This window comes from Taudactylus pleione, unplaced genomic scaffold (assembly GCF_031769625.1).
Source record: "Taudactylus pleione unplaced genomic scaffold, aTauple2 ptg000496l, whole genome shotgun sequence".
Taxonomy (NCBI): Eukaryota; Metazoa; Chordata; class Amphibia; order Anura; family Myobatrachidae; genus Taudactylus; species Taudactylus pleione.
This window is the reverse complement of record NW_028284898.1, coordinates 2,861,777-2,933,865: the sequence shown is the minus strand read 5'-3', so window position 1 is coordinate 2,933,865 and position 72,089 is coordinate 2,861,777. Positions and strand designations below refer to the sequence as shown.

General features: G+C 45.2%; 2 protein-coding genes, 1 long non-coding RNA gene and 1 other non-coding gene across 4 annotated transcripts in view; 1 reads left to right on the top strand and 3 right to left on the bottom strand.

The window, feature by feature from the left end:
* Window positions 1–2,640, bottom strand: part of PPP1R18 (protein phosphatase 1 regulatory subunit 18) — a gene marked incomplete at its 3' end in the record, with an annotated part of 3,236 nt that extends 596 nt beyond the window's left edge. Inside the window, exons 1-2 of the mRNA XM_088449806.1 lie at window positions 2,296–2,640; window positions 1–798 (exon numbers count right to left, since the gene is read on the bottom strand). The exon at window positions 1–798 is cut by the window's left edge and continues 596 nt beyond it. Of these exons, the coding sequence (XP_088305932.1) occupies window positions 1–661 (661 nt within the window). The remainder of the gene's footprint in view (window positions 799–2,295) is intronic.
* Window positions 2,641–20,376: 17,736 nt separating this feature from the next.
* On the bottom strand, window positions 20,377–27,873 carry NRM (nurim). Its single transcript, XM_088449811.1, has 4 exons — window positions 27,566–27,873; window positions 25,391–25,590; window positions 23,833–24,009; window positions 20,377–21,352 (listed from the first exon to the last, which is right to left on the bottom strand). Exons 1-4 carry the CDS (start codon window positions 27,741–27,743, stop codon window positions 21,053–21,055), a joined length of 855 nt encoding a protein of 284 aa, XP_088305937.1. The 5' UTR covers window positions 27,744–27,873; the 3' UTR covers window positions 20,377–21,052.
* A 148-nt stretch (window positions 27,874–28,021) lies between these two features.
* On the top strand, window positions 28,022–28,094 carry TRNAK-CUU (transfer RNA lysine (anticodon CUU)). Its single transcript has one exon. It is a non-coding gene; the product is annotated as a tRNA-Lys (tRNA).
* A 40,112-nt stretch (window positions 28,095–68,206) lies between these two features.
* The window catches only part of LOC148502477 (uncharacterized), a 7,494-nt gene continuing 3,611 nt past the window's right edge, over window positions 68,207–72,089 (bottom strand). The window contains exon 3 of the long non-coding RNA XR_015870009.1: window positions 68,207–68,257. This is a non-coding gene — a long non-coding RNA (uncharacterized LOC148502477). The remainder of the gene's footprint in view (window positions 68,258–72,089) is intronic.

Below are 72,089 nucleotides of genomic sequence, written 5' to 3'. Positions count from 1 at the left end.
AAGGCGGAGTAGGGTTAGCAAGAGAGGATGAGGCCTGGTTCTCAGAATCGGCTACTACATGAGGAATGGACAATAAAGTCTTTGTTGTCGCATCTCCATCCCCATTGAGCCACTGTACACAAGGGTCACTATTCTCATCTTCTGTTCTTGAACCTCCAAAACGGCTAAGCAGTCTGCTCACTCTCCCTTTACCTTCCACAGAAGTAGATTGGCGGTCCTCTGGGGGACCTTGTTGTTCCTTTACCTCATTTGGTGGATGTGGATCTCTGACTATGTCATCAACCCTTGCTATGCGGTGAACTGTTTCTGTGGTAGGTTTTGATCTAGTACTGGAGTACTCTGGGATCTTCCTCTGCTTCTCCTGTTGGATAAATGGATTTTGCTGAACTGGACCAATATTTTCCCTCAACACCCGGCTTTCTTTTTCTTCTGCTTGTCCACCATCTACCTTCTCTCTGTCCTCTTCTTCCCCTGCTTCCATCTCAAGTTTGTTCTCAAACAGGGAAGCTTCAGCCTTGGCCTTTCTGCGTAAAATGATCTCTCTCTTCCAGGCAGGCATCTTGGCGAGGCGATCCTCCTCCTCCCTCTCTCTCCTTTTCATCTCTTCCTCATCCTTTCTTTTTCGCTCCAGAAGATAGACCTTCCAATCAGGAACTTCCATCACTTTCAGACTGATGGGCCCAAGCGTTGAGAGCTTGGATGGGACGCAATCTTGGGTTATTTGTCAGACTCAGAAGCTAGCATTTGCCAAGGAGGCATGTTGGACGGAGAAAAGTTAGTTTCCTTAGGTTGATGTTCCTGAAAAAGGATTGTGAAATGAAGGCATTAAGTATCCTGAGAAGTGACAGCTTAAAGCAGTAAAAAACCCATTACAAACAATTCCACCATAGCAAGTCATGAGAAATGACAGGAAAGAGATAAAATGGGCACCCAGATTTAAGTGCGTGGTGGAAACAAGAGAGGATATACTACTTTTTAAGAAAACCCCCCCCCCAAAAAAACATTCCATAGAAATGGGCAAGAATAAAAACAAACAGATAGAAGGGATGAAGTGGTGTGAAATCTCAGAAGTTGGGCTAGAGAGGAAAAGATAAAGAATAAGAGAACATTAGAAATATAAACTGGGGGAGGGTAACTCTAAATCTACTGTAAGTGGGGAGAGGGTAACTCTACTGAGTATTATCATATTAAGCTTATTGAAATACCATATCTTGACCTTGAATGAAAAAGCATGCAGCTTACACCCGATAGACGAGGAGGTACTCATCTTCAAACTGATGGTACTTTTACAACCACCATTGGGCAGCTCAGCTGGTATGCTGTGGCCTATAACGGTATGGTGGGTGATGAGTCGGTTTGGTATGTACAACACACGCCAAATGAGGACTGTCTTGGCTCTAGCAAGCATCTGTCATCGGGGTGGATTGAGGGCAAACTTGTCTGAGGGACCACAGGGAAATGGGAAAAGTGAGAGAGCGCAGAGCAGTCAGGCATGGGGAGCAAGACAGTACAGCACAATGAATCGGCATTGAGACGGTACAGTGGAAGCCAGAAAGTACAGTAGGCTGAGACGGGAGTGAGACAGCACAAAGGAATGAGAAATGGGATTAGACGGGTGGCAAGACGGCCCAATGAGAGGGGGGCCCTAGACAAATCAATTAAGGGGGGGGGGGCGGGGGAAGGAGAGACGGAAAGCAATGTTGAGCAGAGGAAAAATGAGACTACAGGGAAAATGAGGGTACAGAGGAGTCAGTAATGGGCTCAGCAGAGGTGGATGTGATTTGAAGAGATGAACAGTTAGGGTAATGGGCTGAGCTAGAGACAATAGAGACACAAAGGCACAGCTGTTCACACACACCGAGATGTATATATATACACACATGCACATATACATAGGGCATGTCTATGAAACTCAAGACACAAATAGCTGGACTTGTGTAAGCGGAGATCATATACTGTGAGAACAAACACCGCTATACGCACAGCAGCAAATTATCACCACACACATACAGTATATGAAATGCAATATGATGACACACATATATACGTTATCAAATGCACATTGGATATGATATGCTATTTTTAGAGGGGATGAAGCAGATCTTTATTACACACACATTATATATATATATATATATACATACATACACATAAACACAGTTAACACAGACATTACACAGTGTGACAGACAGAATGTTCAGATCTACTTTAGATGTACGTACTGTATTACATAGACAAGTCACATTCGTGCCGGGCACGTGAATTATGTATAGATTATATAAGTGATGTACATACCACTTGCACGCTATCTCTCTTTCTGTGCTGGATGCAGCACTCCCCTATGTCCGGTGCGCCATTCGTCGGATAACTTCCCCAGAAAGAGGGACCATAGAGGAAAGCCTAACGCCTGCCTTTCATTACAGATAAGGGCAATTGTCAAAATCACACAAAAATCTTTATCCTTCTAACCGGTTTCCCAGGTGGAAAGTGGATTTTCCCAGTAACATGCACTATTTTGGGGAGAAAGAAAATGCAAGTTTGGTTTTTAAAATCTGTGAGCTCAATGTGCTTTGAAACCCCCTTTAAATGAAGTGGAGAGAGAAGGATGTTAGGAAAGAAGAAATTGAATCACAGACAGAAGGAGAGAGAGAGAGAGAGAGAGAGAGAGAGAGAGAGGGGGGTGGAGAGTGAGGTTACTGCTATGAATAATACTGAGAGTAAAGGGGGAGGGTGGATAGACTGAGGAAGGAGGGGGGTGAAACAGCCCTTTTAACCCCAGCACTGCTGAGGAAGGGGGATGAGCCACACACTTATACAGAAGCCTCCGGTAATATTACACAAAACCACATTCCGATACTGATTGCTCACTTCCTATCGCAGCTTCCTCTAAATTTTCTGCACATAATAACACTAATTAAAAATAAAAGCAAATACATATCCCCTATTGCTTGCTCTCCCCATACTGTTCTCCTTTGGCTCTTACGGACAGAACTGTAAGGAACATCTCCTTCCTTGGCTCACAATATGATCATGTATCCATTGTGTATATCATTGTGTGGATTAAGTGCTTTGCGGTCTATTTGCATATGTACCTCTCAGATGTCCCACTTTCATTCCAAATCGTCTGTATTGTTTGCTGAGATGCATGCATAGGAAAAGCACGAGCGTAAATTTTCTTCTGGCAATTCTGTGTGTTCCTTCTTGGCCAGTGACATGTCAGGAAGCATAGATGTAGCTACACAGGAGGCTAATTTATCATACATTTACATTGGTATGTGCAATGGCATATATACAAGTGTGAACGCATGTCATAAGCACATCTGTGAAAGCAAGAAGGGCGTCTTTTTATAACAAATGTTAAAGGACCATTAAATATTAGGCACGACCATCAATTGTTAGCAATCACTGAGGGATTGCTACCGATGGTCGAAGGTTTTAGCATCGATGGCGGAGGCCCAATGGAAGAGATGTGCCTGTGGTACTTAGCTGCTCCCCCCCCCCTCTTTTCCTGATAGGACTTCCTGTGACAACTGCGATGCCCATCGATGGTTTAAACCTTTAAAGGTTTAATGCAATCGATGTAAAAACAGATGGCATCCTCAATGGTAGACCCGTTGATGGCCATGCCCATCTAATATATAAATTAATTCAGTATGAAAAAGGTGTTGCATAAGAAAATCACAAGTACACATGTAAACATTCCCAGACATTTTTGGCATTGGTATCTACATTTACTATGCAGCTTTTGTTCCCTTATCAGCTATTTCAGACTCAGACGTCTCCTTCTATAGGCCTAAGCTAATCAGACAATACTCTTCATGTGAACAACTTGTTTATTGAGTGCATAAACCACCAACTTGGATACACATTGAACAAACAGATTTACAAAGTAACAATTCACTGAACAGTGACCATCCCCTAGAACAGTGGTCCTCAACCTTGGGAGTACTTGCTTTGATGTTCAGGGGTACTTGAATAATGTCTGAAATGGCAGAGAAGGGCCTGGACATTGAAGTTATAATTAGACACATGGTGAAAATGGGGTCCTATGGATCTCTAGCCCCATGCATCACAGTAGGACCCTGATGACAATACCAACAGTGTAACAAATGATGCCGAGGGACTGCCAGGGAGTACCCAGGTAGCAAATGATTGAAAACCACTGCCCTAGAACGATTTATTCCTGGTAGACCAGAGTGAAAACCAAAAAGAGCAGGAAAAAAAAAGTGTATATATATTTATTTCCTGCACCAAGTGAATGTCACAATTGATTTAAACAACCATTTTACAAAGTGCCCACAGTTATGCCAAGATGTCTCGATTCTGAATCTGATTGCTGTAAGCAGGACGCCTGGACTGGGTCTTTCATAGACTATAATCTACAGAACCTTAAAGGGCTATTTAAGTGACTTTGAAATCTATTTGCTCAGTAATCTGGGATCTTTATTGGTTGTGTTTTTTTTGTGCACACAGTAAACGCTATGTGAACATATAACAGACTGATACATGTACGCAGGGCTCTGAGCACATAAAGGACGGTATTCAATTGTTTCACCCATTTACGCGCCCGACAGGAGTTATACAATTGTTACTCCTGTCGGATGCGATAAGCTGCCAGTGCACCATTTCAGCTCGCAGCCCCAGGGGGGTGCGAGCTGAAACGGGCCAAAAGTGATTTTTGGGCGCCCAAACGGCACTTTTCGCGATCGCGCCCGGCACTTTGGTCGGGGGTAGCCGTTTTACGCGGCTAAACCAGACCACTTTGGGCGGTATCAGCAACAACTGAATATCGCCCCGCGATCTCCCGTCACTTTAGACGGGAGATCGGGCGCGCTATAGCAATTGAATACCGCCCATAGGGCCCAAATCCAGCTAGAAGGTGCCATTTTGCAGCTTGGGGAGCCATGCTGTGTTGCAGGGGTCCACATTTTTAAAAGTGCAGACCAAACTAACGTTGGTAGGGATGTGTGGGCTTGCCCAGCTCTAATCTGCATTATTAAAAAGGAAGCTGGCAGTAATTTCTCTGCAAAAAACAAACTACAATTGCATCATGATTTATGAAAGTGCACATTTGTGTCCTTTAGCAAGTTTGGTAAAATAAAAAAAATTCTTACCCAACAATCAGAGGGTAAATTCTATTTTCTACATTGCAGCACACAAATCTAACATTGTCCACTCTCTATGTAAGGTGCAGGGCTTTAGTGAGAAGCCCTGCTGGAATTATCACATTCATATGACCGGGTTAGAATACCCGTCACTCTTCTGATTTTTATACCACAGACAGAATGTTATATTCCTGTGATAATCACTGAGTAATTGGCACACTGCAGTCTTTTATTTTTATTAAATTCAACTTTTGCCATTGATTTTTTTTTTGGTGCGTGTGTGTTAAGTGCACATACAGTGAAAATGTATAACTCCGAAGAAAGTGATGTAAAAGACCTGTACATCAAAGATTTAAAAAAAAAAAAAAAAAGTAAAATATAGTCTGTCAGTAAATTCAGGAGCGAAGTATACTGAAACAGATGTGGCACCAGACAGTAAACATGGCATATGACAAAGACAAAATGAAAATGGAGGTACATGTTCAGTCTCCCATATCCAAATATTTCGAAATACAAATTTTTTTTTTTAGCATGACAGATAGTAAAACCTTCGCTTTTTGATGGTTCAATGTATACAAACTTTGTTTAAGGCACAAATTTTTGGAAATTATTGTATAAAGTTACCTTCAGGCTGTGTGCACAAGGTGTATATAAAACATAAATGCATTCTGTTTAGATTTGGGTCCCATTCCCAAGATATCTCATTATGGTATGCAAATATTCCAAAATACGGAATATTCCGATATCCAAAATACCCCTGGTCCTAAGCATTTTGGATATGGGAGACTCAACCTGTATATAAGAAATAAATAAACACATTAGGAAGGTAACAGATTGTCAGACCGTCAAGCGACTTTCCCAGTTCCTGAGCCATTTCAATGGTGCCACAACTGGTCATATTTTAAGAGACAATTCTTCCCTGTGTAGACAAACCTTTCATGGCACACGGTAGCATTAACCAGTGCTATCCAATAAACTGTGTTTGGGGCAGTAGGGAACATCCAGCTCCGAGCTATCGCCAGCATAAGTACAGTGGAAACATAAAGAAGGGTAGTATCATTAGCCACCAAGGTCATAAGCCAAGAATACACACAGAAGGCATCCTAACTGAGCAGAGATACCCGTTCTGGCAATACATCCACGCTCCCTGTAGCAGCGCAGAATATATGGACCATAGGACAGTACCACCCAAGGTACCAAGAGGTACATTCAGGAGCTTGTCATTTGGGACAGCTGGAATCACAGGCCCTACCGTGTTTAACAAGCCAAGTGGCTGAAATACGATCTTTGTACAATTAGCGGTTGGATCTGTTGGTACCCTGCCAACATAGTCACTCTTGTGAGACGTGGCTAATACAGACTCCCAATTATCATCAGAAGGGCACCCAAATACATCTCCCAGCAAATATTCCCCACAAAGGATTTCCAAAAGTTGGGAGTCACAGAAGGAAATAAATCAGGAGAAACCTAGGGATGTCTTAATATGGGCCAGTTCCAGTAGAAGTGCACCACTCAAGGACATCAGGTCTGGAAACACAGGGTTATTTAAAAGGAAGGGTAAGAGGCTCAAAGCCTTTGGTTCCAGTCATCTTGTGCACAAGAGACCATATCTTGCAGTCATGAACAACTAGTACAGAAACAGATCTAGGGCGTTTTCCAGACAAAAGGACCCATTGCAGTGTATGGGGCCTGCCCATTCTTCCAACCAGCTTACTGTCCACCTCCCCAACCCACAATCTAAGATTGCAAAATCGTGCAGTAAAGGAATAAGGCCGGAAAGTAGGCAGCGCAAGGCCACACCAATCCCTGGGTCTACGCATTGCACTCAGGCCAACTCCAACGAGCTTCTGACGCAACACAAGAGGCAACAGAAGACAATTAATGGTCTTACAAAACATATGAGGGGATGAATATCGGGGCCTAAACACACAAAATGTAGGTTGCAAGATTATTTTAACTATATGTTAACTCAACGGCACACAACATCCTGCATATAAAGACTGCTATTAGAGGATTACTGCCAGGATAAAAAAAAGGAAGAGGTTTAGGCCATTGTAATCTGGGGGTATATTTACTAAAGTGAGAGTTTTTAGAAGTGGAGATGTTGCCCATAGCAACCAATCAGCTTCTACTTAACATCTAACTAGCATTTTCTAGAAGATAATAGCTAGAATCTGATTGGTTGCTATGGGCAACATCTCCACGTCTAAAAACTCTCACTTTAGTAAATATACCCCCTGGTCAGTATAGGATTCCAGTTGATATATAGAGTAAAAAGGAATAACCTTAGCAAGCTTCTCACTGAATGGGTTTGCTGGTCTTTTAAATGGGAGATACAGACATATTAAAAGTCTATATACTTTGTTGAGTACAGGGCCATGTACTTATTCAACACCAAAATAACGGTCTAAAAAGGTGTGAATAGCTCTCTCAGAAATATAGCCGCCTCCAAGAGACAAGCAGCAAATTATTCTCTTGCAACTGAGAAGAGCTTCGACGGTAAAAATTACTTTCGGTTTCAATAAAAAGAAAAATTGACTATTTTAAGAATTTGTATTTCCATCAATATTTAGTGTATTATATTTTGTCATAAGACAAAAAAAAAAAAGTCTATTTCACAATACAGCATATACATCGATGAAAAAAGTATTTTGAAAAAACAAACAAAAACAAGTTATTGGTTTCCGATGAACACTTATTAAACGATTTGTTCAATCAAACACAATGCTAATTTATTCATTCTGATTTAAATATACATCTTAAGCAAATGTAAGACACCCCCTCAAAATACTGGGTGCCATTAAAATGTACTTTTATGAATTTCTCTATAAATACTGATCATTAGACCCTTTATGTACTGAAGGAAATCTGGGTTGTTTTACTTCGAAGTGCCTTCATTTTAGTTTTTAAATACATTGATTTACTAAAGGAAAATGTAAATGGACTGAGCAAAAAGGCAACCAATTACCATCCCTCTACACAGTTCAAACAAATTTTGCATGTCTTCCCTTTAAATACTTTTACAACTTTCTGACCCAAGGCCACCCACTGCATCGCAAGAATGAATTATTTACCCCACTATGCACTTATTACCCTTGCAATGTGGCTGGATCAATATATACTAAGTAACACTTTACCCTCATGTACCACATTCCTATTTCCCTATAGATTGTAAGCTTGCGAGCAGGGCCCTCTAGCCTGTCTGTTACTACCATATTTTGTTTTATTATTGTGTTGGTGCCCAATTGTAAAGCGCTACACATTATGTTGGCACTATATAAATTAACATTAATAAAATAATTTAAGGTTAATTTGGGCATCTAAAATCTGTGGACATGTAGAATCCTCCTCCTTCAAAATGCCTTGTACATGTGTGTGCAATTTTTATCTCCAATTTCCTCTTCGCATTCCCTACTGTAAAAGGGAATCTTACATTTGCAGACCTGCGCACTGACAACTGGTACATCCATGCTAAATTCCTGTATTGCTCCAAATGTGTCCAGGATCAGTGCTCATCCCAGGAAAACATAGCTGCTTTTAGCCTATACCTTAGTGTCCTTTTAAACATTTGACTTGGTAGTAAGTTTTCTTACACATAGATGAAGGGTCTGAGACTTTAGGACGTGTGGGAAGAAGAGGGCGTCACGGCTGGGAAAATGTCATCATCTATTCAGCAGATACAGAAATATCTGAATGCTATCTACAAACAAGATCTAAACATACAATGAATATCCTTGTAGCTTTCATGGATACTGGTCATTGTGTACCCCCTGGTGTTCAGAGAAGGAATTTCACCTTTCATTTTACACAAAGAGAATGGTATTGCTGACACAGGGGCAGGATTGAGTATATGCTAGTTTGCGGAGCGTATTTTGTATGTGCTCCGAAGCCGTGCAAGTAGAGTCATGAGCATTTCAGCCGAATCTCAACTTGCAACTGAAGAGGGGGAACTGGGCTGCAATGGGGTCCTTCTTGCCTTGTTTTAGAGAGTATGTGCCAATGCAACCGAGGGCTATGCAGGCTTGGATGAAAGCATACATATGCCTGTTACCAGGAGTATAATTTGTACCCAGTATAAGGCTGGTGTATGTGCATCCTAATGTTTTGCAGAGGTTAAAAAAAACAAAAACAAACCCTTCATCCGACAGAGGTGAAACCTCAGAAAATGTGTCTTCTCCACATCTTGAAGCTCATTAAATCAACACTGGCCCCAATGCAATAAGATTCTGCTAGGTAGAGATACAGTTTAAGAATAAATACAAATAAAATACTAATTGTATTTGTCAATCTGTATAGTGCTTCCCTTTCAGCATGCTTGGCCTACATTATCATTTGCTAAAGTAGTTAATATATAGCATAATATACCCCTTATTGTCAATTTTAGGCACATCAAAAGTACATAACTGTATGCTTTCATAAAGGAACGGTTTCTTTTAACAGCAATGATTTACAGTACAGGTAGCGTTAATGGGTTTCATTTTAAAAATCAGTTATCCTCCCTCAAAAACTTAGGGCCTATATATCAAATAATATTTGCGGAATATCCCCTGAAAACACCCGTGTTCAGGGGACAGTTGCACATATTAAGGAACGCCTGAGTATATGTACGGGGGCCGTTTAATCGCAGAATCTTTCAAGGTCTGGCATTGAGAAGGCGATAAGTAATCTCTAATATTGGGGGGCACGCGGCTATTGAAAATAAATGTGCCCCTAACACGCAGAAGTTACAATGATCCCCCTACCCTAACATACACCTCTTCACCCCGCATGAAGACGCCGACCCGCTATTATCTCTGCCCCTTCCTAACGTGCAGCTTCACTGTTTGAAGCTCTCTTATAAAACTAATATAAAGTAAAACAGGGATGGGATACTGCTATAAAATCCCAGTTTGTTACTATATTACGTTTAGAGGTTGCATCTATCAGGCGTGGGAGTACCCTCTTTTTACCCAGAAGGGTTATTTCTGTAACAGCAGTTGGCAACATGATATTTTCCCCAAAGGCTTCACTTCCAGCCCCAGATGCTGACTTTAGAAAGTTCAGCTGAAAAAGTAATGTGACTTGACATGAAAATGGCTAAAAACTAAATCTGGCTGCAGTAAAACATTTTAAGCAGCCTGTTGCATTTAATGCTAAGATGATGATATGTTAAGGGGATCTAGCGGGAAAACAACAAGGAGCTTTATTGGAAACAGGAGGAGCTATAAATAAGTAGCCCCATCCAATGCTTCCCCCGGTCATTATTGCTATGGCACAACACTGCAATTACTGGATGAGAATGCTGTGTGTGAAAGGATTGAAGTTACACGTTGCTGATAAAAATATAAGATTGGTCTTTTCACTTGCTCCTACGTCACGCACATTGCCAAAGTCATTCACTTCTGTATCATACTACCTGCCCATTACACCTTCCCAGCTATGGCTCCGTCCTTTCCCAATCCAGACATTTGTTTTATCGCGTTTCATGATCTCATGCTGCCTACGCTCACATGATGGTACTTTGCTTATATAATGTTTTGGCTGTCTGAGTTGCTGCCACTCAAAAAAGGAGAAGCTTTTCTGGTTCCCATTTAGGAATTGCTGATGAGAGAAGTATCATTTTTGCTCTTAAGAATTGATGAGTGATATTAGAGCGTCTACTATAATGGCTAAATTATAACAAGGGCTATACAGAATGCAGTTGATAGTCAAAATGTGGAATTGATGCTTTATGATAATTAAAGTAATAACTTTAATGTGGTTAAAATGCATCAAAACCGTGTCGGCATTCTCCAGTCAGCAGAATGCTGTTGACATATTGCTCAAAGTATAAGATGAAGACAAAATACCAACTTTACTGGGTTCTGCAGCCAGTTTTCTTGGCTCTCCCATCAGTACATGTGTATTATAGTATAACGGAATATTTGTTTTTAACGTTGAATCCTTTTCTCAATAACCTGTGATGGACGCTAGCCCATGGAGTCTATCGATAGAGCCTCCGTCAGCAACTTAAAATATTCAATATGCTTTGTGCTCCCCTCCCTCTACAATATCCCCATCAGTTATATTTTAAACCAAGCTCAAAAGAACAGAACCAGATAAAAACCAGTCAAGAAATTGAATCACCACCACCACTCTCGGTGGTGGTCACTACTGCGTACAGATTGATCCTTCCATCGACAGACCAACGCTTTCCATGAAAAGGGTGTTTCTGGGTGGTGACCATGCAAATGAACTGGGCTGTTCCATCTCGTGGGAGTGTACGCCGACTTACAAGCTCATTCATAGCGTGCAGATGGAAATCGGTCACCTGTTTGAGTGTAATCTTTTGTACCCAGCATGGGGCGCAAGTGGAAATAGGTGCAATGAATGATTATTATGGCTGCGGGCACAAAAATAGAGGGCAGGATAGGCTTCAATATGCAGACGCATGGACCTTTTGGCATATACGGGTGAAATCTTGCATTAGCATAAGGAATTACAGATACGTCCGACTCAAAACCAGGGCCTTAAAAGTACAATAGTCCAGTTCTTGCTTTCATCCTCTTGGTGGACGCTGGTCCATGTGGAACTCCCTTCTGGTGGGTACGCTACAGTACTGCAGTGCATAGCACCTTCCAGCCAAAACTAGAGTCCTTAGATGCAAACACATGAAATCTGTAGTAAAGTTTTGTAAAAGCATGCAACGAGAACACTGCAGCCGTCCTGCTCAGCCCAACTCTCTATGCAGCACCACCCACAAATCTGGCACTGATCTTACAGAATGTCTTCACATGGCAAGGAACAGGTTTCTTAGCCACAACAGAAGTGCGCCAAATCACAGCAATGATCCATCTGGCGATAGTCTGTTTTTGGCAAAGTTATTTTGTAGGCATCATATAGGGCCAGAACAACATCAGATTTTATAAAGTCTAGGGTCCTTGTAACAAGTCTTCAATGCCCTAAAATCGTCCAATGAGTGAAGAACGTCCCTCTTACTCCACGGACCGATTCCTGCCTAATGATGGAATCACTGTCTTGATTTTAGTAAAACTTTGAAACCAACTGAAAAAGATTGTTTCAGCCGGTGAACTGCAGTATCATAATATGTCAGATAAGTAGACGTAAAATAGAGCCCCCAACTCTGACACCCTCCTGGCTTGTGGAAATAGCAAGAACGAAAACGGTTTTCAATGTGAGAAGCCTCACATCCATTGTATCAAGAGTTTCAAAAGGAAGTTGCAATGTCATTCCTCTCCAGTCCCATGATAATTATTTGCCAAGACAGGCTTTCTAGACCTGGGCATGGTCTCAATAAATCCCACACCGTTCAAGACAACCAAGCGTAACCGTAGGGGAAGACACTATGAGCCGTATTCAATTTGAGCGGACCCCCGATACTTTTTCGCCTCCCCGGACTTTGCACCTACTTCGCCTGTTTTGCAGGCAGAAAAGTATTGCGCATGTGCCCGCGTATCGCCGTATTCAATTTGAAAGTAGGCGAAAATGGGACCCGGCGAAACTTGGAGAAGCGGAAAGTACTGTCAGATTTGGGGAAATCAGCCTGACACCCCCTAAAAGATGCTCTGACATGGGGGTTCTTACCCCTGATTTGGCTTGCTGAAGGTATTTGTTGTTTTTAAACGGGCTCAATAGCTGCTAAAAAGCGGTTTTTTTTTTTTATAAGTGGCGCAGAATAGTATTCAGGAGGTTTTTTTGCAGAAAATAACTTATCCCAGCAAATTTGGGGTACTTGAAAATGGGGGTCAGCATTTTTAAAGTTGCTAAAGTTAAGTTGAAAAAAAATTGTGAAAAATCCACCTGCCGCAAGCACCTGCAATCAAAAAAAACACTTGGGGCATACTTGGGGACCCCCCCAGAGTCAAGTTTGCTAGTTTTTAGCTTTGTCCCCCAACATTTTTTTTCGCCCCCAAATTCAAAGTGATTTTTTGGGGTGTCAAGTGTTTTTTTTTTTTTTGACAGTTTACCTTTGGGGGACTGTCTGAAGGCTGCACAGGGGGTTCCCTCAACGTTGCACCCCAAAACCCCAATTCTGCACTTTTTTCCGCCTGCTATGCATAGGCAAAACTTTTCCGCCTATTACATTGCATTGCCTTTCCACCTAGGCGAAAAGTCTTCCAAATTGAATACGGAGTAAAATGAAAACAGGCGAAAATGATGTCATCGGCAAAAAGTTTCCGCCAGAAACACGCGAAAACAGGTTTTCGCTCCAAATTGAATACGGTCCTATGACGGACGCACCAACTTCCTGAGAACATTGGTTTACTATGAACGTCTTTGCCAATCTGGCAACAGCACACTTATACTTACATTTTTGAGAATGTGAAGCATAACCGAAAGAAACAAATCAGATGAGTCAAAGTATTTGATAAGGAATGCCTATGGATTCCTTGTCCTAGAGCCGAATTGCACCACCGGTTCAACCTGGATGCTATCATGTCAATATTTGGCTGCAACACGTCTGTAACAAACTGATCTTGCAACCTGGAAGATGAAAAAAAAACATCTGCTGCCAAGTGTGGCACAACATACCCAGAGAAGCAAGTCTCTGGGTATGAAACAGATTGGGTTTCCGATAATCCAGCCCTTGCATTAGAGAATCTGTACTATGTCTCTAAAGCAGTCTGAAGCACAGTCTTCATAGAGAGTTTGTCTAGGCAGGGAATATTCACATCATCGCTCAGAAGAGCAGCCGTGACAGACATTTTTGTGAGCACTCAGATGTCGTCAAGACAAATAGGAGAGCTGGAAACAGACGGTCGGTGACGCAAAACTGAAGAGCCGACGACCTTACAGACTGTAAAATGTCAATAGAGACCCATATCTACATAAATAGATGAAAGAATAGTCTGGAATTTTCTATTCAGTACTATTTTAAAAACCTGCAGCATTCAGGATCAGAATAAAGGTGGCCTTAAAAAAACAAAACAAAACTGTGCTATAGCTGCATGGGGGATGCGTCACATTTATCCCCCTTATTGGTAAGGGACAAAAAGTGTAACAAACGCAGAAAAATGGTCTAATCGTAGAGGTAAAGCAGCGAGAAAACGGCTTCTTCTGCCTTTAAAAACAGCATATAGCCAGACCCTTGATAGCACCTGCTATCTAACCTAAGAGTCCTTGTCCTTTTCTCATACAATGACAACAAGACAGACCAGGAAAGACAGATACAGAGTACACAATCTGAGACAGATAAAAATACCAGACCCAGCTGTAAACTGTAATGCTGCCCATCCACTACACGACATAGAAAAGACAGCACGATTACAGCATTTTAATCGTGCTATGTTTGTGATGTGCTTACACTGAACATTCAGTCGTTCAGTGTAGGCACATCCATCATCCCCGTACATGCTGAACCTGATGTGATCGTCAGGTTGACCAGCATGTACTAGCGATGATAGATGGCAAAATCGACCAGCGGGCACGCGCATCACTGGTCGTTTTTGACATTAAACCACCCGATTTGCGGGCGACTACCGAGCAATTACGACTGCCATTATCGCTCAATCGCTAGGTTTAATCGCCTAGTGGATGGGCAGCATAAGAGACCACACTGTACCAGTATGCAATCTCACCCAGTTCTACATATAATTTCTCTGCAGCTGGGGGGACATTCACAGGCGGCCAGGAGCAGTCGTTGCAGGCACAGTGTGTTATGACTACACTGCAGTCCATATACTGAAGGCCACCAAGGAGTTATCACTATATTTTCTTGAGATCTGCACCAACCCCCACACCAGCCTAGTTTGCAAGCTAATACCGCTTTTACACCAAAGTCCCAGGTCTGACCCGGGATTTGGAACAAGTTTCCGGCCCTCAATCAGACCCATTTTATACTGCAGTGCCAACCCAGGGTATGCTCGGGTCCGCATCGTTCACACCGGAGCCGGATCTGCAGTGACCCGGCTCTTCCGCCGTTGCAGTGGACGCTTGGAGATTATGTAATCTCCAAGCGCCACTGAAGCTGGCCAATCGGGTAGAATGCGGCACGACCCGGGTCATCGTGACCCGGATTGCGCCGTTTATACTGCAGGGTGACACGGTAACGACCCGTGCCCAACCCTGCAAGCTACCAGAGTTTGATCCCCGGGTGGATCCATTTACATTGACATAAATCCCGGGTTGATGTGCATTCACATGCAACAACCCGGGATTTCCAGGTCGGTGTAAAAGGGGTATATCTGACCTAGTGACATTGCACCTAGTCTTCCCAGCAGGCACAGAAATGCACTCTATGCTAGTCCTAGACCCCCTAAAACGCGACTTTAGTTGTTTCCGTCCCCTTGTTGGTACTTGGAAGTGCCCCTTACCTGGCCGCTACCCCGGTATGCAGTCTGCCACGGTTTAACTTTGATTCAACACAACATCAAGTAGTGAAATGAATACTCCAATAAATTGATGGATGTGAGGTTTTATGCTTGCCATCTATATCCTGCTCATCAGTTGTATTCTATTATCGTCTGACTAGGGTCGATCCCCCATAGACAGCAAGAGCTGTAGGACATGCAAGTACTATATACACTACTAAAGAGATGATACATAAACACAACTAGAGATACTCTATATATACACACACAGAAAAGGATAGGGGTTATATATGCAAAATAAAACTGTCCGGCCTATAAATTCCCACCGATATACAAACAAAAACCCTAAAAAAGTAAATTAATCTCACACATAAAATATTTATACATAGCTGATTGGTTCCCCTGGAACAGTGCAAGGACCTGTGGTTGGGGTGTAGTATTTTTATGGGGGAAAAAAAACCAACCCCAAAACATAAGGGTACTATTAAACTGTCACTAATTATGTTTTACCTTTAAAATAGCACTGAAAAGGTCTATAATTCATCCTTGCAATACTAAAAAAAGAAATCAGCTACATTAAAAAGTTCCTTCCTGTGTATAATTATAGGCTCACACTTCCTCCTAAAACTTGCTTAAACACAGGGCTTTGCTTCCCTTTACAAAGGTCACTGGCTGCTGATCCCCTCTGCGGAGGCTGCTATGCAATTCTATTTATGCACTGGGGCAGAGATGAGAGAAGTGACCAGCACGAGAGGTCTGCATGAAACATCAGTAGTTTATTATTCAATAATTAGTCTGGTGTTCATACTGCACAAGTAGTGGTATCAATATTATTTATTAACAGTTAATTATCTAACGCCTGCATATCCCGTAGCACTTTACCATTGGGAACAAAAGTGACAAAATAAGACTGGGTAATAAACACACAGACAAAGAGTAAGGAGGGCCCTGCTCGCAAGCTTACAAGCTATAGGCAAACAGGATGTATACAGGAGGATAAGTCCCTAGCTGTCCTGTCCACCACACGTCAACATTTCTTGCCCTCAGTCCTCCTTGGAGGAACCAGATTGGCTCATGCATGGAAAACAAGTAACAGACATTAAATGGTTGCTGGTGATAGGTTATCACATGGGTAGGCAACGTGTGGCTCTCCAGCTGCTGTGGAACTACACAACCCAGCATGCCTCGTCATCATTTTACCATGCCTCAACAGCAAAACTACGGCAAGGAATGCTGGTGTGTGTAGTTCCACAGCAGTTGGAGTGCCGAAGGTTGCCTGCCCCAGATTACGGGAGTTTGTACTCGTTTATGAGAAACATTTTCGGTGATAAAAATAAATAGGGTAACAAAAACAAATCGAATGGCTCAAGGCTACATTAATAATAATAAATAAACATACCAAATTAAAGAGCAGACATGGTCATTTACTTTTATGGAAGGCGAACAAGACTATACAGGTAAAATGTCATTTAGACATACGCTTTAAATAATTATAGAGAATTAGCAGATTGGCCTATAGACTTCTACTATCCGAAAACATCACAATTCTCAGTTATTGCCCCCCCACCCCTTTTTTTATTTGCGCATTAATAATTTAAAAAGAGTACCCATTAAACTCTGGCGATTTAAACAACCCCTCTCGACATACCCTTTGGTATGCTTTGCAGAGCCTTTAATACAAAACTTGAAACAATGACCAAACTGAATTTGCTTTGACCCTAGAATATTTTCACATTGAACACTGTCAGCCATGTCTTGCCAAGTGCAGTAAAAGGGGCAGATTTACTAACGGCCGGGTTTCCAAAGCTGATAATTGGCGGCTTTGACCAATGGATATAAAACGGCAACTGTAATTAAATCATGCTCGTCTAACATTTATCACAGTTGCCGTTTTAAATCCATTGGTCAAAGCCGCCAATCATCAGCAGCTATGAAAACCCATCAGTTAGTAATACCCCTTTTACACCAGAGCATGTACCTGGGTCGCAGCTCAGTGTAAAAGGGTCCCTGAAAAATAACCCGGGTCAAGAGACCCAGGAATCTAACCCAGGCAGCTAGCAGGGTTAGACCCGGTTAATGGTGCAGTGTAAACGCAACCCGGGTTATCCTACCTGGGTCATGCCTAAAATGAGCTGATTGGTGGTTGTGGAGCAGTCACCTCCCACTTAAATGAGCTCACAAGTTTAGCAGGGCAGACCCAGCTTCAGTGTGAACGGGGCTGACCTGAGAATAACCCAGATCAATGGTGCTGTGTAAACTGTGTCGGACCTGGGTTGGAACCATGTCTGAAAACCCAGGTCGGACCTGGGTTTCTGGTGGAAAAGAGGTATTAATCTACCCCAAGAGCTGGTAACGGATGTGTTTGTGCTGTAAATGTATAAATGGCTTCTAGATTTGTTCGATTAGCTTCAGAACATGCAATAACTTTGACCACCTACTAGAAATGTCCAGCAAAACACTTGGTTACAGACCATTCCGCACAAAGAACCTAATTTCTCTGCATATTTGCAATTATTACACGGAAAGGCATTGTTGACAACAGAAAAAACAAACAAAAAAAACAAACAAACAATTTCCAGGACACCTTTCTGACAGGGTTGCAGTAATGAAGGCGGCATGCATGTCCTAAGGAAAACTGCATGGATAATCTGCTGTCCTCCACACTGTCCTGTCACTCACCTCAGTATAGGAAACGTTGGGCACCCGGAAGACCCAGGACCATGAACCGTCTTAGCTATATATAAGACAATGCATTCAGGAACTGAAAGGGTGTCTCTGGAAACCCTGTCCTAGGGATGGACAATTGCGGGGCCATACCGATCTCCTGGATCGAATCTTGAATCGATAATAGCGTTTCAGTATGCATTGATAATTGACAGGATCCGATCGATAATTTGATGTATCAAGAACAGCCGCACATGCGGACAGACCTTCAAGAAAATGAGTGCCATTCATTAGCCATTTAGAATACTGCAGTTTGTTTCAAAGCTCATTGGTCTAAAGCTGGGTACACACTAGAAGATATGTCGTCTGATCCCGTGGATCAGAGCGACATATCAGGTACATCATCTAGGGTGTACCCATGATATGGGTGATCCCGCGGGTCGCTAGCGTCATCGCTCCTACTGCGGGGGCCGACAGGGGATGTAGCAAATGATGCCAAGCAGCATGACGTGTAGCTCCCCTCTGTCGGACCCGGCATCGGCAGTGTGTATGCACTTGCCGCATGCAGGGTCCCGTCGCCGGCGATGTCGTGCTGGGTACACATCATGTAATATTTACCCAGCTATAGAAATGTTTGCTCGTCCACCTGCTAATGGGGCAAATAAATATTCTGTTTCACCAATATTTCTAAGGTTACACTTACATTTATCCGCCTTTTAGGTTTGCTTGATTAGTGCGGCCAAATAATCAATACAAAAAGTTATTCTAGATTTCTTGTATTGATTCAATATCACTACATCTGGCCAAAATATCAAATTGTTCAATATCCATCCCTACACTATTCTGCTTTGACCAAGACACTTACAAACTCAGGACAGAGATAAACATTTCAGGACCATCCCAGGAAACTAATAATGGTCAGCAAGTATCATCCTTCCATGGCCAGGGGAAATTGAATTTCAGCTACAGATATTAAATGTGACACTGCCCCGTGGCCAAAGCATTGCCAGAAAATACAATACAGGTAACTACAGAGGTGTTGTAAAGGTCTAATTATAGATCCATGCTACGTCACTGAAGGTTAATTTGGGTTACTGCACATTTACACATTGCTGGCAGATAACACTATTAACTGTTTCAAAAATGTATCTTCTAGACATGGGCAAAAAAATACCCTCTGTAAACAGTTTTATAATTGCTAATATGTGACAATTTCCTTATGAAGTGACAGTACCATCCAATGTTAGTACAAATATTGTGTATCACATAATGGGGTAGATGTATGAAGCCCAGAAACGGTATCAGCGCACGTTATGTGCGCTGATACCGCTTCTCCCCGATGTATTATCGGGGGTCTGGGCGGTAAATGAAAGGGGCGCTATGCGCCCCTGTCATTATCGGCGCTGCTATCTATAAGATAGCATCGCCCATAGCCTGGGCCATGTACGAACTGTCATAATGTCTGACCGTTCGGCCGGCTGTAGCTGTCGTTACAGCCTGGCGTTAGCCTATCCCCACAGCAGGGACAGCGCTGTCCCTGCTGCGGCGGCTGTCGGCTCCAGGCGGGGATCTCGCGATACTTGCGAGATCCCGCGCAAGCTCAGTGGAGCCGGCCGGGAAGAGACAGCGCATCAGCACTAGGCTGATGCGCTGCTGTCTCTAGCGGGTAGCGCCGGAGGGGGGAGTTAACGCTCCCCCCTCTCCGGCCGATGAGATGTTCACACATCTCATCGGTAGTGCTTCCTGCTTCGCCTCGGTAAAGAGGCGAAGCGGGAAGCGTTATAGTGGCACGTTAGGTGTCGCTATAATACATCTACCCCAATATCTCTACTATACAGTATCCTGACAAATGCTTTCATAATGGTCACAAAAATCTGAGATGATTGTATTATTTACAAAACACAAATACCGATAATAAACACAAACAATAACATAAATACTCACCTTTTATAAGCAATAACATCAGAACGCAATGATTAGAGAGATTGGCCATTTACACATCCATTAGCATAATTTATTATATAAATATAGAAGTAACATCCAAGCTAAATCCCAAGCAGAGTTCTCTGGTGTATAGAGCAAGTAGGGCTGTAAAAGCGTCCTGGAAGCCAAAACAATATATCTTATTTAAGCTGCAGGAGACAAGCATAAATTAAAGTGTTCAGAAAGATGAGAAGTTCAAAGAACATAGAGGGGGGCGAGGAATAATTCCGGAGTGCCGGCTTGCACTGGAGAGTAAACTGGTAACAGATAAGAGTGGCTGAGTTTTTGAATGCGCTTAGATAAAAAAAAAAAAAAAAACACACTAAACCACATACTTTAAAAATAGCAAACATGTTTATTAGAGATATTAAAATATAAAATTCTCTTACACAAGAAATAAAAAGCTTTAAAAGCAAACATAAAATAAAAAGACCATAACACAAACATTTCCTTTCAAAAGTTTCTTTATGCATGTACCCGCCACACACATTCAAGCAGATTTTACACGGCAGTGATACATTAGGTGGCTAGTGGCAGGACTGACCCGTCTATATAGATGGGGTTCCCCCACTGGGCGGATGTCACGAGATTAGGACACTGTGAATAGTTCTGGATTCTGCTTGTTCTGACAAGGAGTTACCAGGTTCTGCCTTGACAGATAAAAGAAGCCCAGAAGACAGTCCTGCAGAGCTGCTCTCTCACATCTGAATATTTGGGATAGGTGAACATTTATACCGGCAATCCTCTCAACGTGCAACACTTTGCAAATGCTGCAGGAGTACTTTTGTTGCAGATAAATGTGCAAAGTTATATAAACTTTTATGTTGTTTCTTTACTTCAAATTCTGATTTAAAAACACGCGATAAAAAAATACTGCTGATATTTCCATAAGTCCGTCCACAGCAAAGGAAGCACTTTGCACTGTATTTTTCTCCCCCGCCAAATCTTGTGCTCTCTTCGCATTAGGCATATGTACTCTATAGTACTATTAATACAAACCACTTTCCCCATTCAGTCGCTCTTTCCCACTCCCCAGTCACTGCTTGCTTGCTCGCGTGAGAACAGTGTAAACTTCTTCTCGAGCTGGGAGCGGAGGTAGGTGTAATCCTGCACATCCAGGCGATGAACCAATGACAGGTAGAGGGTAAGAAAGGAGGAGAGAAGCAGGCGATCGGGGGGAAGTGAAGGCACAGCCCACAGGATTACGAGTAGCTCCAGATAGATGGGATGTCTTAGATGGGCGTACAGACGGGCAACACGGGGAGATTTATGGGACAGAGGGTCACCCATTCCAAGGCAGTGATAATACACCTGGGAGAGAGTCAAGTGAAAACAATGTAGCATAAAAAGCTCAGACAGCATTTATGATTAGGTAACAGTGACACACAGTGGACACTTATAAATATTGCAACCTTTAAAGGCAACCAAGCTTAGCATGGTCATGATTTCAGACGGGTTCGGGACTATAGACAGACGGTAAATGGTCGACACCAGATGTTAAGAGTCAGTAGGTCGATTGGGACGAAAGGTCGACACACTAAAGGTCGACATGTAAGAAGGTGGACAGGTATAAATGATGACACGAAAATGGATGACTTTTTTTTTTTTTTTTTTAGGGTTAGGCACTTACCCTGACGGTTAGGCACTAGAAGGGACAGTTAGGGTCAGGCACCTACGCCGATGGTTAGAGTTAGGCACCAAGGGGAGGGTTAACAAAAAAAATGTCATGTTTCGACCATTTACGTGTCGACCAACTGTACCTGTCAACCTTCTTACATGTCGACCTTTTGTCCCAGTCTACCTATTGACTGTCTAACATCTGGTGTCTATCTAGTACCAAGGGTGGGCAATTGGCCCTCCAGCTGTTGAACTACAAATCCCAGCATGCATTGCAACAGTTTTAGCATGGCCAAATAGCAAAATTGTGGCAGGGCATGCTGGGATGTGTAGTTCTACAACAGCTGGGGGGCCGCTTATTGCTCACCCCTAGATACTGTCAACCTTTTTACTGTCTGTTAATCCACACCCATTTCAGACAGTTAAAGCATAAATCCTGTGACGTTGCTACACACAAGTACTGGCACACACATTTTGTAATGTAAGGCTTACATATGTGGGATTGGTACTTAGAATTTAATTTACAAAGTCAAAGGTACGTGCCCTGCAAACCCGCCTTGCTTTTGCACTGCTGCGCTTAGGTGGTCTGTTCTGTACAAATCAAAGTGTACGTTCCCGAGTGACACCTCCACAAACAAAGTTAGCCCAGGCGTGCAGAGAGGCAGGAAAAACATTTCACTAATATAAACATTTCAGCTTTCTTCTAAGAACATACTGCCTGGTTTAGCCTCACTTATGGCTTACGTTAATCAACAGATTGAGGGGACTGCTTTTATTACATGCACGACTCTTCATAGTAAACTGCTGAGAGTGCACCTATATAAAAGGTGCAAAATACTTTCTTGCTCAAAGTGTAGGTCGAGAATCAAAATCTCGCCAGCTAAGCCATTGCAGATTCTTTTGCGGAATGAAAATGGAGAGGGGGGGGGGGGTGAAACACTGCCAGAGAGAATGTGCCATCTCCATTTAATCTGACTGCCACGCATAATTAAACCTGGTTTTTGCCACTGCTCTGTAAAAGCAAGCTCATTGGCTTGCCTGCTCCATACTTCACAAGGAACACCCCTTACTCCGTATAAAGATATTCTCCTGCACACATCAAGGTGCGTGCAGGACCACAGCTGACCTCCAGTTTGAAATAACGATGGCTGTGAGCTCCAAATGTATAATCAAACGACTGGCCACTAAGCACACCATTCCACCACCAGATATTTAGATTAGCATTGATAGAGTACAATGACACCTCCCTCATCTGGTAATTAAACCAAATAAGCAGAGAAATATAGATCGATGCGGAGACTGACCAACAAGGACATGAAGTGAGCGTGTGTCGGGTATAGTTCTATTCCTAACCTAGTATTATTGACGACAGGCAGCAGTTTTAACAATTCGGTCTTTTGATAAATAGGTACATAAGGCTCGATTCAGAGGCGGACGCTAATCCCAACACAACTGTCTTTGTACGCAGCAGTACTGAGAATTTGGCCAGATACACATCAGAACAACATGTATCCCATCCGACCTGACACCCAATGGAAAGATATATCGGACCGCCGTACACACGCTGCACGATTCGATGTACGACCATGCGATATATATTCCCTTCCATCCTGCATGCGCTTGTTCTATCTAACATGCAGCAAATCAGATGGGACAACATCGCTGACGCATGCAATTCAGGGTATACATGTACCCAGAGCGATATAAATCGTTCCGATCCGCGTTGGCAAGATAGACCTCACCCAACATATCGCCTGATGCGTACCCGGCCTTTAAGCTAATGCTGCAGCTTCTGCGTCTTTAAACCGCCACTTGCGTAGAAAGACACGCAATCGGAAATTCTGAGCAACCCTATGGCGGTTCAGAATGCTGACCAAAAACAAAGCCGCTGGGGCCAGTGAAACTGTGTGCAAAGACGCAGTCACAGACTGTGACACAACCACAAAACACTTGTGATACGCCCGTGTTTCACTAGTCACCCCCCATTACCTCCCATAAACGCACACTAATCACTCTGCGTCTAAATTCTCACTACTGCCTCTGCAGGTAACGATACACGCGCACAGCGACTCGTACACATGTGCGATACAAAAGACACCGGCCAACGGCGCAAATATCAGCAAAGCGGTCCACTTCTGAATCAGGCCGATACAGTATAGGTCAGTGAAACTCACCTGCTTCATGCCCATAAGCTCCGCATAGTCAAAGATCAGCAGGACACTGAATATAAGCAGCCATGATATAGTGTGCAGCAGCGCGCACAGCAGGGGGAGCCAGGCGCTCCAGGGAGCCGTGGGGACATTCCAAAGATAGGGGCCCCGCGGGAAGAAGTGCCAGTACCTCATCATGACCTACAGAACGAGCACAATCCCCACATCGTTACAGCACAAAGCATACACCATAGATAACACAAGATTTCAGACATGCAATATTCTACACTACACCGCTATTTATGAAGGTATAGTATAATAAAGCAGAACAATTTTATTTGAAAATATACAATCATGAGTGTGACGTTCTTCATTATTCTTGACCGGCTTAACTTGGGAGATATTATTTTCTAGGTGCCAAACGCACGTATTGAAGCGCGTTTTTATGACACCATCCATCCGTTACCATCATAAACATTACCAAAGCCCTTTACTAACATATTTCATGGGGACACAGATTCATCATATAAGATATAAGAATATAACATACAAAATCCTCCTATAGACATGTTTACATACATTTACTATAAAATGTCAAGAAACTAAGGGCCTGATTCAGAGCCGGACGCTCTGACCAGAGCGCTCGCTCTGAATGAGGGCCCTCCTCCATGAAAATGGAGCGGCCTCCTGGCCGCTCGTATAGCTGTGGGTGGCCACCCACAGCATATGCGAGCGGCCAAAAAGATGGTCGCGATGGTCTTGACCATCGGACTTGCGACGGAGACCCTGCGGTAGGGTCTCCCTGCCACAAGCCCTAGAGTGATTTTGGCTCTATCAGAGCCAAAATCACTCCCACTGACATCACTAGTGATGTCAGTGGGGCCGGCTTCAGACGGTAGGCGTTCCCATGGGAACGCTTCCGTCTGGCAGCCACGCCCCCGGCACGCCCACCAAAGGGGGCTTGCTGTCAATCAACATCGACAGCACGCCCCCTTTGGTGCGAGACCCGGAGCGATGGAAAGCCCGTCGCTCCCCGGGTCTCGCGCATGCGCACGACGGAGCTCCCTCCGTAGTGCGCATGCGCAGTGGGGAACATCGACCCACTTGCGAGCGTACTGCCGCTCACGAGTGGGTCTGAATGACCCCGAGAGTCAAGATGCGTACACACAATTATTTTAACGATTTAACTACAACGACGTCGTTACCGTTAAATCGTTTGTAAAATCATTCATCTTTTTAAGCTGAACAATAATCGTTCATGCGCTTTCACGTTTGTAGTTTATCGTCCATTCTAATTGTCCAAACAATTTTCGTTCAGACAATCGTTCATGCTGTGCAGAATGAACGATAAACTATTTCCATTCCCTGTATGCATGATTAAAAAATCGTTCATCGTTTTTGAAAACCAACGATATTTAGTGAACGATTTTCGTTCACTTTTTCAAGGGAAAATCTGAACGAAAATCGTTCACTAAAATCGTTGGTTACTAACATCGTTGTGTGTGTACGCACCTTCACACTAACCAAATACACATACATTCAGCATCACAAGTGCAATGTTCCCTGGACACTTATACAGTACCTGGAGGGAGAGAGCAGTGCACAGTATGTATATGGATCTTTGGAGAACGCCAAACACTTGCGTCGCCGTGTCCTTTACAGCAGGCCGGGCCATAAGGCTGTGCTGGATGATGAATAGAGAGAGCAATGCAACATTTATACCGATGGAGCGCAGGAACACAGAGTCTCTAATAGCCTCTCTCCAAATTAGAGGGGATTCATCTGTAGGAGAAAATAAGAAAAATGTTCTCGATAAAAGTGAATCTAGCAGCTAATGTAATCTCCCCTATAGACTCAAAGATAAAACACCATACTGCAAAGAAAAACGGTACAGCAATGGATAGATTTGCTTTTTCGGTTGTTAAACAGATTTAGGAAATAAATGTTGCTGCCAATTTATTTAACAGACCATTGATGGTCAATTGAATAGTGTGTAGCCATCGATGACTACTTGCTATTTTGACATTGATGGTAACACAACCGATGGCCATCCCTACATACAGGTGATGGGAGAGAAGTTATGGTGTATAAGGGTGGCGGGGGAGAAGTAAGGGTCGTGTATACGCCCGGCGGGGGGCTAGGGGAGAGGAAGTTAGGGTGTATACAGTGCTGGGGGGAGAAGTTAGGGTGTATACAGTGCTGGGGGGAGAAGTTAGGGTGTATACAGTGTTGGGGGGAGAAGTTAGGGTGTATACGGGTGGTGGGGGAGAAGTTAGGGTGTATACGGGTGGTGGGGGAGAAGTTAGGGTGTATACGGGTGGTGGGGGAGAAGTTAGGGTGTATACGGGTGGTGGGGGAGAAGTTAGGGTGTATACGGGTGGTGGGGGAGAAGTTAGGGTGTATACGGGTGGTGGGGGAGAAGTTAGGGGGTATACGGGTGGTGGGGGAGAAGTTAGGGGGTATACGGGTGGTGGGGGAGAAGTTAGGGGGTATACGGGTGGTGGGGGAGAAGTTAGGGGGTATACGGGTGGTGGGGGAGAAGTTAGGGGGTATACGGGTGGTGGGGGAGAAGTTAGGGGGTATACGGGTGGTGGGGGAGAAGTTAGGGGGTATACGGGTGGTGGGGCAGAAGTTAGGGGGTATACGGGTGGTGGGGCAGAAGTTAGGGGGTATACGGGTAGTGGGAGAGAAGTTAGGGTGTATACAGTGTTGGGGGGAGAAGTTAGGGTGTATACAGTGTTGGGGGAGAAGTTAGGGTGTATACAGTGTTGGTGGGAGAAGTTAGGGGGTATACGGGTGGTGGGGGAGAGGTTAGGGGGTATACGGGTGGTGGGGGAGAAGTTAGGGGGTATACGGGTGGTGGGGGAGAAGTTAGGGGGTATACGGGTGGTGGGGGAGAAGTTAGGGGGTATACGGGTGGTGGGGGAGAAGTTAGGGGGTATACGGGTGGTGGGGGAGAAGTTAGGGGGTATACGGGTGGTGGGGGAGAAGTTAGGGGGTATACGGGTGGTGGGGGAGAAGTTAGGGGGTATACGGGTGGTGGGGGAGAAGTTAGGGGGTATACGGGTGGTGGGGGAGAAGTTAGGGGGTATACGGGTGGTGGGGGAGAAGTTAGGGGGTATACGGGTGGTGGGGGAGAAGTTAGGGGGTATACGGGTGGTGGGGCAGAAGTTAGGGGGTATACGGGTGGTGGGGCAGAAGTTAGGGGGTATACGGGTGGTGGGGCAGAAGTTAGGGGGTATACGGGTGGTGGGGCAGAAGTTAGGGGGTATACGGGTGGTGGGGCAGAAGTTAGGGGGTATACGGGTGGTGGGGCAGAAGTTAGGGGGTATACGGGTGGTGGGGCAGAAGTTAGGGGGTATACGGGTGGTGGGGCAGAAGTTAGGGGGTATACGGGTGGTGGGGCAGAAGTTAGGGGGTATACGGGTGGTGGGGGAGAAGTTAGGGGGTATACGGGTAGTGGGGGAGAAGTTAGGGGGTATACGGGTAGTGGGGGAGAAGTTAGGGGGTATACAGTGTTGGGGGGAGAAGTTAGGGGGTATACAGTGTTGGGGTGAGAAGTTAGGGTGTATACAGTGTTGGGGGGAGAAGTTAGGGTGTATACAGTGTTGGGGGAGAAGTTAGGGTGTAAGTTGGAGTACATTATAGATTTCCCATCTCAGGTGCTGTCAGCTCCCCACAACCACCATCATCCACCCCCCTCACACATCGCCTCAGCTTTCCCGCCATGCTCATCCCTCCCTCCCGCCCGTCTCACCCTCCAGCCCGCCGCTGATGTTCCCGAATATGGACCCGAATGACAGGAACCGCACGAACTCTACCCCTGTACCGAAGCCGGCTACGAAGCACACGAGGGAAGTCAGGCCCAGAGACAGGCAGACCGGGAGGGAGGGCCGCGGGAGGCCGGGACTGGCAGCCTGGGCTCCCGCAGACATTTTCAGAATTGTCCCAGGACTCTCCTGCCAGGCAGCAATGCCCCCGGGGCCGGGCTTCGCGCGCGCTCTCCCGGCCTCACCGAGACCCGCCCTGCTCTGTGACGTCACCACCACCAGGACCCAGCCCAGCGGCATATTACAGGGGGAGAGATTCCCGCGTTATGCGTTCTGTAACTATAACATAGGCGTGACTGAGACACACAGCGCCCTCTACAGCTCCGCTGACGGCAGAGCACAGAGAGGGCTTGTCTATAGCCAAATTCCACAAACTGTCACCTGCCCGGCTAGCTCAGTCGGTAGAGCATGAGACTCTTAATCTCAGGGTCGTGGGTTCGAGCCCCACGTTGGGCGAAAGTTTTTTTTTTATTTTTTTAATAATTATTATTACTTCTACTACTATTATTATAGAATAAATAAAATATACTGCCATTTAACATTACCAGAGGAAATAACAACTGCAGCAGAAAATTCCCCAAAATGCAGCAGAAATGTTGTACATTGTATTTTGGACGTTAGCAGAATGTGAGAATAATGTCCAATAACAATTTGAGACATGGCTGCTGCTAGCTCTTGACTTGTAATACAGGACCTACTTGTAATATAGGGCGCTCGCTCTGAATCAGGGCTGGCCCTCTATTTTTTTAGAGCGGCCTCCTGGCCGCTCGCATAGCTGTGGGTGACTACCCACAGCTATAGCGAGCGGCCAGGAAGATGGTCGCAATGGTCAAGACCATCGCGACCATCAGGCTTGCGACGAGACCTTTGTGGTAGGGACTCGTTGCCGCAAGCCCAAGAGTGCTTTCGGCTCAAACAGAGCCGAAAGCACTCCCACTGACATCACTTGTGATGTCAGTGGGGCCGGACCCAGACGGTAGGCGTTCACATGGGAACGCCTCCGTTTGGGCAGCCACGCCACTGGCCCGCCCACCAAAGGGGGCGTGCTGTCACTCAACATCGACAGCACGCCCCCTTAGGTACGAGACCCGGAGCGACGGCTTGCCCGTCGCTATACGGATCTCGCGTATGCGCACGACGGAGCCTGCTCCATTGTGCGCATGCGCACTGGGCCACCATCGACCCGGGTCTGAATCAGGCCCACAGTTCATGTGACAATCAGGTCATTTCAGAAACAAAGTAGAACAGTAACTATAGTAATAGTATTAGTGTCATTGTGTTAATGGGCAAATATGAGAACTGTTTTCTTTGGTGATAAAATATAAAAGTTTTGTAACTTCACAAATTGCTCTTTCACACTGTCAGACAGGCAGGTGCGTATTAAGAGAGGAGGGGTCCCGTATACATTCCCCGTCCTGGGCCCCCTCCTCTCTCCCCGTCGGCTGGCAGCACACTGACGAAGCAGTAGACTCTGGCCCTCATTCAGAGCCGTACGCTCTGAGCAGAGCGCCCGCTCTGAATGAGGGCCGCCCTCCATAAAAATGGAGCGTCCTCCTGGACTCTCGTATAGCTGTGGGTCACCACCCACAGCCTATACGAGCGTGCAGTTTGATGGCCGCGATGGTCGTGACCATCGCGACCATCGAAACTGCGAGCCGGAGCCTGCGGTTGAGGTTTTCAACCGCAAGGCCCGGAGTGATTTTGGCTCTATCAGAGCCAAAATCACTCCCACTGACATCACTAGTGATGTCAGTGGGCTGGCTTCTGACGGTAGGCGTTCCCTTAGGAACGCCCCCATCAGGGAGGCACGCCCCCGGCACGCCCACCAAAGGGGGTGTGCTGTCAATCAACATCGACAGCACGCCCCCTTTGATCAGACACAACGAGTGAAGGACTTTCCTTCGCTCGTCGCGTCTGGCGCATGCGCACGACGGAGCTCCCTCCGTCGTGCGCATGCTCAGTGCAGAACATCGACCCACTTGCGAGCGGACAGCCGCTTGCGAGTGGGTCTGAATCAGGCCCTCTGAGTACTAGTCCGCAGCCATTTTCCAGGGGTTTTGTATAGCGCTGCTACAGCCGACGCTGGACTTCCGAGAGGTAAGTATAAAAAATATGGGTGCAGGGTGTGCGGTTTGGGCCCCCCCTGGACCCAGGGGCATGTGTGCACCAGGGGTTAAAGTGGGCCGGAACGGGGCGGAACTGCGTTGCGTTACTTCTAATTGGAGACGGAACCAGTTCCACCTCCTCCGACCCACCTCATTTGCTGGGTCACCACAGAGATTTAGTTACCAGCGGGCGTCCAGCTCCCTCCCCGCAGCACCAGCTGAATAATGGACACTACCACTGTGGGCACTGCATAAGGGGCACTACCACTACTTGGGGCATTGCGTAAGGGGCACCACTACTGAGGTCACTACATAAGGGGCACCACTTCAATGGGCATTGCATAAGGGGTTCTATTCAAACTTACCTACTTTGAAAAAAAAACATTTCCGGGAGATTGTGAAAGTAACACCGATGAGCACGCGTAAAAGTGGACGTGTACTGCTGTGTCATATAATTGACTTAAATTCAAATGTAAATGAGCCCCAAAGCAGTTAGTAAAAATTACTTGTTGATGAAAACACACAGATACTTTTCATAAAATGCATGTAGCCATAGGGATCATTGGACCTCATTCAGAGCCGGACGCTATTTGCGCTCGCTCGTTCAGGAAAAAGGGGTGGCTATTCAAATGAACCGTTCGCTCTTTGCGGTCTGTTCACGCCTCTAGGTCTGAACGAGCGAACGAAACATGCGGTCGTTTTTTGGAAAACTACTCCCCCTGGCTGCTCGCATCCTACGTCATGTCCGCTATTTATTAGATTAATCGAGTACATCGACCAGCATATGAACTGCTCGCTATTCTTGTGGTTGGTTTTTCCTACCGCAATCTTGCGAGCAGTTCTGACTATAAAATAACCCAGTGACGTGGTCAATGACGCAGCTGTATTAATTATGCACACCCTTAAAACGCCCGTTTTGACCTTTAAGCACGCCTGCGTTCGGATCTCCACTCCCCGTTTTGAAGCACCTTCCCCTGTTACCGCCCACATACGCCTCATCCTGTCACTCAAAATAGCAGGCATTCGCTATTTAGCGAACAAACGATTTTCGGCCGCACTGACTGGTTTGCGCATGCATATTACGATCCGTACGCATGCGCAGTTGTGCAAACATCGCTCGGAACGAACGAGCGGCCGCTTACGAGCGGCTCTGAATCAGGCCCATTGTGCCTTATAACCATACTATACTAATCAACCATACTCACAATAGAGGTTGATCTGATCTCATGCAGGATTTTGGCCACTTCCTGTGTCCATCGAGTCGTCTGGCTGCATATGCCGCCGTACTGCCTTAATTATGCACGCCCCTATAACGGCGTCCCAATGTACAGGCACTCCTGCACTCGTCCGACCACCGCCCACGTCACCACCCACAAACGGTGATGCATGCACAGTGCAAAAACATCGGACGAGTGCGTGCATTCTCTCACTTGCGTTCCTTGCTGAATCAGGCCCATAGACCCCTATCTATCTTAAGGATGGCCATCAACCATTGATAGTTAAGAACCATAGATGGTTAATTACTTATGGTCAATGGTCTGCCATTGATGGCAGATATCCAATGGTTCTCTGCCATCGATGGTAGACTGGGAACCAATGTTTTTTTTTCTTGCCTGCTAAGCCCCGATCCCTACGCTGATTGGTCCGCCAGCAGCGGCCATCATGTTCTCAAACCATCGATGGCCAGGGGCGCCTAGAGGGGGGGGGAGCATGTACAAATTACCCGGGCTCGGGCTTGCTGGAGGGGCCCGGTTGGGGCCTGGGTCCGGCACTGCCCCTCTCCCTTCTACATCACAGCAGCCCAGCACACGCTGCTGTGTGCTGGGCTGCAGTGGGAGACTGCTGACAGCTGCCAAGCAGCCGCTGGAGCATTCTCATATGCCCTTGGGGCAGGCTTGCCTACCCTCCCGATTTGGCCGGGAGCCTCCCGATTTTCGGGTTCCGCTCCCGGCCCCCCGGAAAGGCAGGCAAGCCTCCCGGAAGTGTCCGAACCTCCCCACCTCCCTCACTGAAAAACACAGAAATCCCCGCAGCGGGGGCCCGGTGACGCGATTCGTGCAGAATCGCGTCATCGTGGCCCCGCCCCCTGCTTCACAATGCCGAAAATCACGCCCCGGCTCCGCCCCCAGTATGACACAAAATGGCCACCCCGCCCCCTGCTCCACCCCCAATGGCCGACCCCGCCCCCCGCTAATAGCCGACAATCAGCTCCCTCCCGGAAGGCTGGAGCTGATTGTCAGCAAGTATGCCTTGGGGGAACGATCACGCTGATCGCGCCCCCCATCGGCTGTGCGCCAGGCTGAGGGGCTCACAGCGCCCCCCTCCCAGCACGCAGCACCGCTGCTAAAATGTTTTAGTTTCTGTGTTTTTTTCCTAAGGGGGTGTGACCACGCCTCCTGCGATTAGGCCACACCCCCTGTCACCCGGGCCAGGCTCTTGGCGGCCCTGTCGATGGCTCAACATAGATGGTTTTGTAATCACCTATGGAACCATTGATGGAGTTCATCAATGGCCATCCCTAAATTAAGTCTCTATCTATCTATCTATCTATCTATCTATCTATCTATCTATCTATCTATCTATCTATCTATCTATCATATTCTACACACACACTTCTCTGGGGCAAAATTCTTTAAGCTGTGTGCCAAACCGCTAATTGGTAATAAACTTCTCTTCTCAGTCACTTATTCACCAGTGAGTTTATTATAGAAGTATTCAGTTTTAGAAACATTATATAGAGATGATTTATTAATGATTCAGAATGGTACGGAAACACGGATGTGATGACTCTACTTCTTCCAGCAGGTGCTGTAAGAGCTGACTCCAAGGACACTCTGGGCAGCACTGCAACAGTGATCCTTGCTGCAGGCTGCTGTTTCATGCTAGACAGATGCAGGAGCTGTGGAGGAGAGCGATGCCCCTCACAGGTTTCTGCTCTCTGGGCCAGATTCAGAACCGGTCGCAAGTGCTGAGCGCTCGCAACCGGGTCAATGGTTGCCCAGAGCGCATGCGTATGACGGAGCCGGGTCCGTCGTGCGCATGCGCGAGACCCGGATAGCGACAGCCAATCCGTCGCTCCAGGTCTCGCACCAAAGGGCGCGTGCTATCGATGTTGAGTGACAGCTCGCCCCCTTTGGTGGGGGGTGGCTGCCCAGACGGAGGCATTCCCATGGGAACGCCTACCGTTTGGGGGCGGCCCCACTGACATCACAAGTGATGTCAGTGGGAGAGCTTTCGGCTCTGTTTGAGCCGAAAGCTCTCTGGGGCTTGCGGCCACGAGACCCTACCACAAGGATCTCGTCGCAAGCCCGATGGTCGCGATGGTCTTGACCATTGCTACCATCATCCTGGCCGCTCGCATTAGCTGTGGGTGGTAACCCACAGCAATGCGAGCGGCCAGGAGGCCGCTCCATAAAAAAAAACAAAAAACACCCTGATTCAGAGCGAGCGCTCTTTCAGAGCGTCCGGCTCTGAATCAGGGCCTCGGGGGGTCATTCAGACCCGCTCGCGAGTGCAGAACGCTCGCAAGCGGGTCGATGTTACCCCAATGCGCATGCGCACGACGGAGGGAGCTCCGTCATGCGCATGCGCGAGACCCGGACAGCGACAGCCAAGCTGTCGCTCCGGGTCTCACACCAAAGGGGGCGTGTTGTCGATGGTGACTGATTGGAACGCCTACCATCTTACCGTCTGGGTCCGGCCCCACTGACATCACTAGTGATGTCAGTGGGAGTGATTTTGGCTCTGAAAGAGCCAAAATCACTCCAGGGCTTGCGGTCACTGAGACCCTACCGCAGGGTCTCGTTGCAAGCCCGATGGTCGCGATGGTCTTGACCATCGCGACCATCTTTTGGCCGCTCGCATATGCTGTGGGTGGTCACCCACAGCTATGCGAGTGGCCAGGAGGCCGCTCCATTTTTAGGTAGGAGGGCACTGATTCAGAGCGAGCGCTCTGGTCAGAGCGTCCGGCTCTGAATCAGGCCCTCTGTGCGATGGCACCACTCCTACACCCCTAGTAGTTACAGCCCTGATTGAGAACACAGAATTCTCAGAGTGGCATTGTTACAGCACCCTATGGCTAATCATCAATGTTTTATAGCCAATGATTTAACACCATCCATGATATTCCAATGGGTAAGTCATTGGTAACGCTGATGTTACCTTTCAAAGTTCCATACCTGGTTTTCTCTTGCACTGTAGTTGCTATTCTCCAACTGGAAAAGCAACATCCCTCAGGGGGCCTATTTACCAAACTTATCACACCTTAGGGCCTATTCATCATCACTTACCTTTCACAAAAGCAGGTGAAAATTATCATTTTCACCTGCAATTGTAATAATCAAGTTATCGGGCCATTCATCAAGCAGGTGATGCAGGAGATATCACAGATATCTCCTACTTACCTTCCTTTTGCGGAATGGCCTGCTGTCCCCATACACTAGTATCACAGATATCTCCTACTTACCTTCCTCTGGCGGAATCAGGCCCGCTGTCCCCATACACTAGTATCACAGATATCTCCTGCTTACCTTCCTCTGGCGGAATGCCCCGCTGTCCCCATACACTAGTATCACAGATATCTCCTGCTTACCTTCTTCTGGCGGAATAGCCCGCTGACCCCATACACTAGTATCACAGATATCTCCTGCTTACCTTCCTCTGGCGGAATGCCCCGCTGTCCCCATACACTAGTATCACAGATATCTCCTGCTTACCTTCTTCTGGTGGAATAGCCCGCTGTCCCCATACACTAGTATCACAGATATCTCCTACTTACCTTCCTTTTGCAGAATGGCCCACTGTCCCCATACACTAGTATCACAGATATCTCCTGCTTACCTTCCTCTGGCAGAATGGCCTGCTGTCCCCATACACTAGTATCACAGATATCTCCTGCTTACTATCCTTTGGCGGAATGGCCCGCTGTCCCCATACACTAGTATCACTGATATCTCCTACTTACCTTCCTTTTGCGGAATGGCCTGCTGTCCCCATACACTAGTATCACAGATATCTCCTACTTACCTTCCTCTGGCGGAATCAGGCCCGCTGTCCCCATACACTAGTATCACAGATATCTCCTGCTTACCTTCCTCTGGCGGAATGGCCCGCTGTCCCCATACACTAGTATCACAGATATCTCCTGCTTACCTTCCTCTGGCGGAATGCCCCGCTGTCCCCATACACTAGTATCACAGATATCTCCTGCTTACCTTCTTCTGGCGGAATAGCCCGCTGTCCCCATACACTAGTATTACAGATATCTCCTACTTACCTTCCTTTTGCAGAATGGCCCACTGTCCCCATACACTAGTATCACAGATATCTCCTGCTTACCTTCCTCTGGCAGAATGGCCCGCTGTCCCCATACACTAGTATCACAGATATCTCCTGCTTACTATCCTTTGGCGGAATGGCCCGCTGTCCCCATACACTAGTATCACAGATATCTCCTGCATACCTTCCTCTGGCAGAATGGCCCGCTGTCCCCATACACTAGTATCACAGATATCTCCTACTTACCTTCCTTTTGCGGAATGGCCCGCTGTCCCCATACACTAGTATCACAGATATCTCCTGTTTACCTTCCTTTTGCAGAATGGCCCGCTGTCCCCATACACTAGTATCACAGATATCTCCTGCTTACCTTCCTCTGGCAGAATGGCCCGCTGTCCCCATACACTAGTATCACAGATATCTCCTGCTTACCATTCTTTGGTGGAATGGCCCGCTGTCCCCATACACTAGTATCACAGATATCTCCTGCTTACCTTCCTCTGGCAGAATGGCCCACTGTCCCCATACACTAGTATCACAGATATCTCCAACTTACCTTCCTTTTGCGGAATGGCCCGCTGTCCCCATACACTAGTATCACAGATATCTCCTACTTACCTTCCTTTTGCAGAATGGCCCGCTGTCCCCATACACTAGTATCATAGATATCTCCTGCTTACCTTCCTCTGGCAGAATGGCCCGCTGTCCCCATACACTAGTATCACAGATATCTCCTGCTTACCATTCTTTGGCGGAATGGCCCGCTGTCCCCATACACTAGTATCACAGATATCTCCTGCTTACCTTCCTCTGGCAGAATGGCCTACTGTCCCCATACACTAGTATCACAGATATCTCCTACTTACCTTCCTTTTGCGGAATGGCCCGCTGTCCCCATACACTAGTATCACAGATATCTCCTACTTACCTTCCTCTGGCAGAATGGCCCGCTGTCCCCATATACTAGTATCACAGATATCTCCTACTTACCTTCCTCTGGCAGAATGGCCCGCTGTCCCCATACACTAGTATCACAGATATCTCTTACTTAACTTCCTCTGACGGAATGGCCCGATGTCCCCATACACTAGTATCACAGATATCTCCTACTTACCTTCCTCTGGCGGAATGGCCCGCTGTCCACATACACTAGTATCACAGATATCTCCTACTTACCTTCCTTTTGCGGAATGGCCCGCTGTCCCCATACAGTAGTATGGGGACAGAATTCATCAAGCATCGAAAATAAAATATTTTCGGAGCTTGACTGCCGGAGCTTTCAACCATCTTCATATGGCTCCTGCTCAGGCATCGCAACCCGCTCCTTCCCTATGGGAAGGAGGTCCGGGTGCGATAAGGGATCCTTTTGGATCCCTCCGCCCCTGTCCCATCACAGCTGTCACTGCATCGGGGTCCGCTCAGACTCCGATAATTAACATCATGAATAGGCCCCTCAAATTAGGTGGAAACATGAATTAAATATCCTTCAAGCGCTTGATGTTTTAAATCTGTACAGGCATCTGAGACACATGCGCTTATGTCCCAATGGTTACCTCTAGGAGACGCTGATTGGGATTGTATGGAAATCTATGCAATGTCGATAGGCGCGCAATATGCGCATTATCATTCCCCTGCAAGTTTAACAATTTTGATGTGAAAGTTCTAATTTGTGGCCCTCAATAGGGACGCAGGTCCAGTATAGCATTGCCATTCTCCTAAACCTCCAGTGTAAAGCTGGGTACACACTAGATGATATGTTGTCCGATCCTGCGGATCGGAGCGACATATCGGGCACATCGTCTAGTGTGTACCCACTATATCGCTGATGATGCGTGCTCCCTCGCGTTGTCAGTGATATCCTCCGTTGGCCCTTTAATTGCATTTTCATGGGCGGCTTAAATAACAGTGAGTAACTGGCTATGAGATTGCTGGTCTCTTCTATTAATATCAGTCTGAGAACAAGATAACCGAGGAGGTATAGCAGGCAATACACAACCACAGTGGCCAAAATGGTGGAGGACATTCATAGCGAGCAGCTACACCTGTTTTTAAAGGGTTTTTTTGTTAATAGTTAAATGTACATTTATTGTTTTTTGTTTTTTTAGGGGGCATAAAAAACACATTATAGATGGATGGGTTTTTATTGGGTTACAAGGTAAGGGGAGACAATGACGCATTTCGTCCTCCTGAAGAAGTCCCTAGAGGACGAAACGCGTTGAGGCCAGCTGACCCAGGCTGTCTGTTGTTTGGATACATATCTAAGAGGACTGGGTACCTTTTTTTAAAGCTAAGCATAATTCTTACTTTTATTCTCTATATGTTTTGTACATTGTCTCCCCTTACCTTGTAACCCAATAAAAACCCATGTTTAAATGTACTGATGAGGGATCATCTGTATCTAGCTCGCATACACTGAACATATATACGTTCCAGAGAGGGATTGAAAAAGTGTACTAGAAGATACGTGGAGGAAGACAAACTACAGGCTATTAAATTAACATTATCTGGTACGCATCCTCTATATCTAATCACTTTATTGATTTTAAGGAAATACTACACTATATATACTCTCTCTTCCATGAGCTTGTATAAGCTTTTTATAAGGTGATCCAGCGGATGACATCCCATTTAACCCATCCCGTGTGGACCACTTATTTCTGGATTTAAAAGATTTTTTCTTTGGTACGCACTTTTATTTTTACGAGCACCGGTTACATTTTTATTTTAAATAATACACTATCAGGTGCATGTCTTCTTAAACCTTTCTTATATATATATATATATATATATATATATATACACAATATACATACATATATATATATATATATATATATATATATATATTATTTTTTTTTAAGTAAAACTAATAAAATCAGCAACACATAACTGCAGATGGTAGTAAATGCAGAAAATGTGAATATAGCACAGTGCTGCGCATACTCGATATTAGTGGGTGTGGTGTGTGTAATTATATGTAAAGGCTGCTTAAAAAAAAAAAAAAGCATTCCACTGTGCTAATTGGTTAATAGTGGGTTGCTATATAGTATATCTGTTTTCTGATTAAATACATTAGGCTTCTCAGTTGAAATACTTAACATTTAATAACTAAAATATATACACAAAATAATCAATAGAAACAAATTACATGAAATATATTGTTGTAAACAGTGATAGTAGCACTTCCAGTAATGTATATAGATAGAAGAAATGGCTGTGGAAAAAATAAAATACAACGGATTGGCAGTGTAAAACCACATAAGGTATATTCACTGGTTGAAGGAAGAGAGCTAGAAGGTTTAGGAACTCTGTAAATTAGACAGTACTGTCCTCCAATAGATGATTGAGTCCCAGTGCTGTTTGGTAGGACTTGCAACATCTGTGCACTCTGCTATGGAACAGCTACAAGGCTCTGTGCTTGCTCATTGTTGTGTCCAAAGGCGCAGATACATCAGCAATCTGAAAACCAGCATTGAACAATTTGAAGATTTATTGCTCGATTTTAGGATGTCCCAATTCAGCAATCTGCGCCCATACACTACAGATCTTTTTCAGTGATTTGCAGTTCGATTGCAGCAAACACAGATCTGCCAATCTTGAAAGGCCCATCATTTTACTGGTAACGGTGTGCAAATCTGCTGATTATGGCCCTCATTCAGAGCCGCTCGCAATTAGCGCTCGCTCGTTCATAAAAAGGGGGTGGCTATTCATATGAACCGTTCGCGCTTTGCGGTCTGTTGCCGCCTCCATGTCTGAACGAGCGAGCAAAACATACGCTCGTTTATTTGATAAAAACGCCCCCTGGCCGCTCGCATCATACGTCATGTCCGCTATTTATTAGATTAATCGAGTACATCGAACAGCGTATGAACTGCTCGCTATTCTTGTGGTTGGTTTTTTCAACCACAATATTGCGAGCAGTTCTGACTATAAAATAACCCAGTGACGTGGTGAATGACGCTGCTGTATTAATTATGCACACCCATAAAACGCCCGTTTTGACCTTTAAGCACGCCTGCGTTCGGATCTCCACTCCCCATTTTCAAACACCTTTCCCTGTTACCACCCACATACGCCTCATTCTGTCACTCAAAATAGCAGGCATTCGCTATATTGCGAGCACATGAATTTCGTCCGCACTGACTGGTTCGCGCATGCATATAACGATCCGTACGCATGCGCAGATGTGCGAACATCGCTCGGAACGAGCGTACTGCCGCTAGCGAGTGGCTCTGAATGAGGGCCTATGTCCATACACTAGCAATCTACAGCCCCAATCTATCTGTGAAATCCAACATGTTGGACAATCTGATTTACCAATTCCAATCACTTTTTGGTTGCAATCTGCGATCTGTGAAGCCCATACATTGCAGATTGTTATACACAATCAATTTCAAATTGCAGAATTGCCACAATCGATTGCTGATGTATGGGGGCCTCTAGACCTGTGCACTCTGTTATGGAACTGCTACAAGGCTCTGTGTTTGCTCGGTGTTGTATCCTAGACCTGTGCACTCTGGCCCTGATTCAGAGCCGGACACTCTGACCAGAGCGCTCGCTCTGAATCAGCGCCATCCTATTTAAATGTGGAGCAGCCTTTTGGACTCTCGCATAGCTGTGGGTTACCACCCACAGCTTATGTGAGCGTCCATGATGATGGTCGCGATGGTCAAGACCATCGCGACCATTGGGCTTGCGACGAGACCCTGCGGTAGGGTCTTGTGGCCGCAAGCCCTGGAGTGATTTTGGCTCTATCAGAGCCAAAATCACTCCCACTGACATCACTAGTGATGTCAGTCTGGCCGGACCCAGACGGTAGGCGTTCCCATGGGAACGCCTCCGTCTGGCAGCCACGCCCCCAGCACGCCCACCAAAGGGGGCGTGATGTCAGTCACCATCGACAGCACGCCCCTTTTGGTGCGAGACCCGGAGCGACAGCTTGGCTGTCGCTGTCCGGGTCTCGTGCATGCACATGACGGAGTTCCCTCCGTCCTGCGCATGCGCCTTGGGGTAACATCGACCCGCTTGCGAGCGTCCTGCGCTCGCGTGCGGGTCTGAATGAGACCCTCTGTTATGGAACAGCTACAAGGCTCTGTGCTTGCTCGGTGTTGTGTCCTAGACATGTGCACTCTGTTATGGAACAGCTACAAGGCTCTGTGCTTGCTCGGTGTTGTGTCCTAGACATGTGCACTCTGTTATGGAACAGCTACAAGGCTCTGTGTTTGCTTGGTGTTGTGTCATAGACCTGTGCACTCTGTTATGGAACAGCTACAAGTCTCTGTGCTTGCTCGGTGTTGTGTCCTAGACCTGTGCACACTGTTATGGAACAGCTACAAGGCTCTGTGCTTGCTCAGTGTTGTGTCCTAGACATGTGCACTCTGTTAAGGAACAGCTACAAGGCTCTGTGTTTGCTCGGTGTTGTGTCCTAGACCTGTGCTCTCTGTTATGGAAGAGCTACAAGGCTCTGTGCTTGCTTGGTGTTGTGTCCTAGACCTGTGCACTCTGTTATGGAACAGCTACAAGGCTCTGTGTTTGCTCGGTGTTGTGTCCTAGACCTGTGCACTCTGTTATGGAACAGCTACAAGGCTCTGTGCTTGCTCGGTGTTGTGTCCTAGACCTGTGCACTCTGTTATGGAACAGCTACAAGTCTCTGTGCTTGCTCGGTGTTGTGTCCTAGATCTGTGCACTCTGTTATGGAACAGCTACAAGGCTCTGTGCTTGCTCGGTGTTGTGTCCTAGACATGTGCACTCTGTTATGGAACAGCTACAAGTCTCTGTACTTGCTCGGTGTTGTGTCCTAGACCTGTGCACTCTGTTATGGAACAGCTACAAGGCTCTGTGCTAGTTCGGTGTTGTGTCCTAGACCTGTGCACTCTGTTATGGAACAGCTACAAGGCTCTGTGCTTGCTCGGTGTTGTGTCCTAGACCTGTGCACTCTGTTATGGAACAGCTACAAGGCTCTGTGCTTGCTCGGTGTTGTGTCCTAGACATGTGCACTCTGTTATGGAACAGCTAGAAGGCTCTGTGTTTGCTCGGTGTTGTGTCCTAGACCTGTGCACTCTGTTATGGAACAGCTACAAGGCTCTGTGCTTGCTCGGTGTTGTGCCCTAGACATGTGCACACTGTTATGGAACAGCTACAAGGCTCTGTGCTTGCTCAGTGTAGTGTCCTAGACCTGTGCTCTCTGTTATGGAACAGCTACAAGGCTCTGTGCTTGCTCGGTGTTGTGTCCTAGACCTGTGCACTCTGTTATGGAACAGCTACAAGGCTCTGTGTTTGCTCGGTGTTGTGTCCTAGACCTGTGCACTCTGTTATGGAACAGCTACAAGGCTCTGTGCTTGCTCGGTGTTGTGTCCTAGACATGTGCACTCTGTTATGGAACAGCTAGAAGGCTCTGTGTTTGCTCGGTGTTGTGTCCTAGACCTGTGCACTCTGTTATGGAACAGCTACAAGGCTCTGTGCTTGCTCGGTGTTGTGTCCTAGACCTGTGCACTCTGTTATGGAACAGCTACAAGGCTCTGTGCTTGCTCGGTGTTGTGTCCTAGACATGTGCACTCTGTTATGGAACAGCTACAAGTCTCTGTGCTTGCTCGATGTTGTGTCCTAGACCTGTGCACTCTGTTATGGAACAGCTACAAGTCTCTGTACTTGCTCGGTGTTGTGTCCTATACCTGTGCTCTCTGTTATGGAACAGCTACAAGGCTCTGTGCTTGCTTGGTGTTGTGTCCTAGACCTGTGCACTCTACTATGGAACAGCTACAAGTCTCTGTGCTTGCTCGGTGTTGTGTCCTAGACCTGTGCACTCTGTTATGGAACAGCTACAAGGCTCTGTGCTTGCTCGGTGTTGTGTCCTAGACATTTGCACTCTGTTATGGAACAGCTACAAGGCTCTGTGCTTGCTCGGTGTTGTGTCCTAGACATGTGCACTCTGTTATGGAACAGCTACAAGGCTCTGTGCTTGCTCGGTGTGTCCTAGACTTGTGCACTATGTTGTGGAACAGCTACAAGGCTCTGTGCTTGCTCGGTGTTGTGTCCTAGACATGTGCACTCTGTTATGGAACAGCTACAAGGCTCTGTGCCTGCTCGATGTTGTGTCCTAGACCTGTGCACTCTGTTATGGAACAGCTACAAGTCTCTGTACTTGCTCGGTGTTGTGTCCTAGACCTGTGCTCTCTGTTATGGAACAGCTACAAGGCTCTGTGCTTGCTCGGTGTTGTGTCCTAGACATTTGCAATCTGTTATGGAACAGCTACAAGGCTCTGTGCTTGCTCGGTGTTGTGTCCTAGACCTGTGCACACTGTTATGGAACAGCTACAAGGCTCTGTGCTTGCTCAGTGTTGTGTCCTAGACATGTGCACTCTGTTATGGAACAGCTACAAGGCTCTGTGCTTGCTCGGTGTTGTGTCCTAGACCTGTGCACACTGTTATGGAACATCTACAAGGCTCTGTACTTGCTCGGTGTTGTGTCCTAGACCTGTGCACTCTACTATGGAACAGCTACAAGTCTCTGTGCTTGCTCGGTGTTGTGCCCTAGACCTGTGCACTCTGTTATGGAACAGCTACAAGGCTCTGTGCTTGCTCGGTGTTGTGTCCTAGACATTTGCAATCTGTTATGGAACAGCTACAAGGCTCTGTGCTTGCTCGGTGTTGTGTCCTAGACATGTGCACTCTGTTATGGAACAGCTAGAAGGCTCTGTGTTTGCTCGGTGTTGTGTCCTAGACCTGTGCACTCTGTTATGGAACAGCTACAAGGCTCTGTGCTTGCTCGGTGTTGTGTCCTAGACATGTGCACTCTGTTATGGAACAGCTAGAAGGCTCTGTGTTTGCTCGGTGTTGTGTCCTAGACCTGTGCACTCTGTTATGGAACAGCTACAAGGCTCTGTGCTTGCTCGGTGTTGTGCCCTAGACATGTGCACACTGTTATGGAACAGCTACAATGTTATGGAACAGCTACAAGGCTCTGTGCTTGCTCGGTGTTGTGTCCTAGACCTGTGCACTCTGTTATGGAACAGCTACAAGGCTCTGTGCTTGCTCGGTGTTGTGTCCTAGACATTTGCAATCTGTTATGGAACAGCTACAAGGCTCTGTGCTTGCTCGGTGTTGTGTCCTAGACCTGTGCACTCTGTTATGGAACAGCTAGAAGGCTCTGTGTTTGCTCGGTGTTGTGTCCTAGACCTGTGCACTCTGTTATGGAACAGCTACAAGGCTCTGTGCTTGCTCGGTGTTGTGTCCTAGACCTGTGCACTCTGTTATGGAACAGCTACAAGGCTCTGTGCTTGCTCGGTGTTGTGTCCTAGACATGTGCACTCTGTTATGGAACAGCTACAAGTCTCTGTGCTTGCTCGATGTTGTGTCCTAGACCTGTGCACTCTGTTATGGAACAGCTACAAGTCTCTGTACTTGCTCGGTGTTGTGTCCTATACCTGTGCTCTCTGTTATGGAACAGCTACAAGGCTCTGTGCTTGCTGGGTGTTGTGTCCTAGACCTGTGCACTCTACTATGGAACAGCTACAAGTCTCTGTGCTTGCTCGGTGTTGTGTCCTAGACCTGTGCACTCTGTTATGGAACAGCTACAAGGCTCTGTGCTTGCTCTGTGTTGTGTCCTAGACATGTGCACACTGTTATGGAACAGCTACAAGTCTCTGTGCTTGCTCGGTGTTGTGTCCTAGACCTGTGCACACTGTTATGGAACAGCTACAAGTCTCTGTGCTTGCTCGGTGTTGTGTCCTAGACATGTGCACACTGTTATGGAACAGCTACAAGTCTCTGTGCTTGCTCGGTGTTGTGTCCTAGACCTGTGCACACTGTTATGGAACAGCTACAAGTCTCTGTGCTTGCTCGGTGTTGTGTCCTAGACATGTGCACTCTGTTATGGAACAGCTACAAGGCTCTGTGCTTGCTCGGTGTTGTGTCCTAGACCTGTGCACTCTTTTATGGAACAGCTACAAGGCTCTGTGTTTGCTCGGCGTTGTGTCCTAGACCTGTGCACTCTGTTATGGAACAGCTACAAGTCTCTGTACTTGCTCGGTGTTGTGTCCTAGACCTGTGCACTCTGTTATGGAACAGCTACAAGGCTCTGTGCTTGCTCGGCGTTGTGTCCTAGACATGTGCACTATGTTATGGAACAGCTACAAGGCTCTGTGCCTGCTCGGTGTTGTGTCCTAGACCTGTGCACTCTGTTATGGAACTGCTACAAGGCTCTGTGCTTGCTCAGTGTTGTGTCCTAGACATGTGCACTCTGTTATGGAACAGCTACAAGGCTCTGTGCTTGCTCGGTGTTGTGTCCTAGACCTGTGCACTCTGTTATGGAACAGCTACAAGGCTCTGTACTTGCTCGGTGTTGTGTCCTAGACCTGTGCACTCTACTATGGAACAGCTACAAGGCTCTTTGCCTGCTCGGTGTTGTGTCCTAGACCTGTGCACTCTACTATGGAACAGCTACAAGGCTCTGTGCCTGCTCGGTGTTGTGTCCTAGACCTGTGCACTCTGTTATGGAACAGCTACAAGTCTCTGTGCTTGTTTGGCGTTATGTCCTAGACCTGCATGGCGTACTGCCAAAGTAATATATATCTACATTTATCCTCTGTGAGAAGAACATGAAACCAAGGTGATATACAGCAATAATCAGTAAATACTGTCCCTGGGCCAGATCATGTTTGGGCTTAAATATTTTATAATAAAGAAATCACTGTGCTGGTATCCTGATTTCAAAATAAATTAAAGGTAAATGTTACAGTATTGTATTGCTCCTGATAAATGGATTAGGGCTCAGTTATCAAAGTATATGTAAATATAATAATAATAATAATAATAATAATAAAGCATTAAGATGAGGGATGTAGTTATGTGATGACGCCAGCCAGGGATTTATGACAGGCTTCAAGAAAACGAAGCCTGCCAGAAATCGGATGCTGGAATGCAGAACGACGCAGGCCCGAACGAGGTAAGTATGGGCGCCCGTCCTCTTAGCCGCGAGGGGGGGAGGGTTAGGTGTAGGGCACCACGGGTGGACTAAGGGTTAGGCAACCCCCCGGGGACGGTTAGGCTAAGGGAAGGGGGGGTTATGGTTAGGCACCATTAGGGGGGGTGGGGGTTAGGCACCCCCCAGGAGGGTTAGGTTTAGGCACTAACGGGGGGAGGTTAGGGTTAGGAACCCCTAAAGGAGGGTTAGGGGGAAGAGGGGAGGGTTAGCTGTACTTACCTCCGCTGTCGGGATTTCCTCCCTTCGGCCAGCTGCTGTCGGGATTACAATCCCATTAGTAAAATAATATGCAATTAATTAAAATGTGGCACGTACCAAAAACAATTATTGCATAATATGTGCCAGCTGTAGATAGTAAATGCTCAATGCTCGAACACTGATAATATGCACACGAATAAACACAATATAAAATGAGCTGGCATCCCAGTATAGGTATTACATTCTAGTGTGAGAAAAGCTAACAAACAACTGTCGGTCAAACTTAAGGAACTCCAATAGTGGACAGATATCGTAGGTGCAGTTTGTATTACTGTCCGGTAAAAGTTCCTGATGAAGTAATGAACTGCCGGATGGTAAAGTAGCGGTCATATGGGCATATGTATCAAAGCTTGATGTGAGATAAAATTGTGAAATCTATATCACCAACCAATCAGCTCCAAACTATCATTTCTTAAACACAGCCTGCTAAATGTAAGTTAGAAGCTGATTGGTTGGTGATATATATCTCACAATTTTATCTCACATCAAGCTTTGATACATAGGCCCCATAATGTGCATCGGGAGCCGCTGAACTTTGAAACAATTACTGGCTATTGGAAACACTGCAGAGCTGCACTGATGACGGACATTTATATTTATTACCGCCAGAGGGGTAATAGTGGAGATATTTCACTATTACACTTAAATATTTTAGACACTAAATATTTGTCGATATGGATGAAAAAGATTAAATATAAAAAGGGTATCCGAATGGTAAATAGACAGTAACAAGATAGACACCAGAAGGTAGACGGTGAATAGGTCAACCGGGTTAAAACTAAAAGTACAACAGAAATCAGTACTTTAGGTCGACAGGCTTGAAAGGTCGACATGGCTGTCTGGCTCCTTCCTCCACCCTTCTCCTCCATCCCGCCTCCCTTCTGCTCTGTCCTGCCTCCATCTCTCCTCCCTGCTGCACCCCAACGGCCCCTGCCAGGTCTCTGATACCGGGATCATTGTAGCGTGAATCTCAAGGCACTCTAGATGTTACACTCTAGATGTTAAATTGAATGATGATAACGACAGCATTATCATTCATATGGGTTCATATCGTCCAGTGTGTACGAGCGATATCATTAACGATGCACGCTCCCGCAGATGGTTACCGATGTCTTTCATCGCCTGAACTTGCAGGTCAATCTGACGATATCGTCAGATTCTGTAATTTCGGGGATGTGATAGGGTGACATCACTGAATTATATCGTAAACGATATCAATCAGTGTGTTCGGTCAAATCGTTTGCCTGGGAGTTCAAGGCCAAACACTTAACAATATCGCTCATGAAGCCAGGGCTGCAACTAGGGGGGTGCTAGAGGTGCACATGCACCGGGTGCCGGAATGCAGTGGGTGAAAAAGGGATGACTCACGGTGGCTTTTGGGCTGGAGAGTCAGAAAACGGCCATCCAAAAATGGCCACCGCCAAGGAGGAGACAGATGCTAGAGGTCCTTACAGGACCTCTAGTGTCTGTTAGGCCAGCGCAAGTGCCGGGAGAAGATGCTGAAAGCTGCATCTTCTCCCGTGAAACCCCCTGGCAATGCGCATAAAATCCCTGACAACGAGCAGGTAATTTTAAAGTAATTAGAAGCCTTACTGTGGGGCATAAAACGGTGTCGGGCAAATATGTAAGTGGCACTTTGGTAATCGGCATTACAGTGTGTGGTATAATGTGTAATGGGCATTATTGTGTGTGGAATAATATAAGTCACTATACCAGGGACGTTTGACTAGTGCACTGTCTTATGGAGGAGCAAGGACAAAATCCAGGTATGGGAAGGGGGGGGGCGCAAAATTGCTACCTTGCACCGGGTGACAGATATCCTAGTTTCGGCCCTGATGGAGCATATCATTAGTGTGCATGAGCCTCAATGCAGCGGGCTGGACTGTGACTGGAGAGGAGGCTCTCTGTGGCAGGCGGGAGGCTGGGGTTGGGTATGGATGCATGTGCCCAGTAAAGAAGTGGTGTCTGTCCAGTAGGCCCACCACAGTGGCGGGACGGCTCCAGCACATACATGGGGATGGGGTGAGTGTGTCCATTAGTGGTAGTAATTGTGCCTAGTAGGAGTAGGAAGTAAGTGTACCAAATGGGCAGGTGGGTGTGGAGGTGTTGTCCAGTCAGAGGGGGATTTCAAATTTGACAACCAGACCATGCACAATAGTTAGTTAAATTGTATCCTGCCTGTGCACTTCCAAACACTACTTTTTTTTTTTTAATTTCTTTTAATTTGTTGAAGCGTCATACATAACAGATTTTCCACATTCAAAAAATATAATACGATCACAATGAATCGAGCTGCAGAAAATACATATGTACATTTCCATAAACTGAAATAACATCATAAGTTTCATTGCTATAATATAACATCCTCTGTATTCGCATACAACATGTACATTGACATTGGCATAAATAATATTTAACAAATTAAATGAAATCAAAATAAAAGAAAAGAAAGAAAAAGATCTCTCTCCCCCCCCGTCCACCCATCTAGTCATGGGACGTATCCAGAATGATAGGGGGATCATTATCGACCATCCGCATTAAATACCATGAGGTGGTATGCACACTTTGGTGTATTTGATGTTGCATATCAATGGATAGCGTAGATATGTAGCTTTCCCATACATTAAAAAATTGCTCTGTTTTATAATCCTTCTCCAAGATAACCTCTACCCATTCCATTCGGAATAAATGAAAGAGTTTAGATTTGAATAAGGATAAGGATGGAGTAAGTGGTGATATCCATTCTTGTGGAATAGTTTTGCGACCTGGAGCACTTATAGCCATTAATAGCCTCTTCCCTCCCCTACTTATCTTAATGTTTGGTGGCAGAATGCCCAACACAGCCCACTCCGCCGTCAAAGGTAAATAATTAATTTGGTTTCTGCGTATTGCTTTATTTGAAGCCAGAGAGTTCTGACCAATGGGCAAAGCCAGAAGCAGTGAAATAAATTTGCGTTCTCTTCTCCACATCTATAACAAGTATGTGAAGTTGAACGGCCCATTTTAAAGCTTCTCTTTGGGGACAAATACGCTTGATGAAAAACATTTAAAAACATCTCCACATACATGGCTGACGGAAATAGTTTACGGGAAGTTTCAAGTGCCTTCAACAAGTCATTAATGGTTAATGAAGGGAAATGAGACAACCACTTTACCATACCTGTAGTTGAAGCAGAATGTTCCATATTATTTGTTAAGGCTATATAGTAGTGGGAGATAGCTTTCCTGGTAATAGGATCGCGTAAAAAAAGTGTATCTACCGGATTTTCCCAATCATCTGTACAATTACCGATCACCGAGTTAATATAGTGTTTTGTTTGAAGAAATACTATGGGATGACCTGCTATAGTCGGATATTTATCCACTGCTTCTGTAAACGATAATAGTTGTTTTGTGTCTTTATTGACCAAGCAGCCTATGTTATTGATCCCTCCAACCCTCCATAGCGTAAATGGGTATGTAGCATGCCCTTCTTGATAATTTAAGTTATGTAAAAGCGGAAGAAATAGTGTATTGTAAGGATTTAACTTGGCCCTATGTCTAATCATATGCCAAAGCCTTCTTGTATTCTATAATAGTGGATTTTTCCTTAAATCTGGAGGTATTTTTGATCTTGAAGATGTAAAAATGCAATGAGGTTTTTGTTGGGTAAGAATTCTCTTTCTACTGAAGTGTTTGTACAAATATCACAATCGTGGAACCAATCGGATAAATACCTGCACATGGCTGCCCAGTTATATCGTTTTACGTCTGGGAATCCCATTCCTCCATTGGTTCTAGTTTGTTGTAATCTAAGTAAACTGATTTTTGGTCTTTTTCCATTCCAAATAAATCGTCTGAACATCTTATTAATATCTTGTAGGTCTCTGACTGCTAAAAATAAAGGGAGAGCTTGAAGAGAATAAAGGAGTCTTGGAAAAGATACCATTTTAATTAAATGTAGTCTACCTAAATATGATAGGGGGATATTTCTCCAACCCTCCAGCTCCTCCAATATCTTTTTTATAATTTGTGTATAATTTAAAGTATAAAGATTGTTAATACATCGGGGTAAACATACCCCTAAATATTTAAAGTGATCTTTTATTTGATGTAAGGGAGTATTACCCATTGTCAGCGGTTGCATAGGTCCTGAGCCAAGGCATAATGCCACTGATTTTTCCGCATTTACTGCGAAATCTGACAATTTCTCAAATTGATGTAATATTTGGAAAACAGGATTTAAAGAAATAGATGGATCAGCCAAATATAATACTACATCATCGGCAAATGCCGTCATTCTGATTTCTCTGGATCCAACACGAATTCCTCTAAACTCCACACATTTATCCAATATGCGAAACAAAGGCTCTATCTCTAAATTGAATAAGAGAGGGGAAAGGGGGCAACCCTGTCTGGTTCCTCTAAATAGTTCTATAGAGCTGCTGCGATGACCATTTATTATTAATGTTGTGGATGGTGAGGTGTACAGGTATTTTACCAGACCCATAAACACAGGACCAAATTCTCTTTCTTGGAGTTTATTAAAAAGGTGCGGCCACAGAACTGAATTAAATGCTTTCGTTGTGTCAAGACTTAATAGTATACTGTTGTTAGTGTGTACTTTTGATGATTTTGGAATTGCTGCTATAGCTGCCCTTATTTCTCTAACAGAATGCCGGCCTTTCACAAACCCCAGCTGATGGAGGGGTTAATAAATCAGGAAGAATCGATTGTAGGCGATTTGCCATAATCTTAGCAAAAATTTTTGTGTCCGTATTCAACAGACTTATTGGCCTGTATGAATCCATAGAGGTAGGATCTTTTTGCGGTTTGGGAAGTAGTATAGTAATTGTATCTGTAAAATGTGGAAAGCAAGTTTTACGAGTAATCAGATCATTAAACAGCTCAACCAGAGCTGGTGCTATTTGTTGTTTTAATAGTTTGTAGTATTCATTGGATCAGCCATCCGGGCCAGGGGATTTGCCTAGATGTAAATTTGAAATAGTAAATAGAATTTCATCTATGGAAATGCCCTTATTAAGTATTTCTTTTTGGTCTAGAGATAGCTTGGGTAATGCCGCCTCTAGCAACAATTGACAATGAGCATCAGAATCAAGTGGCCGATCTTTGTATAGGGTTGAATAATAGTTTTCGAATTATTTAACTATTTATTCATTCGTTTTTACAATCGCATCTGTGGAGGGATTTCTTATTGAAGTTATATATGTTTTGTGTGCTGGCTTAGACATTCGGGCCAACAATTTTCCAGCCTTGTTCCCCCATCTAAAAAATTTTTGTTTAGAAAAAAGAACGTCTTTTTTTGCTTCAGACAAAAGATAGCTGTCTAGTGCTTGTTTAGCTTGTTTATATCTTTCATTTGATGTAGTATTGGGGCTATCGATATAATCTTTCAATGCAGATGCCATTGAATCATAAAGGGCAGTGTAGGTTTTCTTTGCTTCCCTATGTTGTCTTGAAGTATATTCTATGATGTGGCCTTGTAGTACTGCCTTGGAGGCCCCCCAAAAGATTGTCGGAGTCTCCAAGGCATGTAAATTATCATCTTGGAAATTCATCCATTGGGTGAGTAAATCATTTTTAAAAGTATCAGAGTTATAAAGGTAGGCTGGGAAATGCCAGCAGCCCGGACCCTTAGTTGTGTGTCTTAAATTCAAAATTATAGATACTGGGGCATGATCGGATATTAAAATTGGATGAATATCAGCATCATGAATAAGAGAAACAAGTACATCTGACGTTAGGAATTTATCTATACGTGACCATGTGTTATGAACCGCTGAATGAAATGTGAACATCTTTCCAGATGGATTTAAAAGTCTCCATATATCGGTAAGCTGGAGGGTTGTGGATAGATTCTGGAATTGTTGCCAAATTGTTTGAGATCTGGATAATGGAGTGGGTTGTCTATCTAGTGAATTATTTTCTACTGCATTAAAGTCTCCGGCTAAAATTATTTGAAACTTTGTTCTCTGTGCTAATAGTTGTGTTATTTTACCAAGGAAATCGTGGGGGTTTGTATTTGGAGCATAAATATTTACTAGCAGAGGCGGGCCATCTGCCCCCCGGGCCGGTACAATCCTGACAATTTGGGGCTGCCTGCAGGCAGCCAGCGGCATTGCTCTGTAATGCTGCATTCTCTGCCTGCTCCCCAGCCGGCGGTAGCGATGACCCCACTGTGTACCTGTGTCTCGGCCACTCGCTGCAGTGAAGGGGCAGCATATCTCTGGCAGCGCCAGCAGCGCTGTGTGCAGCAGGGACCCGGATGGGAGTGCGACGCTGTGTGCAGAGGAATCCGGATGGGAGCGCGACGCTGTGTGCAGAGGAATCTGGATGGGAGCGCGACACTGTGTGCAGAGGAATCCGGCTGGGAGCGCGACACTGTGTGCAGAGGAATCCGTCTGAGAGCGCGACGTTAACCTCGTGACATCATGTCACGCTACCTGCCGCAAAGAGGAGCCGCCAGCCACCCGGGAGAGGACCAGCTACCAGAGGACCTATTAAATGGTAAGACTCAGTGAGGGGGACAGAGTCTGTTAAGTCAGGAGGCTTGAAAGTAAGGGGGCCAGGAGGCTGGAAAGAGGGGGGGGCAGGAGGCTGGAAAGAGGGGGGCCAGGAGGCTGGAAAGAGGGGGGGCAGGAGGCTGGAAAGATGGGGAGGGGGCAGGAGGATGAAAATACAAGGGTGCAGGAGGCTGGAAAAACAAAGGGGCTGAAGGCTGGAAAGACAAGGGGGCGGAAGACTGGAGTCATGAAATGCTTGGCAGGGACATGTTGGGTGAGGTGGAGGTTGGGGCACATGCGACAAGAAGAGAATGACAGGAAGGTATATGTGACATGGGGAGAATAAGTAGGACACATGTCACAAAAATTAGGGCACGAGCACAAGCCATTTACAGACGACCCAGCTGGGGCCACATGCTTATGCTTGCCCCCCAGGATGAAAGTTGCCAGCCAGCCCCTGTTTACTAGGGTGTATTTATTTCCCCATATCTCTGCATCTAGAATGATGTACGGTATCTACCTTCAGGAACTATAACTGTATCCAATATAGAATATTGTAAGTTTTTATGAAATATAATAGATACTCCTCTCGTTTTTCTACAGTAACTGGCTTTGACACAATCTCCTATCCAAGGCGCACGTAAAGTGGAGAGTGTCCCCTCCACCCAATGGGTCTCTTGGAGGAAAGTTATATCTGAATGAAGTTCTTTCAAATGGTTTATTACCATCCTTCTTTTAACGTGTGTATTTAAGCCTCCTACATTCCATGATAATAATTTTACTTTGGTGGTTAATGAATCATCTACGGATAAGTTGGCCATATTTAACCAATGCCTACTGTAGGAAGTGTAAGAGCAGCTCTTGTCAACAAGTGATGTAGCTGTGCTCTGTCCCAGCTAGCAGAGACAGCCCTAATTTTTTCAAGACTATCTGTAGATCCAATATTCTCCCATAATCGGAGGGAAGGAAGGAGAGAGAGAGCAACAAAAAACAAAAATCTATACAACATCGCATAAAGCTTCACAAACCATTTTCTAATTTTCCTATTTCTTACACAAAATGTAGCAAGCATCATTGAAAACAAATGATGCCTGCAAAATATTATAACATGCAATATTATAATACAAAAAAGAAACATGTTTCCCTCACTGAAGAGGACAATTGATATTAAATTGAAGGGTTTGTCAATTTAATCAATGGATAAACTTGTAGACCATTTTTTATTTTTTATTTTTTCCCCAGTATTTTAGATTCCTTTATAATGGAAAATATGAGAAGTTCTATAATCGTTCTTCCGAATTCCTTATTTGAGTCTTAGCATTATGGTTGAACTGCACTAATCCCGTGAGGGAGAACGGTTAGGAGATCCGTTAGCCATTAATCTTTGTTTAGCTAAAATTGGGTCTGTAAATATGAGCGATTGCCCATTTTCGGTGACCCTGAGTTTGGTATAGCAAAGCAAACCGGCGATTACGGGTAACGGGTAACTGCATACCTCAGAGAAAAATTTACGCTTCTGAGATACTGCAGCTGAAAAATCCTGGAAAATAAGAATATTTTGGTCTTTAACTGTAAGAAATTGCATCCTCCTATAGTGATACAAAATTTGTTCTTTTGCTCTGTAATACAAGAACTTTGCGATTACTGGTCTGGGTTTACCTTGGACGGGGCGCCCATCTGGGCCTAATCTATGGGCCCTTTCAATTTGTGGTGTGGAGAAGTCACCGGTAAGACCCAATGCTATTGGAAGATCTTTGCATAAGAATTCATGGAGCAAGGTTCCCGTTACTGATTCGGGAATACCGATGAATCGGAGATTATTCCGTCTATGACGGTTCTCCAAATCATCGATCTTGTCACGTAATTCTTGAATAGCAGTGTCATTGGACGAAAACCCTGTTGTTGTACTTCCTGTAACCTATCCTCCACATCACTGGTGCGTTGCTCCAGCGCGCCAATACGGGTTGTGTGAGAATCTAATTTGGCCAAAGTTGCATCTAATTTTGCATTCATATCATCTAATCTTTTTTCAATAAGAGGCATCATTATTTTAGTCATCTCCCTAGCCATGTCTGCTAATGGTAGCGACTCCACTGGTATAACTGCTAGGGTAAGGGGACACGATTGACTATTGGAATCTTCTGAGCTGCTAGGTGGAGAGGCAGAAACAGTTTTAGAAGTAGCTGATTTATTCCGTCCCATTGTTGTTGAGGGAGAAGCAACAGATGTATTTAATTTATCAAAAAATTTCTCCATACCCCGCGGGTCCTTTCCGCTTGACCAGCGTTTGTTTTATAGTGTTTTTTTTAATCTTATACAGTTAATTGAAAGATATTTTAGATCAAGAGCTTTTGTGCAGCTAGTGAGGATATTGACAAACCCCAAGATAATTAAATGTAGTTATGCATAATGTCTATCCTCCCATCAAGGGAAAGAAGACAACAAGTTTTTATATTGCATTTCCCCACATGAATCTAAGAATCATTGACAAAGGGTTAAATAGAAATTCTCATGAAAGATATTGTTATAGACCAATCGTGATGTAACAAGTTACCACTAGGTGGTGGTAGAAGTCTACAAGAAAAATTTTAACCAATATTGATAATATTCTACAAAGTGAGATTATAAAAGCTATAACACTCAAATATGTAATTTACAAGGGTAGCATTCAGAATATTTGCCTAGCTAATATTCGTATAGAGATATACAGGCAGAGAGATATCAGTATTACAGACCACTATCGGCAAATATAATAATTTGTTCCTAAATGCCAGAAAACAGATGAAAATGGTCGTTCAGACAAGTTTGAACAAATTGTTTAGATCAAACATTTAATAAACAACAGTTTTTGGCCATTTTCCGGCGTTTGGGAGCAAATTGCTGATTGTCATTTGCTTTCATACCTTACCAGATTTTCATTCTAACCAATCAACTAGTTGGCTGGTTGGATGTAAGTTGGTCTAGTGTGTGGCCAGCTTTAGGCTCTGATCTCAGGGTGTTGGTGATAAGTTGATACTCGCAGAGGATAATTTCACAGGTTAGAAAGAGTCCAGCAGTGTCCTGTACGTATCTGCACCGAAGCAGGGAAATTTAGTGGTTTTAGCAGTCCGGTGTCGTTATCGATGCACGCTGATACTCCTAGATGTGGATCAGTGCAGGCAACACCCGGTTCCCAGTCACAGCAGCAGTCTCCAGAATAGTACCCAGTGGAGTAGCAGGATGATTGAGGCAAGGCAGCCTAGTAGATCACTACAGTCCCTTCTCTCCAGCACCCCAAGGTGTTATCCGGATAACTGGTAAGGAGCACAAGCAGCAGGTATCCACTGCAGGGGTCAAATGTTCACAGCAGGAATCAATTACTGGGGCCTGTAGTAGCCAACAACAGCAAGGGGAAGACCCGCTCCTCTGGTCGCGACAGGGCAGGAGGCTATCTCTCCTATATGAAGAGCGCAGTCTGGCGCATACAGCGCTCTAGTCACGGAGGCCCAGGGAGATCGGCAACAAGTATCCGCCCGGTAGGTCCAGCCGGCCACCTCACGTGGATGCAGGTCGGGCAGGCAGAGCTCAGTGTGATTAGCCCAAGTTCAGGCGGTATCGCGGGTTGGCTATCTCAAGCACTGTCAGCCCTGGGAGGGAGCATGAAGAGGGGACAGCCACAATCAGGGGTTCACAGTCGGGGCAGCCTCTGAGTCAGCAGCAGCCAGGAACGTAGGAGCCACGCGGACGACAGATCACAGCAGGGATCTCCGGCTCACGGCGAGGTCCCGCTGGCGTCAAATCCACATGTCTCCCGCACAGGTCCACAAATTGTGTCAGGTAAGTGACATCCACTGATCCGGGCTCAGAATCAAGGGATCATCTGGGGGGAAGTCAGCGGTCAGCTAAATTTCGCGCCAAGCAAGTCTTTGGCGTTCATGCAGGCCACCGAATCTGATGGCCGGACTCGGGGGAAGTAGTGTGTGCTCTGGATAAAATGCTGATACTGTAGGGCGCTGCTATTCAGGAAAGTTTGGGAATCACTGAGCTACAGTAATAATAATAATAATAATAATAATAATAATAATAATCATAATAACAATAATAATAATAATAATAATAATAATAAAGTACATTGGCACTGATGGCTAAAATAGTTTCTATGTAGTCTATGACATCAATGCTATTAATATTTTGACCCAAACATACGTATTATAAAACTGTTATTTTATTATAAGTGAATAAAGAAAATACTTACGCTATCAGCTTCATCTTCTACAGGAATTTGGCAATTTAGCCGAGGAAGATTCGCAAGGACTGTAAATACAAAGACAGCATGTTACACCCCGTACCTGGGTCATTCACAGGCGGAAGTACATGTAATAGTAAAGCCAAGAGTTAAAACTTAATTGATGTTTAGATTCCTTTAGGCGCCTTTGGTCTCATTTGAGAGTTAATTGGAAAATAAATATTTTTCGGTGCTAGACAACTATTATCTTGTTTTTTTCATATTTTTATTATACTTATAATAAGCCAGTACACTGTAAAATACTAATTGTGACTCGCTAGCTACACGTGTTATCCAATTATTTTAAGGAAATAAATAAAAGGTATATTTTAAAATAACCCATATTCTCTTTCAATTTGTTTTATTATATATATGTAAATAAGTACCCCCCAAAAAGGAATTTCTGCTCAATGGTTTTGCTGTGAGTACTTTGTATCATACTGATCTACTTAGTCCGGTGCAGGATCACCGCACCCAGGGCCGGATTAACAATGGGGCGGGTGGAGCTTCAGCTCCAGGCCGCCAATCAAAATAGGCCCACAGCATGTTCTTGCAGCTATACTGCTGTAGACAGGATTTTTTTTCCTGTTACAGCAGCCTCAGTAGCCTCCCGAGGCCCCGCCCCCCTCCACTGCAGGCCGCGACCCCCCCCACCCCACGGCCGCGGGGGATCAAACACCGGCATCTGCTTGGAGTACATACACAGTTTGACAGGCGCAGTGGAAGGCTTCTGTAGTCCTCCCTGCGCCACTTACGCACTGTGTCTTGCCAGCGACCTCCTCCACGCTGAGTGACGTCTTCACACATGACGTCACTTAAGTGCCACCTCTTTACCAGTCCGCGACCACTCAAGCTCCATGAAGGCTGGGTAAGTTATTGATCCATCAGATAAGTTGTCAGGGAGGCTCAGTCCTGCCAGGCTGCTGGTGATCGGCACAGTGTGGCTGGCTGATCACATATGTGTATGTAGGAACTGCAAATAAATATGCATGTGTATATTCATATATATGTGAATATATGTATACAGTGTGTGTATGTATGTATATATATATATATATAAAAAATGTTAGCAATGATCCGGCACTCCATCTACAAATGTTTCAATCAGCACCGGGGCCCCTCATGCCCTTACAGATGTAAACACATAGGTATAGATAAAGGTGTGGCACTTGGAATATAAATAATTTATTATACGAAGAGTGCCGCACATTTATCTATACCTATATACAGTTATATATATATATATATATATATATATATATCTCTATATATATATATCCAATATGTAGGTACGGCACTTAGGAAATAAATCATAACGTTTCAGGTCTACTTTAATCGTCACTGTCTTCAGTGTGTGAGATATTTATATATATATATATATATATGTGTGTATATATATATATATATATATATATGGCAAAACAGGTGTGTACAGTTGTAGAATTTAAAAGATTTTGTAAACGAATAATCTGTCATGCACGTTGGAATAAAGTAACATTAATCAGCACTAAACCAGCCTACTCCCACTTGTAATGCTCTAATCAGTCGGTATGTCACAGACCACTCTCCAGCAACTTTCAGTGTTTGATACCGGCAAGGACTCCGAAACGCCGCTAATTGCCATGTGCGTTCCTATCCTAGCCTCACAGCAGTCAGTGGCGTTCAGGAGTCCTTGCTGATGTTTATTGCAATGTACGTGACAGATTATGTGTTTATAAAATCTTTTCCATTCTGCGACTATGCGCACCTATTTTTCCTAGAACATAAAATCCTTATGTGGTCTGGTGAAGCCACATAAAGAGGGAACCAGCACAGGAGAAATAAGGATTAAAGTATAACGTGACTGCAATTGTGGACATAAGGACAAGGTGAGTTTTTGTTGCGTAATTGTCAACAACCATCCTAATTTCAGTGGGACAGTCCTGCTTTTCGGACATTGGGCCTGATTCAGAGCCGGACGCAATTAGCGCTCGCTCGTCCTGAAAATAGGGGTGGCTATTCAAATGAACCGTTCGCTGTTTGCGGTCTGTTCACGCCTCTAGGTCTGAACGAGCGAACAAAACTTGCGGTCGTTTTTTGGGAAACTACGCCCCCTGGCCGCTCGCATCCTACGTCATGTCCGCTATTTATTAGATTAATCGAGTACATCGAACAGGGTATGAACTGCTCGCTATTCTTGTGGTCGGTTTTTGCTACCACAATTTTGCGAGCAGTTCTGGATATAAAATAACCCAGTGACGTGGTCAATGACGCTGCTGTATTAATTATGCACACCCATAAAACGCCCGCTTTGACCTTTAAGCACGCCTGCGTTCTGATCTCCACTCCCCGTTTTCAAGCACCTTCCCCTGTTACCACCCACATACGCCTCATTCTGTCACTCAAATTATCAGGCATTCGCTATTTTGCGAGCACATGAATTTCGACCGCACTGACTGGTTCGCGCATGCGTATAACGATCCGTACGCATGCGCAGTTGGCCAAACATCGCTCGGAGCGAACGAGCTGCCGCTTATGAGTGGCTCTGAATCAGGCCCATTGTCCCACCTGTGGGCTGCATTGTTCCGCGGGCAGGGGAAGTTTGGGGGAGCATATGATCACAGAGGGAAAAGTTGGAGTAGCATAGGCAGCATGTAAGCAGTGCGGGGAGAAAACCCTCGGGGCAGCTCAGCTACTCAGAGAGCATTGAAAACGCCCCCAGAGCGACAAACAGGGGACACGTCCCACACCTGCGGTCGAAGGTAGACTGTTAACTTTGCCCTCCATGTTGCTAGCCACACCCTCTGTGCAGACAACACCCCCACATCACTGGTCACACCCTCTGTGCAGACAACACCCCCACATCACTGGTCACACCCTCTGTGCAGACAACACCCCCACATCACTGGCCACACCCTCTGTGCAGACAACACCCCCACATGGCCACACCCACTGTGCAGACAACACCCCAACTTCACTGGTCACACTCTCTCATCAGTGGCAGCACACAAAAGGCCCTTCATAAATTTCAGCTCCAGGCCCATGTGGACCTTTATCTGGCACTGACCGCACCCCCATCCAGAAACAGCTGCAGATTATCACTCTCCCGACGTCTGCAGCCGCACTGCGCATGTGCAGGTCTGGTCCTGTGATGTCGGACGCTGTGCGGCTGCAAACGTCGGGTGAGTGATAGTCTGCAGGTGTTTGGGGGTGCAGATAAGAAAAATGGTAGATTTCTGAGACCATAGAACTAACGTAAATCTCTGAATCGGGCTCTATGTACAGAGATGTGAGAAATGCACCTGATTCTCTCTGGCTACAGGCTGCTAAATACATATACAATATTAAGTAACGCAGGATTTGGGGTTCGTAATGGTGCTCATATTGGGTAGAAAGCAGCCTGAGTGACATATAGATATAACATAAAAGAAATTGGACTTCCCTTAAGCCTCAGAAGGTCTCAGGTGGAGGAATCCAGTAATTCCCAATAACCATGTAAAAACATATCTCATTCTCAACAGAGTAATACAGTACTAAAGACATGTCATTATAATAAAAGTCCACAATATTCTATATCTACATTAAAAATAAGGTTATAGTGCTAAAGGTTGTTAGAGTACTCACCATAAAGGCTCAATAATACTATCCACTGCATCTGCTCCATTGCAAATCAGTGGACTTTGGCCCTCATTCAGAGCCACTCGCTAGCGGCAGTACGCTCGTTCCGAGCGATGTTCGCACATCTGCGCATGCGTACGGTTTTTAGTACGCATGCGCGAACCAGTCAGTGCGGCCGAAAATCGTTGGTACGCAATATAGCGAGGGCCTGCTATTTTGAGTGACAGAATGAGGCGTATGTGGGTGGTAACAGGGGAAGGTGCTTGAAAACGGGGAGTGGAGATCCGAACGCAGGCGTGCTTAAAGGTCAAAACGGGCGTTTTAAGGGAGTGCATATTTAATACAGCAGCGTCATTGACCACGTCACTTGGTTTTTTTTAACTCAGAACTGCTCGCAAAATAGCGGTTGAAAACACCAACCACAAGAATAGCGAGCAGTTCATACGCTGTACGATGTACTCGATTAATCTAATAAATAGCGGACATGACGTATGGTGCGTGCGGCCAGGGGGCGTTTTTATAAAAAAAACGAGCGTATGTTTTGCTCGCTCGTTCAGACTTAGAGGTGGGAACAGACTGCAATTTGCGAACGGATCATTTGAATAGCCACCCCTTGTTTTTGAACGAACGACCACAAATAGCGAACGGCTCTGAATCAGGCCCTTTGTCTGGGAGGGAGTTTAAGTAGCATTAATGACATCACACACTGTAACATCATAATACAAAATCTTTTTTTTTATTAAAGGGAAACAGCATGAAAGTAATAAGCGAGTTGCTCAATGGCTAAAAGTTATCTGGTAAAATTACCTTTGGCAATGCAGCCTATTGAGTTTTTAGGAACTACTGGAAAACACTCTGTGCCTCATGTCTCTGTGATGTCACTAGTTTCTGGGAAGCTGATAGGCTCGCAAGTTTACTATAATTATATGGACTTTTCAAAGATGACACAAGAAGTTAATCCTGATGTCTTCTTTGAAAAGTCAGACGAGTGCCTTTAATATGTTTATTTGTGGTTAAGTACACCATGGTTATATCAGACATGAAGTCCACACATTCATGAGAATTATATATAGATTTATATAATTTCAAAAGCATCTGGCACTCACATACTATATCCAACTTCAGGGGTGCGTCCTAAGACACCCCATCATACAGTAGCTGGGAGTCCATAATAAATCTGAGAAAAGGTCACTCACCATCCAATGTTGAAAAACAGATTGAACATTTATCACCACCCCTTCTGGACCATTGCCAAGACCACCACAACAAATGCCAGCCTCTCTCAGGACCAAAATAAGTTTACAAATTAAAACTTTAGTGCAGCTGCTTGCCGGACAGTCATCAAGGCTGTTTTGACTGACCCGGCAGTGGCTGCATGCACCGGGCCGCTTAATGGGGTCCGTAGAACTGAATTAGGGATGGCCAACCTTCATCGATAATTCTAAACCATCAACGGTCTATGGCTGTGAAAAAGAACACAGTCGCAGAGGCTGGAGGTATCCATTGATATACTCAAGTCAATGGATGAGAACAATATATAAAACATTTATTTTTAAAACAAGCAAAGAGATAATATCAGCAGTTGACATCACATAGCAATCTAGAGTAATAAATAAAGTGGTGAAAACCTCAAAAGATCTTATTAATATTATAAACATGTAGCGTTTCAATATATGCTCCCTAGACACGGCCAAATACTGAATACTTTCTTTTCTCCAGAGAAATAAAGGTACAGTCTTTTTTATCAATGTCACTAGAACGTTAATAGATAGGCTATTAGCCCATGCAACAAATTGTTATTACCTGCGGACTCCTGTCCCGTATTGAGGGCATATGGCTGGGGCTGATGTATGATATTCCTTAGTGCCCTGATGGTGATGCGCTCAACCCAACCAGCGGGGAGCAACTATTGGCGTTGACTGCCGCTTATATGTTCCTGGGGCCGCGTTGTGGGTGGAGTAAAAGTTTGGTGCTAATTGGAGGAGCAGACCGACCGCTATCACTGCACTGCCCAGTGGCAGACTAAGGGTCTCATTCAGGCCCACTCGCAAGCGTTGAGTGCTCGCAAGCGGGTCGATGTTGAGGCCGCACTGCACGCGCAGCGGCTGCACTGCATGTGCGCAAGCCCCACGCAGCGAGAGAGAAATTCTCTCGCCTCGGGGCTCAATACAAAAGGGGCGGCTGTTGATGGTGATCGACAGCTAGCACCATTTTGTAGGCGGGGTGTGGGGGTGACTGGCCAAACGGAGGCGTTCCCGAAGGAACGCCTGCTGTTTGGGGGCGGCCCCACTGACATCACTAGTGGTCACCCACAGCTGAGCGAGCGGCCAGGAGGCCGGATTTTAAAAAGGAAGCTGCCGCCCTCATTCAGAGCGAGCGCTCGCATTTTGCGAGCGGCTCTGAATGAGGTCCTAAGCACAAGAGAGGGTCTTCACTACCACCTAGAACTTTTAACCATGACCCAGGTCGGATAACCCGGGTTGCGTCGTTTACACTGTACCATTACCCAGGTCCATCCTGGGTCCGACCCTGGTAGCTACCTGAGTTGGATTGCCGGATCACTTGACCCGGGTTATTTTTCAGGGACTCTTTTACACTGAGCCGTGACCCGGGTAGACCCAGCAATAACCCAGGTTATTGCATCAGTGTAAAAGGGGTATTGAACTAGGCTTGCCATACCATCCATTTAATTTGGGACACATGTGAATTATACAGGTTCTGTGGCTGATAAAAATCAGGGGAAATGGGGACTTGAAGTCAGCCAGCCACAGACAGGGCCGGCTGTAGGAGTGTTTGACCAGTGTGGTTGCACAGGGGCGCCACCCATAGATGGCGCACCCCTTCCCAACATCCCGATTTCAGTGGGACAGTACTGTCCCGCTGTTCCACCCGTGGGGCGAAGTGGCCCACGAGTGGTCAAATCAGGAGGTTGAAGACCCCACCGCCGCAGCTGTGCGGCAGTGCCGGACCCCGGAGTCTGAATGGATGCTGCACGCATGCGCGCGGCATCCATTCAGTAATGGGAGAGGGCTGGGGGAAGCCCAGCTAGTGAGGCTTCCCCCCAGTCTTACGTTATTTGGAGGCGTGCCATGCAGGCACACCTCCAAATAACGTCATGTAGGGGGCATGGCCTATTGTAATTAGGCCACTCCCCCATTTTTGGTTGTGCGCGATGTAGGGGCGCATTACAGAAAGCCGGCACAGGTTGCTTTGAACCCTGGAACCGGCCCTGGCCTCAGAACCTGCTTTAAGCAGTCATATCTATTGTGTCTACCCATAATTTAGTGGGGTATTAGAAGACTGAATATTTATCATACATATAAGGAATAACTAAGGAAGCAATTAAAATATCAGACCTATGGTGACTAATATTCTTACTTTGAATGATAAATAAATGTTCAACTCCGTCTCTCCCTAAATAAGAGACAATGCACAAAGGTTATTTCTCCTTGTGCTTATTGCAACTCCTTGATATTCCTTTATGTGTTTTAATTCCGGGGAAAACAGAACAATTTATTTTTTACACTTTGACAACACATGACGTTTGTACATATTTTAAGCCCCCTATGTGCAAAAACATAAAAAAAGAAATTAGAATTAAAAATTAAGGCCCTCATTCAGAGCCGCTCGTTAGCGGCAGTACGCTCGTTCCGAGCGATGTTCGCACATCTGCGCATGCGTACGGTTTTTAGTACGCATGCGCGAACCTGTCAGTGCGGCCGAAAATCGTTTGTACGCTATATAGCGAGTGCCTGCTATTTTGAGTGACAGAATGAGGCGTATGTGGGTGGTAACAGGGGAAGGTGCTTGAAAACGGGGGAGTGGAATTCGAACGCAGGCGTGCTTAAAGGTCAAAACGGGCGTTTTAAGGGTGTGCATAATAAATCCAGCAGCGTCATTGACCACGTCACTTGGTTTTTTTAAACTCAGAACTGCTCACAAAATAGCGGTTGAAAAAACCAACCACAAGAATAGCGAGCAGTTCATACGCTGTACGATGTACTCGATTAATCTAATAAATAGCGGACATGACGTATGGTGCGAGCGGCCAGGGGGCGTTTTTATCAAATAAACGAGCGTATGTTTTGCTCGCTCGTTCAGACTTAGAGGTGTGAACAGACTGCAATGTGCGAACGGATCATTTGAAATAGCCACCCCTTGTTTTTGAACGAACGGCTCTGAATGAGGGCCTAAATCTGTATAATAATAATAACACAATAAAAGAGTCATACTTCCATCTTTTGCATAGTAAATGGCTACATGTGCACAGGTTATATTTAATCACCACTATGTTTTTTTCCCCATACATTCTTATATTTGTCAGATTTTACATCGCTGTCTCTAATAATTATACAACAATAAAAATTATGTTTTATGTCTAATGTAGATATGTGCACCACATGTGACAATTCTTATTTTCTTCTTTTTGGATTTGATGCATATCGTAGCTGTGATTGACATTTTGTGCCGTTTGTGGGTGGTTACAGGGGAAGGTGCTTGTGAACGGGGGTGTGGTGGTGCGAACGCAGGTGTGGTTGACCTTAAAAAGGGCGTTTTAAGGGCGTGCATATATTACTGAGCGAGTCATCACACACGTCATCTCGTTGCAATAACGATGCTACTGCTTGTAGTGCTAACGGTAGCCCAGGGTCTACCTTAAGCATTGCGAGTGCAGGCGATGGTTTCTGCCTCAACCGATGTCTGTAGGCAATTAACAATGTAACAGGTGTTAATCGTGCTGACGTAGGTTGCTGCCTGTGACCGACTCTGAATTAGCCCGTAGAGATAGGAGGTGTGCTTTCACTGTTGTGGGTGTTTCCACGCTTACGATGTGCATTGCGATTGAGCGCTCGTTTTGCATATTTTCGATCACTTTGGGTGCGACCGATCGCTCCCGAGCGACCGCCTCTGAATGAGGTCCAAAGTACCGAAGCAATCAGCTCCTAACTGTCATTTTACAGACTGTGCTAGAAAAATGACAGTTAGAAGTTAATTGGTTGCTATGAGAAACTACTCCACTATATCCCTCTCCAAGATTAGATACATCTCCCCCTTATTCTCCTAGCACAAGTCAATTTCCCCGAAGCATCTCAGAGTACCAATAGTGGGCCTACCTCAGCATTGCATGTACTGTATGTGCAATCCTGATCGCAGATCCCCGTTCTGCAAATATGTAGAATGGATCCTGTGGGTGCAGGGCCGGCATTCCCGGAAACGGGGGCGTGTCGGCCAGTTTACCCGGGAGTGGCAAGGAAAGGGACTGTGTCTATGGATGCAGTTTCCTTGTCTCGCAAGGCAGCCGGTCTGAGTAAGCTTTAGCTTGCTCAGCTGGCCAGTGGCCCGGCGTCGTCCACCACCACCTCGGTGGCAGTGCTGGGATCGCAAATGCAGCAGGGGTGCCATACACACCTTGCATATCAGCAAGGACGGAATTGCAAAGCTGTCTGCGTGTCCCCAGCTGAATCACCTCCATTGTTATTATTACTGGCCATTTGGAGATTAGTGGCTAATGGCACACTGGCCTGCCCGCACAGCTGGTCCTGGTTAGAGGTTATAGTTTGTGTATATATTATTTTTATACAAGCAAAAAAACAAAAACACCAACATGAAAGCAGTATGGTTGTTTATTGATTTAGTATATTACAATCATGCAAAGCATTGTGGGTGCACACGGGCATTGAGCTCAAACTGTATAACAAGAAATTGTACTGCTGAGCTGTGTTAGGCCCATCACTATTTTGTTAGCAGTAAGTTCACATATCAGTGTGTGTGTGTGTGTGTTATACAGGGGTCTATTTACTAAGCAGTGTTAGGAGACAGAGTGAAAAGTGATAAGAAAGTAATACGGTACCAGCCAATCAACTCCCAACTGTCATTTTTCAAACACAGCCTGTGAGATGACAGTTGGGAACATTGATGTGATGCGATATATAATGATATTTATCGTGAGCCACTTCATGTTCTACATGAATAGACCCCTTAATCTTGCTATGTGTTATACAGAGGAGTGTCTATCTTTTCCTATGTGGTATATACAGGTGAGTCTATATCTTGTTCTGTTATACAGGGCTCTATTTATTAACATTATTTTTACTAAAATAAAGTGAAAAAGGGTGTTTTCACACCCTTTTCACATTATTTTAGTTTCACCTGTATTTATTACAGGGCAATTGGAGTAGAATTAGTAAAATTATACTCCAACCCCCAGTATCACTTATTTTTAGTAAAGCAGATCGCATTTCCCATAATTGTAATGGGAAATGTGATCTGTGTGCAAGTTACTAAAAATAAATTGTAAAAAAATACCGGGGGAAGCCCTGTGATAATAACGCCACCTGGAGGTGGCGTTATCCAGGGTCTCCCCCGGTTACCGGGCTCCCACTCTGCTCTAACGGGGAGAGCAGAGGCGGGAGCCAGTACCAGCAATCAGCTATGTGGTCTAAAGAGACCACAAGCTGATTGCTGTAAAAAAAAGAAAAAAAAAATTAAACATTTTTTTTTTCACTTACCTGAATCCAGGGACCGGTGATCGGGCCTCCGGTGATGGCTCCTCTCCGGTCAGCTGGTCTCCCACAGTGCACTGGGGCCCGGTCATCAGGTGATCGGGCCCCAGTGCAGTATGTGAGATCACCTGATCGGGAAGCCCGGAGAAGACCACCGGAGGGCAGGAGGATGCAGGTAAGTGTAATGAAGGGAGGGGGGGGTCGCGGGGGTCTGCGATCGCGGGGGGCGGGGCTTAGCGCCGGGGGGCGGGGCTTAGCGTCGGTGGGGGGGTAGTAGTGGTGGTCGGTCGGCGCATGCGCGTGCTCTTAGTCGCTGTATTTTTTCCGAAAATACCGCGACTAGAGTGCGGATGGGATCCGCAGGGACAGAGCTTTATCGCAAGCTCTGTCCCTGCAAGGGATTTATAGTAAATCCCTGTGATATTACCTGAATTCGCAATGCGAATTCACTCGGTAATATCACACTACAATCCGCATTCAATATGCGGATTGTAGTAAATAGAGCCCACAGAGAGGGTTTATATAACTGTATGTGATATACAGTGGAGGGTTTACATATTCCTATGTGTTATTCAGCGGAGGGGCTATTTCTTCCTATGTGGCATATACAGGGGAGGAGCTATATCTTGCTATGTAATACAGAGGCAGGTCTATATTTTGCTATGTGTTATAAGGAGAAGGGTTTATCTCTTTCTATGTAGTATACAGAGGAGGGTGTATCTCTTCCTATGTGGTATACAGAGGAGGGTGTATCTCTTCCTATGTGGTATACAGAGGAGGGTCTATATCTTACTATGTGTTATACAGAGGAGCAGGGCCGTAACTAGGGAGGTGCCACCTGTTCCAGGGCACAGGGCACCGTAGGGCAGGGGGCGCTGTTTGGGCATGTCAATTAGCTGTTTATTATCATTCTTACTTGTAGCTTCCTCTTATGTTATTCCCAGTATCTTCAGGCTTCCCCTATCTCTTCCCCATGAGGCCATGACACTTTTTTGGATGCTCATCTTATGTCTCTATTTGAAAAATAGGGTAGGGGGGCGCCAATACTCTTTCTGGCACAGGGCACCAAAAAGTCTGGTTACGGCTCTGCAGAGGAGGGTCTATAGTTTGCTATGTTTTATGCAGAGACGGGTTTATCTCTTCCTATGTGGTATACAGAGGAGGTTCTATACCTTGCTATGGGTTATACAGAAGAGGGTCTGTCTCTTCCTCTGTGGTATACAGAGGAGGGTCTATATCTTACTATGCGTTATGTAGAGGAGAGTCTGTATCTTCCTCTGTGGTATACAGAGAAGGTTCTATACCTTGCTATGGGTTATGCAAAAGAGGGTCTATATCTTGCTATGGGTTATACAGAAGAGGGTCTGTCTCCTCCTCTGTGGTATACAGAGTAGGGTCTATATCTTATTATGCGTTATATAGAGGAGAGTCTGTATCTTACTATAGGGTCTATTTACTAACCCTTGGATGGAGATAAAGTCAACGGTGATAAGGTACCAGCCAATCAGCTCCTAACTGCCATGTCACAGTCTGTGTTTGAAAAATGACAGTTAGGAGCTGGTTGGCTGGTACCTTATCTCCATTGACTTTATCTCCATCCAAGGCTTAGTAAATAGACCCCTATGTGTTATATAGAGGAGGGTATATATCTTACTATGTGTTATATAGAGGAGGGTCTATGTCTTCACAAGAGAAGCTACAGTGTTGGGACATTTAGCACTTTCCTAGTCGAACAAAGTGCACAGGCCGTCCTCTTTCACAGGTTACACATATTGTAGAAGTTACATAGTTTCCAGCATAGTCACATCCATCGCGTCTTTTACAACTGGTGAGACCAAACGATATTCCGCTTTGCTTATTTTGCGAATTGATGACGCCTCTACAGATGTCTTTTACTGTTCCAGCACCAGAATGGATGAAGGTGTTGAAATTCTTACACTCCCCATTTACTACAGACCATGATGGATTGTTCATGGCTCTGGTACAGTCGAAGCCTGTTGCTGATGAGCCAGTCACATGCTTATCCTTGAATCTTTCCCATTTGCTACTTGCAGACAGGTGGGAGAAGCTGAGGAGCAGCCCGAATATCATGAGGAATCTGGCTACCAAGGGCATTTTTGCAGGAATGATCTAAGAAGACAAATTCAGGGGGTGAGGTTATATCTAGAACAATTGGAACACGTAAAAAATGTCTGCTCATATAATTCGTGCTGGCCCTCACAATTCCTCATGATGGCTCTGCTGGCTGGGCAAACTTCTGCAAACATTACTGCTCCATTCAAAGCAGGGGCCACGGTGCACATTCCTTCCTCTCACCAGGGGTCCCTCCACCTCACAAGCTGCACCTGGTCCTGTTACCAGGGTTGCAGATAATGCCGGGTACACGACGATGTTCATGGTGATTTGTTTTCATCCCGGACATTGCAGCGATTAATAAACGACAAAACGATCACTCGTTCCGTCCTTCATTAACATGCATTGCGCCGCATGTGATATCGTCAGGTTTGATGTGCAGCGCATCAAACCTGACAATGTCGCATGCAACTGCGGGGACGCACATATTGTACTGTGCATACACACTGCACCGTCTGTCGTTCCGACTTGGCCAAGTCGGAATGATATCACTCCAGTGTGTACCCATCTTAAGACTTAGTAGAATGACTAAAGGGGCCTATCCATAACCCAACTTTGTGAACAATCCGACCAAAACCAGGAGGTTTCGGTCACATTGTTCACAAAGTCGGGTAATGGATAGCCGGCAAGGACCAGCGATGCGCGTGCACGCTGGGTCCTTGCCGTTCCCAACTATCTACTGAACATGCCCATCAACCTGATGATGCTCGCCAGGTTTGGCATGATCAGACATAGGAGGCCGGGCTCCTTTACTGAATGACGTTCAGTGAACGCCGTCCAGTGCGGGCACCGCACCTTGGCGACCTGAAATTCTGAACGTTCAGTCTTTCTGGTCGCCTAGTGGATAGGCCCCATTATACTTTTGATGATGGCAACAAAATACACAGTACAGTAGCTACAGCACATATATCAACAACAGGTAGGTGTGTTTTGCATGGGGGCGGATGGGTATAGTTGAGGGAAGTTAATAAGTACAGTATAAGGGGGTAATTTTTAAATAAGTTTTATTATGGTGATGGAGGGGTTACTGCTGTAATTGAATTAAGGTAAAGGGTGCTGGTGCTTTTATTGGGTTTAATTAATATGAATATAATTAATTTATGATGCAGGGATTAATCATATATGGAGATGAGGGAGTTAACAAGAGTAAAGGTGTTTCTATGTTTTATAGGGTTGTTATAATGCAGATGATGGAATTAACAAATATCGAGGAGTTAATTGATAATGAGGGAGTGATATTGCATGGCTGACACAAAATGATCTCTGTATTGTATATGGCAGTCACAGAAATTATCTCTGTATTGTATGGCAGCCATATGGTCTTTGTATTGTATGGTGGTCTTAATGCTTTCTAATGCATGTTAGTCATTAGTATGGTCTTTGTTTTGTATGGTATTGAATAGGTTGCTCTCCATATTCTATGGTGGTCACAAAACTGCACACTGTATTGTCTGTCATTAGAATGCTCTCTATTATATGACAGTAATTAATATGGCCTCTGTGTTGTATAGTACGATGTTCACAAGGTTTTTCTCTGTATTCTTTTGTAGTCACAAAAACCCTCTATCATATGGCAGGCACAAAAATGCTCTCTGTATTATATGTCTGCCATTAGTATGCTAGTTGTGTTGTATTGTGGTCAATAAATGTTCTCTGTATTGTATGTCTATAATTAGTATGTTCTCAATATGGTATTATGTGTTAGATTCATTGTATTTTGATCCTGCAAATTTAAAATACATCAGAGCATTCAGTGGGACCTGAACCCAAGCACTGGACTTGAGACCAGCTTTTGCCATGTATGGGAGCCTTAAGGCATGCAAGCAGGCACAAAAAGTAGTCTAAATATTATCTGATGTCATAGTTGAAGATAGCAGAGCAGACAGGAAACAATCTGGTTGCAAAGTAACAAAGATAAGTCCAGAAAGACTGAGGTCCTGTTTGGAGAAGTCAGAATTGTCAGTAAGGTCCAGGTCTATAACAGAAATCTGCAGATAAGCAGGTTCAAGCACAATCCCAAGGACAGACAATATCGCCAGCACAGGGCGTGATCACTTTATGTCTTATACACTCACAGCTTGCAGGAGATTGGCTGTAGCCAGGAAGTGGGCGGAGAGCAGAAATTGTTCTTACAACTAAAGCATACCAGAAGCAAACATTGGGCTCATTCAGACCCACAGCTTAGCGAGCGGCCAGGAGACCGCTTTTGAAACAAGCGAGCGGCTCTGAATGAGGGCCATAGTTCCAAATCCCCTTATAACAAGTGGAATTGGGCTTGTTTTTTTTTTCCAAGTTGCTTGCTTTATTTCGCTGGTCGCTTGTTGCTTGTTTTTGGGCTATAAGCGGTGAAACACATTCATACACAAATAGGTTGTTATAGACAGACGAACAATCATGCCTCATGTCAGGGCTACATGGACTGTGCCTGAGGGCTCCTAACTCTTATGATTCGGGATCCCTCATCTTTGAGTGCCATTTCTATCATGCAATTTGCAGCTACTGACATTCAGCAAACATATTGTAGGTATTATAGGACAACAGTCTACTTTTGTGGAGCAATTGTCAGTAAAGAGGCGCCAGTGCACGTTTCGCTCAACAGCTTTCTCAAGGCTGACCCCAATTGTTAATTAGAGGGGGGTTTAATAGAACACTCTCCTTGCCCCATTGTATTATTTCATCTTGTTATCCTCCTATCCCTTTTATTCTAGGAAAAATTTCCAAATCGTTGTCATATAGCCAAAAGTCTCTATTCAAAACTAAATATGTCTATTAATGACCATTCCCATGCCTTTTACACATACAACTAGATTAGAACTTACACTTCTAACAAAGTTAGGGGTCTATGTACTAAGCCTTGGAGAGACATACAGTGGACAGTGATAAAGTACCAACCAATCAGCTCCTAATTGCCATGTTACAGGCTGTGCTTCAAAATGACAGGAGTAGAGTGGTTGGTACTTTATCACCATCTACTTTATCTCCCTCCATGGCTTAGTACGTAGACCCCTAAAGGTACCCATACACGGTGCGATGCACTGTGTAGGGCGACTGCCGATCCGTCGGCAGATGGATCGTTTCTGTCACCGCCGGCAATCATGCGGTCCCCGCAGACCGCACGATATGCCGGCTTCCCCCCGCTTCATCTGAATGGGATCGTACATCGCAGCCCAGATCAGATGGTTTTGCAGGAAGATCTGGGGATGCGATGTAAGTCCCCGCACGATATAGCGCCTATATTGTGCCGATCCATCGGATCGGCATGTATTTCGTGCCGTGTATGGGGGCCTTAAGTCTCACTTTTACTATAAGTCACACTGCAACACGTACGCTCACTAACTAGGGAATTACAGTACTAACATATGTAGCTGTAACACTAAGCTGGTGCTATATGAAACACCATGAGCATTTGATAGTGATCCATATAAGAAGCAGCCTCCACAGACAATAAGCCTTATTCAAGGCACTGAGAGTACACTAACTTGAAAAAGAAACCACACTTTAATCCGAGCTTAAGGACTGGCTACTCAGGAACAATGGGAGTAACTCTAATGGATGCTAAGGACAACATACATTAAGCGAAGGAATCTTAGAACATACCAACATCAGCTCACAAGGAGGCATTTACATTTTGAAACTCAATATTTCTCCCTTTTCACATTTGTTCTTGATTTTAAATATTTAGCTGACACAAAAGCTTATTCATACAGTATATTTGCAAATGTATGTAACCAATACCTCTGAATTTCTAATTATTATGTAGGATCCAAGTATTTTTGTTGATATTGCTTCAGTGTGCTGGAGGGAAAATCCCCTTTTTTTCTGTAGTTCA

Excerpts from the sequence above, each read along its gene's own strand:
- NRM (XM_088449811.1), bottom strand. The coding sequence starts at position 27,743 with ATGTCTGCGGGAGCCCAGGCTGCCAGTCCCGGCCTCCCGCGGCCCTCC. Across the intron at positions 25,591-27,565 it reads CATCAGCGGCGGGCTGGAGG|ATGAATCCCCTCTAATTTGG; the intron begins GTGAGACGGGCG and ends TTTCTCCTACAG. Across the intron at positions 24,010-25,390 it reads GCACTGCTCTCTCCCTCCAG|GTCATGATGAGGTACTGGCA; the intron begins GTACTGTATAAG and ends CTCGTTCTGTAG.